The following is a 72,089-nucleotide window of genomic DNA, read 5'->3' as shown; positions in this document are numbered from 1 at the left end:
GCGGTTACAAAATGAACTTCACAGCCATGACCCTGGGTAGTCGATGGTCCCTCAGCCGAAATAACCAACCAATAATCTTTTGTGCGTTTTTTTTCTTCTTATATACAGATCCTTCTTGATAACAGTAAATCCATGTGTGTCGGCACTTTAACAGTAACACCACCATAAAAAAATACTGTTCAGATTTTTTTTTTCTTAAATACTGAATGTATCGAAACAGTCAATTACGATACGTTGTTTGAAAGTAACGTTTAACAGAATTTCAAGGAAAAGTAAACATAGAGGAAATGAAAGACACTGCTTTAAATGTATAAAAATATGAGTTATAATATGATATATTTGTTGATGAATAAATAGAAAATATAATAATGCTACTTAAGTAAAATTATAAGAAAATTTTATAGTATTAAAAAATTATAATAGCATAACTTATGGAAAGTTAAAAATCGAAAAGTTACATGTAAAATATATATTTGTTTTGCCAATTTTCAGGCATCCAATGACTATCCTTTGTTTGTATTTTTGGACCTTTAGGTACATGTTGTAAGGCTTGATATGACTAACATAAAACGAAAACCTAATGGATCTTAAGAAGTGGGTTTTATACCAATGGGAGACCTCAGCTGCGCTATAACCGAAATGACGATCGTAGTTAACCTTGCGTTGGATTCGAACGATTACGCTCGACCCCAGACGGCTCGTAAATGCGTGACGGTTGGGAACGCCACCATGAAGGTGATCGTTTTTAAGTACAACTAAATAAACCAGTTCCTCTTCGTTAGGCCATTTAAATATAACGACAGCGGTCTATCAATCATGATAACACTTGGACATGCAAGTGTTCAAGCCAAATCCTGTGGCGGTTTTAACTTAATTGCAGTTAATGACGTCCGCAGTCGATTAGGTCTATACCCCAACCAACAAAACCAATTCAGATGATCAGTTTTGACAATTCGAATACTTCACGTATATCACAAAACTGGACACTGTCTCATACACTGAGAGAATTTTAAAAAGTCGTCTGTTAGATAACGTTTAACTTGATGGTTCCCGACGGGTAGAACTGTCTTCCCTTACAGGACAGATTGGCAATCACAAATAAAACTAATTACTACACACGTCACAACGTAACTAGCAACAATTTTCATGCCGTCGTTACTTGAAAAGCTGAGAAGCTTAAACACATTCCTTTCTCGGTGGAACATCCAGCAGAAGTAGGCGGCTTCTGAATCACCCGATAAATGACAGTGTATAATTAATTTATTCCCAAGAATACTCACGGTTCCTGGCGCGCAGGGAGCATCAGATGGTGCAAGGAGGAACTAGTTACAGTGTTGCCCACATTAGCCAGGGAAGGCGTCAGCCAGGCCTGTTGGTCGCACTTTCAAGCGTCACCTTGGACATCAGCGTTTGACCTCTCTTACACACACAGGAAAAATACGAAAAAATATAACTAACAAAAACTTCAAACCACCAAGCCAATCTCAGGGCCGTACACCCTGGACTAAAGACACAATCATGTTTCAAGTTACGCGTCCGAAAGACCACTAAGCAAGTCGAAGAACAACAGCAAACCTGCCTGAAAGCTTGGCAGGCAAGAAATGATGAGTGAAGAGCTACGGGAGCTATGCTTTTGGCCTGAGGAACTAGACTCTTCGTCGTTGGTACCTAGCGCTTCGCCAATAACATCACGTTGCACTGTGCGTGATGTATTTTGATTGGTTGGTGGCGCTAAAAGTTTCCAAAACATTTCAATTTCAAACTTTTTATTCCATCATTAGAGAGGCATTCGAATCTTTTCTTGCTCTTCAATTCTTTCATGAATTTTCGTCTCGATTCTCCCAAGCAAATGATTCCTTACAGTCAAAGAAGGTATTCACACGTTATATATTTGTATGCTTCCATATACCTGCGTTTGTTGACGGGCCTGTTAACTCGCTTTGTTTGAATAAATAAAACGATCAATTTTCGCGAGTTCACCGTAACAAATGATACTATAAAAAAATTGTGCTAGTAGCAAAACCATGTGGATAAGCGACGCTAACCACCATATTTACCAATAAATATTTTGTATGCGTTATGTAACAGTGAATGAATATTTGCATTAATGTTAATGAAACGGAGTAATTTCAGTAACCTGAATCATTAGCAAATTTCGCGGGCTTTGAATAAAGACTGACAAGTACCGTCTGCTGAAGATACCCGCATCTATCTATCTATCTATCTATCTATATATATATATATATATATATATATATATATATATATATATATATATATACATATAGATAGATAGATAGATAGATAGGTAGATATAGATATATATTCTCCCCTGTTAGCCTCATTAACTCACAGTGTGCTATGTGTGTGTGTGTGTGTGTGTGTGTATGTGAAGGCTCGCCAAGACAGCTTGGCAGGGGCTCTTGTCAGTGACAGCCAGTTCTCGGGTGTGCCATTACTGGCACAGGACGGGTGTGTGTGCTCAGGGTGCTATTACTGGCGCAGGACAGCCCGTGTGTAAATGTAGCTCAGTGAGCTGTTATTATGAAATGTGATGAACAACTTCATCCCAAAAGATTTTGTCATGGTATCCTAAACTTACAATACAGCATCTACAGAGATAATAAGCACTGGCCTACCACGAGTCTGTGAGTTAAACTGAACAGGATCAAACACACCGTCTGGATGAGCTAAATAGAATGCAGTTCAGCTGCCACTTTCAGGTTATCATCAACAAAATCCAGACCATTCCGAAGCACTGACATTACGAAAATAAAAAAAAACACTACATAACTTAAAACTGAGGAATCATAGCCATAGATAAAGTTATATATTTTCCTAATTTTTGGGTATTTAGTAACATTTACTTACAATTCGTGATAACGACACTACAGAATATATCTATTCTGTTCTTCAGAGAATCTTCCACTATCTCTTCACTATCAAGGAAAATGAGCTCATCAGTTTGGGAACGTCTGCGTGAGAGATTTACCACAAGATTGTTGATGACAACAGATAACCATCTTTTTCTCCGTTGATTTGATTCTCATGACGCCTCCGATGGAAACATTGGAGCTGTTGTTCTGGGTGGGACCTTTCCAACAGAGTCCCAAGAGTGAGTTAGATCAGTTACCCTCGTTTGTATTGGGTGCTTCTGCTTGTCATCCATTCTCAGAGGTAAGTTGTCATGTACATTGTGAAAACGTTGTTGTGATGAGATCTGAAAACCTGTTTTGACCAGACCCTAGGTTGTTCTGAAAGCCTCTTTTGTTGTTTTGTGTGAGCAATGATTGTCAAGCTTGGCATGGACTCTCGTCAATCAGAGCCCCGTTCCCAGGTGTTCCATTATTGGTACAGGTCGGATATATGTGCTCGGGGTTCCATTACTGGCACAAGGCAGCCTATGTGCAACTTGTGTAGTGGACTCTTATCTGGACGTTTTGTATAAAATTTGAATTGTTTCACCTCAAATAAATTCATAATCCTTGCAGAATTTATCGAATTCTGAGGCGACTGAGGACTTCATTAAGTTTACGTTTAAATCAATTATGGTAATATAACGTTCTGGTTCGTATGAGAAAAACTGTACCTCATTATTATGAGTAACAGAAAGTTGACTATTCAATTATTGAGCGTAAGATCGAAATCACGCCGAAGACCTGCCTCTGCTTACCATTCCGCCAGTTCATTTTCCACTTTTTTTCTCTGGGACCCTACATGGCTCAGGGCTAAAGCTAGCTCCATCCATGACCATTTCGGATGCTAGAAGAATTAAGCTGCTCAGTTGCTTTTCTAGATTGCTAGGTTTCAAGAAGTGAAAAAAAAAGACTGACGAGAATTCCATTGTTCCTTTTTATGATGAAGGTTCCAAACAAAAGTCTACATCAAGGCTGAGCCTTTACCGTACGAGGAGAGAAAATATGAACAGTCGATCCTGGGCTGACTGGTAAAGAGGAGCCGATGTTTAAACGTGTGGCAGACTCTTTAGATGGATATTCATAATCCAATGATGTGATGAATTACTTCATCTTAAGAAAGTAATCAATAACCGATTATTTGGAGAATTATACATAAATGAGATGTCCTGAAATGAGTAGGCAAGATTTATCTTATTTCAAACAATATTCAGAAGGAAATATAAGAAATTTATAAACATATATATATATGATCAGTAAGCTTATTGTTCTAGTAATACAACAAATTTTATAATTTAATAGTATTCTGTATATAATTTCATCTTAATCAGGTGACAACAAAGTATAAATTTTCCTGGTAATGCACAAACCTGGAGGCTAAAAAAAAAAAAAAGACAACTCTCATGTTAACCGAGAAACGAATGAGAAAAAAAAAATAAGACTCGGAAAGATTCTATGATATCCATCACCCCCAAAAAACCTCGGGTACATGATTACATAAACACGAGAAAAAAAAAAGAAATTGTCCCTTCAGTATAACACTAAGACTGATAGCAATGATCTGGTTCTGACTGATGACCTTGGACGATTTTGCCTGTGACCGAATTATGGTACTATATATGTGTGTGTTAGGCTTGTAGTCTTTAGCCAGGTCTTGAGAGCGGTGGTAAAGACCTTAGTTCGACTCTTGGTCAAAGCTGACACTTCCTTATGGGTCACAGAAAGCTGACTATTCAACTGTTGAGCTTGAGTAAAGCTGGAAAGCATGCTTGTGAGCTGCCTCTCTCTCTCAGCTTATCTTCCATTTCATCCCTTATTAGCCTGTATACGGCCCGTAGGGCAAAAGCCAGCCCCTACCATGGCTATCTTGGATGAAAACTAAGTCCCAACATGTTCCAGAGATGGACGCGAACTCCATAGCTTTACCGTACGAACGAAGGAGGTGTTTACAGTTGATCCAAGTGTGAGAAGTGCAAGACAGCCTAAGTTCAGCTATACCGTAGTACTTTCACTAATACGTATATATGTATAGTGATATGATGAATTCCTTCATCCCCAAAAAGTAATCAGTAATCAATTATTCGATATATTAATACACCATCTCCGGCTCCCCGTTTCTATTAATCAGTATTTTACCATTTTAAACAGAATACCAAAAAAGAAATATAAAATTGTTGACAAATACCTTAGAAAAATTAATTACAATATTTTTTCAAAAACATATCCAATTTTATAATTTGATGGTATTCCGGTAATAAATTTTGATTAATCTAATGACGAAAACTGAAAGGTTTCATGTTATGCGCAATCTTGGTTCACAGATCCACACGTATTCATTTCGTTCTCGTAGACTTAAGAAAAGAATGGCAAACTTATACGAGAACGGAGAGAGAATTGGAAAATATAAGAAAATGAAGAACTTAAGAGGATTCTATGCCAATCCGGTGCAACAATACCTCGAACACACAATCACATACTGATCTGCGTTGCGAGAGGAATTCCCACGGCGAATCATCCGCCAAATGTCTACCATATCGACGGGTGTTGTATGTATGTATATATGTATGTATGTATGTATGTATGTATAAAGTATGATGAGGTGCTTAATACCAAACAAATTCAAGTCATGACCATTGTGCTGAGAGGTTTGATGATGATCTAGGCTGATAAAAAAAAAAAGTCAGTGAATTTGGGTTGAAATGAATTATATGACAATTTGTGTGTTAATCCTGTATGGTATTGAATCGGGTTTTCAGAGTGGCTGATGAGGATCTTACTTCTCTCCGACTCTAGACGAGCAAAACTGGTAACTTATTATGAATGAGAGAAGGTTGACCTGTATTTGCTGATAACCGGAAGGATAATGAAACAATAAGTTCCCAGAGGCCTATCACAGCCCGGGGCAAAGGCTAGCCTCAACCATGACCATCTCGGATAAAAGACAAGTCAACATGCATGAGAATCATCCTGGAACAATTAATTCCAGCTACTCAGTTGACTGTAGACCAAACTCTTCTAAAGTGGCAAGGTTACAGGAAGCGGGAAAGAGCGGATAGGGAAATCTGTGCATCCATAGTTCAAGCAATTTTACCAGCTAATGGGCGCTTCAAATCCATCTTGTTGGCGGTTGCACAAAAGAAAGTACAAAGTGCACAAAAAGTCCAGGGACTGAGCGGCCTCAGTGACCAATACGTTATACGTTAGTGTGTGAGAAATGCGTTAACATGGCCTGCGCAGCACAATGACTTCATCATAAATTTACATGGTAAGTTAACTTTACAAACAGTTGAACATAGTGACTAGTACTTAGGATATAATGAAAATATTTACAATAAGTTACGATACCTCTCAAGTGCACAAAGTAAAACAGCGCTCTGGTTGAAAGGTTTGCCATCACTTGTAATGTTTGGTAAGAATCATCTTTGAACTCACTGATCTTACAACAGTCAAGGATGTCATGTTGCAAAGTGTGGGAATCACTTTGATAGCAGAGTTTACATTTGGTCTGTTCATTATCAATGAGGGGCAATTATGCACATCTGAAACCCACCCGATCCAGTTTCTGGAATCACAGATATAATGGTTCTCCTCGCATGATATTGTGGAGGTAAATGGACCTGCTTGTGTTAATTTCACTTCGAAAATTCAAAAGATTTGGTTCATTTTCTTTCTAAATGATGGTTTCATGGCTACTCGCCATGCAGGACCAGAGGCAATCAACTTCATCCTTGAGGGCAGAAGTATTGGCTACTTTATCAGCTTTATCATGCATTCCGAGTCCATAATGGGATGGAACCCAGAGAAAGTGAACTCTTAGCCCAGCTTGAATAATTTTGTTATACCTGTGTCGTGCTTTAAACTCTCCGAGTTTAACGCAGTTAATGACGAGAGAATCAATGTGGTTATGGCAGAGTTTTCAATATATTTATGGGCCATAAGGATAGCAAATGATTCCATTTGGAGCGTGGTTGCCCAGTTATTGATAATGCATCATGGATGATTAACGTTAAGATGGAGAAACGAGATAACAAATCATAAAATGGTTGAAGTAGAAAATGGTACCTTGTGGAAGACAAAGAAAACTGAAAGATGTTTAGGGGTAACAAACCTATTCACAGATCGTAAGCACTTCAAGTATATGACTACTATCGGAAAGATTGTACACTTCTTATCTACCTTTTATGGTATTTGATAATCAAACCGTATGTATATTACTTTAAAAACCATAAACACGAGTCTCATTCTTAGCTAGTGTCATTCTCTTTATCCTTCCACTTATCAAGCCCGCAATGTAAGTTTTAGTGGCCATAAAACTTTCCATTTTATTCGCATATTCCTCATAAATTTACCGTGGTCATACCAACAACACACTGAAAGAAAATGGCAATAAAATCTTTTGTTGAATAGCAACAAAGTGGTTATCCATTGTACATTAATCTATGCAATATTATATTCTTTAAAGCGGAAATTATATCACAGAACTAAGAATATTGATTGGGAAACTATTGTTGACTGATTTTCCTTCAACAAAATATTCACGAATCATAGAATTTGCATACAGTAAAACAACTGTTCTATTCAACCTGGTTTACGGTTGAAAGAAATGGGCTGCACTCGTGTCTGTCTGTAGGACAAAGCCTTGGCCCAAACCCCAGTTCAAACCTTTGTAGGTCGAGGTACATTGAAGTCAACGATGCAAATAAACTAATATTACCGTCTGCTTTACGACGTGTATCAGGAGTAGGAGTAAAAGCAGTACCTTCTCCATCAGAAATAGCCATCACATACGGTGGCCATTTTACCCACTGGGCAAAAAAGACACTTGACCAGGACACATAGTCAATAGGTCCGTCCTCATGAGCAAATAAAAAAGAGGATCAGAAAGCCCTTGGGAGTTTTTCAACTCGCTCTTCTTCTATGTTAGCTGACATCCAACTGACAACGTAGTTTCTTATCCCATTATTCTTTACTTTCTTTATTTACATGTTGAAAATGGCACCAACCATAATGTGGATCTACGTGTCCACGGTCTTGTAAGCAGGTGCCTGCAAATCGGGGATACCTGACCATGATGGCGAAGACGACCGGGCTCCTCTGACGGGAGTTCGATCTGGACACAGTAGGACGTCCCATACTTCAGTCTCGTACCGTCTCATGATATACTCAGGTATCTTTGGAGGAAAGGGAGATCCTACTTGAAATTAGGTTATCCTTGATCTTCCCAGGTCGTCAAAGGCTGTGTACACATCATCTACGTTTGTCGTCCCAGTGACACACCCATCTAATCATCATGTGGTTTACGTAGTTGGTTTTTCTTAAGGCACAAAAGTTCTCATGAAATCTCTCATTAAGAACAACAGTGCTACACATCTCCCTCATGATTTGTATCCATACTGGACTCTCCCTTGTCCCATTGTGTGAGTTCATTTACCGGGTTTTCCCTTTTCTGTGAATTCGGTCGGTCAAATCTTCCATTAATTTGAACATTTTTGCAGCATTGTTTTCATCATTCTTCAAACCAAATTATAGCCACGATATTTGAAATTCATCTCTTGTAACTTTATATACTTTCACGTGTGGAATGTCTATATACCGTTTGCAGCACTGATGCATGGAACTACCCTCCAATAGCGACTTTTATCTGAACCGTCTCAATAGCATAGACACACCAATTTCATTTATGATAAAGGTCTACATCACTGTCTTGCTCATCTTCTGATCAAAATTCTCTCGAGTCATTCCAGCCTGATAGTGGGTCATCCTTTGGCCTCACTCTGCTGATCTCGTAAATTTCTCAAAGATTCATGGGAAGATATCAAAAGACAATGACAATAATATGCAAAAAAAAAAAAAAAAAAAAAAAAGCAATGGGAGAAGTCAATATCTTTAAGTTACCCATCAACTTATATGATTTTCTGTAGAGAAGAGAAAATAGAGAACGACTGGCGAGGGTGTGAGGAAGATGAGGAACTACGTCATACATGACAGACAACTTAATAATCTTGGAGTATTCCTGCGGCCAAGGAGGAGACCTGGAGCTGACGGCTCTTCAGGATGATCGTCAGGTAATCATCTCAGGGCAGAGTAAACCCAGGCAACTGAATACCTGCCTGCAACAGCTTCGTATCACATCTGGATGAGAGGAGAGCCACGAGCGAACATCCCACCACGCCAGGAGGAGGAATTCGCTAGGTATATTCATGTCAGCGGAAATACCACCCTTGATTAAGAGCCTCAGCAACCGATTCCCAACACACCCGCGCTCTCCCTTCCTTGATTCCACATCAGAGAAGTGTCGGGAGTGATGATATTCCATTACACATACCTAGTCATCATCTCATATAACCAGAAAACCCAGTTACCATTTGAAACATTTGATTTCACGACTTCGAGTCTCACATATGCCATGATTAACATCTGCGTGGACTAATCAACGATTTAAGCTGATGTCAGTCCACCTCGACAGAATTATCTTTCAAGCTGTGGAATCTAAGTGACCATTATCTTATATATTTTATCTTAGGAATGGAGACAAACACCCAGGGGAGTAGTAGTTCTACAACCTTGGAGACCAATGGTGTATTCAGAGTTTCAGCTTGAGTATTGGCTGTGCGTATAAAGCTTTTCTTTTGGATTCGATTGGCTGGATGACCACATAGCTGTGTCGTAGCTTGTATGGACGAGTGTGATGATCATAGCTATGTCGTAGATTGCGCTCGGTGGGAGTGAGGGTCAAAGCTGTGTTACAAATTTGCTTTGATGGGACAATCATATGTGCGATTCAGCTTGAGTTCAGCGAGCTTGGCGACCCATGCTGTGTTGTAGCTTTCGTTAGCTTCAGCCGTGAAGAGTACGCAAAGCTGTAGATAAGCTTAGCTTTCAACCTCAGCTTGGATGTAGCTGTTGCATCGCCAGCTTTACCAAGTGTCTCCGCTTCGCTTCCACAATAATATTGTAGATCGTGAAGATATTCTTAATGAACACCGAAGCTCTGTGGCGTTGCTGACCATTGCACAGAGGTTTAGGTTCCGTGACGAGAGAGAGAGAGAGAGAGAGAGAGAGAGAGAGAGAGAGAGAGAGAGAGAGAGAGAGAGAGTGGAGATGCTTTCCCCCTTAATTCACTCGCTACTCTCTCCCGTCGCTAAGGAGGAGACGACCCTATGGCATCTTCGGCTATCATTTCGTCCTGACGAACCCCGTTCATTCATGCAATGCTTCTCTGTACAGGCCAGTGTAATTCTTCATTTCGATCTAACTTTATCCATGGTATCAAGAATTTCCTGAAGGGTCTACGTACATATGACGAGATAATGAAGGCTGGAGGATGTCTTGTGGTTCATCATCGCACCGGCCCAGAGATGTATTTTCCGAGGCTCTTGCATTCATCTATGTGGTTCATTTGGCCTCACCCACGATGGGGGACCTAGATCATCCCAAGATCTGAGGTGGCTTAAGGATCTCGGCCGATGACAAGCAATCTTTTACCAGACATGATCCACGACCGAGGCAGCAACTATGCTTTTGCTTGAAGGTGGTGCCAAGTCTCCGGCGACTCGAGTCAAAGGCGAGAAATGTTGCAAATCAAGAGGACCGGTTTGGTGTTGGTGGTGGTGGTTGGTCAAGGAGGGAGGAGGAGGAGGAGGAGGAGGAGGAGGAGGAGGAGGAGGAGGAGGAGGAGGAAGAAGAAGAAGAAGAAGAAGAAGAACGGTGTGCAGGAAGAAGGAAAAGAGGAAGGAGGAGGAGGAAGAAGAAGAAGAAGATGGACGATGTGCAGGAAGAAGGAAAAGAGGAAAGAGGAAAAGATAATATAGACCTTATCTACTACCATGCGACCACTGGCACACAACTTCCACTGCCCGTTTGCGAGAGAGACGTCCTGGGTTTACATAATAATAACGTACACCTTACCTTCGTTCCTGAGGAAGCCCTTACACACTGGGGATGCTCTAACGCCTACAGGAACAATAAGACAGTAAAGAGTAACCTATCTATTTATTGTGGTACATTCTATTCCCTGATCAAAACCGTAGATCTTACACCTACTAAAAGGGCCAATGTACCCTCCCCTCAGTATGGCAATGAAGCCTCATTGGCCTTGCACACACACACACACACACACACACACACACACACACACACACACACACACACATACACACACACACACACACACACCTGTTGATCTCTTCTCAAATGGTAGAGTATGATGAATGATCACCATAGGGAGGCATCTGAGCTGTGACATTCTCGGTCATATTGTCTTACGTACGTCAGGATATCAGATGAGAGTAGGAGGGGAAGAGGTAGGGCTTGCTTCACACTTGACTGCTATACACTCTTGACAGCAACACACTTGACTGCTATACACTCTTGACAGCAACATACTTGACTGCTATACACTCTTGACAGCAACACACTTGACTGCTATACACTCTTGACAGCAACACACTTGACTGCTATACACTCTTGACAGCAACATACTTGACTGCTATACACTCTTGACAGCAACATACTTGACTGCTATACACTCTTGACAGCATCATACTTGACTGCTATACACTCTTGACAGCAACATACTTGACTGCTTTACACTCTTGACAGCAACACACTTGACTGCTATACACCAGATTGCAACACACTCTTGAAAGCAACATCCTTGACTTCTATAACTACAACACATGACTGCTATACACCAGACTGCTACACACAGGACTGCTATACACTTGACGGCACCATCCCAAGCTGGTACACACCTGACATGTAAACAACTACAGAATAGACGGTAAAGCTTCAGCAGAAAGAGGACTGTAACGGCACACAGATATCATGGTACAACCTGTCCAGAGTACAGGTACAGTGCCAGATCTACCAGGTACAATGCCAAACCTACTAGGTACAGTGTCAGACCTACCAGGTACAGTGCCAGGCCTACCAGGTACAATGCCAGACCTACCAGGTACAACGCCAGACCTACCAGGTACAACGCCAGACCTACCAGGTACAGTGTCAGACCTACCAAGTACAGTGTCAGGTCCACCAAGTATTCAACCAGACCTGTTACAGGCACCGTACCAGATCTGTAAGAGGTAAAGACTCTAAAATCCCTTGTACACATCCACACACACACACTAAGGTAAATGTATCAGGTACAAAGCTTTATACAACACAGTGGAAAATGCTTGGCTTAATTATATCCACTGACGACAGAAGTAATCCATGCAGGTTGTAGAGACGATTTGAAGCTTACGATATCTTGAGGACCAGCAGGGTGGACGATATCTTGAGCACCAGCAGGGTGGACGATATCTTGAGGACCTGCAGGGTGGACGATATCTTGAGGACCTGCAGGATGGACGATATCTTGAGGACCTGCAGGATGGACGATATCTTGAGGACCTGCAGGATGGACGATATCTTGAAGACCAGCAGGATGGACGATATCTTGAGGACCTGCAGGGTGGACGATATCTTGAAGACCTGCAGGATGGACGAAATCCACCAACGAGATGATCCCAGGCTTGGGGAAGAGGATGGGGAAGAGGATGAGGAAGAGGAGGAGGAAGAGGAGGAGGAGGAGGAGGAGGAGGACAAGGAAGAGGGAACACCTCAGTTGAAGTTGTCGTAGTGTTGGTTGGTGTGGAGGTACTCCAGCGCAGCGTCGTGGAGGAAGTCGTATTGCTCCTGGGGAAGGTGAGGTGCTCTCCTTATTGGGTGCGACGCCCCTCGTGCTTATACGTCATTTCTATTGTCATTCTATTAAGTTACCAGCACTCAGATCGAATTAGCAGCTATCAGCAACACTCAGGACGAGTTAGAAGCTATCAGCAACACTCAGGACGAGTTAAAAGCTATCAGCAACACTCAGGACGAGTTAGAAGCTATCAGCAACACTCAGATCGAATTAGCAGCTATCAGCAACACTCAGGACGAGTTAGAAGCTATCAGCAACACTCAGGACGAGTTAAAAGCTATCAGCAACACTCAGGACGAGTTAGAAGCTATCAGCAACACTCAGATCGAATTAGCAGCTATCAGCAACACTCAGGACGAGTTAGAAGCTATCAGCAACACTCAGGACGAGTTAAAAGCTATCAGCAACACTCAGGACGAGTTAGAAGCTATCAGCAACACTCAGGACGAGTTAAAAGCTATCAGCAACACTCAGGACGAGTTAGAAGCTATCAGCAACACTCAGGACGAGTTAAAAGCTATCAGCAACACTCAGGACGAGTTAAAAGCTATCAGCAACACTCAGGACGAGTTAGAAGCTATCAGCAATACTCAGGACGAGTTAACAGCTATCAGCAATATTCAGGACGAGTTAGCAGCTATCAGCAACACTCAGGACGACTTAGCTACTATCGGCAACACTCAGGACGAGTTAGCAGCTATCAGCAATACTCAAGACGAGTTAGAAGCTATCAGCAACACTCAGGACGGGTTAGCAGCTATCAGCAACACTCAGGACGGGTTGCAGTCATCAGCAACACTCAGGACGAGTTAGCAGCTATCAGCAATACTCAAGACGAGTTAGAAGCTATCAGCAACACTCAGGACGAGTTAGCAGCTATCAGCAACACTCAGGACGGGTTGCAGTCATCAGCAACACTCAGGACGAGTTAGCAACTATCAGAAACACTCAGGGCAAGTTAACAGATATCAGCAACACTCAGGACGAGTTAGCAGCTATCAGCAATACTCAGAACGAGTTAGCTCATATCAGCAACACTCAGGATGAGTTAGCTCCTATCAGCAACACTCAGGACGAGTTAGCAGCCATCAGCAACACTCAGGACGAGTTAGCAGCCATCAGCAACACTCAGGACGAGTTAGCAGCTATCAGCAACACTCAGGACGAGTTAGCAGCTATCAGCAACACTCAGGACGAGTTAGCAGCTATCAGCAACAATCAGGACGAGTTAGCAGCTATCAGCAACAATCAGGACGAGTTAGCAGCTATCAGCAACACTCAGGACGAGTTAGCAGCTATCAGCAACACTCAGAACAAGTTAGCAGGAACCAGCAACACTTAGGACAAGTTAGCAGCTATTAGCAACACTCAGGAGAAATTAGCAATTATCAGAATCAACTGCTCGGGAGGGAGTTATCATACGACCCTTGGCTAAGGGTTTGGGGAATACTTACGACGCTGGTGATGAACTGGGGCCGATCGTAGGTGACGCTGAGGACGGAGCGGTAGATGTCGACCTCCTGGAGCAGGTTAATCCTATCGGCTATCTGTAGCATGGCCATGGCCACCCCGCACCCCTTCACGCCGTCCCTGTACACACACACACACACACACACACACAAAGAGGTGGATATATGTGAGTGACGTTCGAAAGAACTGGACCAGAGAGAAAGGAAGATTCAACACATTGCTACAGTGACTGTGGGAGACATCACATGCTGAGTTTACCCTCACTCAGAGGGCGTGTGAATATTGAGAAGCCGATATTCTATTTACAAATCATAGGAATATTTTGATATGGAGGTTGATTTAAATTGTCCCTTAAAACAGTCAATACGGAAGGTTCAATATGTAGTAAGTTTCAGAAATTTCCTGTGTTTAACACATGCGATAAATGAATGCGAATTGTTCTTTGTGTATACAAGACATACACATACACAGACAGACACACACACACACACACACACACACACACATACACACACACACACGCATACACACACACACACACACATACACACACACACACACACACACACACACACACACACACACATATTGGAAAGGATCACAATTTTGCGCGTGATCAAGATATTCCTATGAGTCCAAGGGGAAAATGAAACACGAAAAGTTTCGTGTTTCGTGTTTCATTTTCCCCTTGGACTCATAGGAACACACACATATATTTACGTATACACGTGTGTGTGTGTGTGTGTGTGTGTGTGTGTGTGTGTGTGTGTGTGTGTGTGTGCATCCATTGTGAAGTGTATCATCGTAGGATACAAAAAAATTTACATCACTGTGCATGGCAGCGTACAAGCACATGCGTCCTAACACCCTTGATCAGGTGACTACTGTAATGGCAGAAAGTGAGGCGTCTCTACATCCTAGGAAGAATTCAGGGGAAGGTGTGGGCCAACCTACCTGCAGGTGAAGAGCATCCACTTCTGCGGTGTGGCGACGGCTCTGGCCCTGTCTATCACGGTCAGTAGGGGATGAGGCGAGGCTGGCAGGGGCAGGGTGTGTGGCCAGCCCTTCATCTTCAGGACGATGCACTTGCGGGTCACAGATTCACTCTGTGGTGCCAGATACACGCTCGGTTACGATACGTGCAAGGGCGTTGCAGTCTGTCATTTGAGGATTGTACCCGCCTAAGTGCTCTCAAATGAATATTTGTACCCGCCCTTCTCTTAAATGGATATTCATACCCGCCCATCTCCTCTTAGATGGATATCTCAGCGGCGTATCTACCCCCACAGAAAACAGAAGTGAATGGCCACATTTAGTCCTGACTTACGGATTTTGGGACCGTGATATCCACATGGTATTCATCGAAGTCCTTGTAGGAGATCTGGTCAGTGAGGGTCAGCACGCTGCTGCCCATCATCATCGGCTGCTTACTGGGCACCACCTCAGGGAACTCCTGTAACGACGCGAATGCCATTGAAAAGTAAGACACACACACACACACACACACACACACACACACAACACACACACACACACACACACACACACAGATGGGACCTTTGTGCTTCTTCCTCCTTCTAAATGACGTCCTGGCGCTCGTCAGTTCCTCTATGAGCGCTTGGCGGCAGCTCTTCCAGCTATGTCGCCCTCCAGAGCCCAGTGAACCGCCTCCACCAACCCACCTCACCAGCGACCCACGTCACCAGCAACCCACGTCACCAGCAACCCACGTCGCCAGCAACCACACCAAGACGGTAGTCAGATGCAATCAGTCTCTCAACTATACCTATCCTGTCCCACTCCTCCCTCCGGCTCACTCGGGCCCCCTCTATACCCCCAGCCAGACTGTTCAGTCCACCAAACTTCTCGGTGTCACTTTGGAAGATCAGCCCAGCTAGAAGGAGGACATTAGTGCCATCAGCAAATCGTCCAGCCATCACTTGTACATCCACAGATACCTCGAACTCGCCTGACGAACACTAAACTTTATTCTTCCCCCAAAAGACAGCCCCGTGTTGCCCTTGCTTGGTAAAGAGGGAAAGTACTTTACTTTAACTACAGTGGGGGCTTCTCCGGGGATGAACACTGAAACAGAAAGAAAAAAGATCTTTCTAAGTCTAGCTCTAAATTCATTCTATCCCTTAAAAGACGAGTATCTGTTGAGATAAGACATTATTAAAGTATTCGTCCAGGCATTCTCTGAAGGCGTTGGCAATCTTCTCTTCCTCCATCTCGGGGACAGCAGACTTCAGTGTTTAGTAACTTTGAGTTTGGGATCATATTTTTTTTTCCAAATAATTTCATGTCTTATTTCTGGTCACTGGTGCGTAATCTAATGTGAAGTAGTTTGCAGACCTTATATAGTTAGAGTTATATCATGTTTCCAAGAATCTTATCAGATATTCTGAGAGTTTGAGATATTCTTTTTTCGTTAGGAAATATTAGTCGTGTCCTGCTTCATATAGCTTATTACCGGAGTGAATGAACTGTTTTCTTTTTTTGCTCTTTTATGGATTCGTTCTAGTTTTTCTTCATCTTTGGTAAGAGTTGTGATCAGAACTGAACGGCGTATTCCAAATGGAGCCTTGACGTGTGTTGATGAGGGAGTGGTAGTAATAAGGGACATGTGTGGCTGAGGCAGTGGTAGTCATGAGTGATGTGTGGCTAAGGCAGGAGCAGACAAATATAATCAGAAATGTCATGGGACGGGAAGCCAGCATAATGGGCGAGATCCTAAGGTGTAAGACAGCTAACGTAGGCTTTATGATTAAGTACTCTAGTCTTCAATTATACATAAACTCAGGTGATAAAAGACCAAGTTCCTTGGCACAAAAAAGGTTAATCCAAGACCTTATGATCTCAAGACTCTACTGAAGTTCAGGGAAGACATTTCAGAGATCATCTCGAAACGGACATTCCAATCTCTCGTCTCTCAAAGTGCTGAAGCTCAAAGGTGGAACATACCGGATCATTGCGGGGGAAGGTCTGTAGCAGGACCCACACGGGAACTTTCCTCTCGAAGACCAACTTCCACAGATTGCTCAGTGTGTGACCCTGAGGATGCTCGCCAGCTAGATACGCGTTCTGCCGAGGTAGACGTCACTATTAATTTCCACTCCCACCCAGTGCTTACTGAATGGACACCTAGCTGATAAGATGGGAGATATCTGAGGACAGATAATACTGTGAGTTAAGATAAAACCATTTTCTTTTTTTTTTTTGAGCTGAAAAATATGCGGGGGACATGATTAGCTACGAGTCTTTTTTAGCTGTTACGAACGTTTACATCAATTCGGGGGGGAAAACATGTGAATACCAGAGCAACATCGAAAAGGAGATCTGGAGGTCCAGGGAGAAGGTTCGAACCCCACAGATGGCCTGATTGTTTTGGCCAGGGCTCCTCCTGGTGGCTGCTTCGGGCTGGTTATTGTCACCTTAGGGCCTTACGACTGAGGGGTATCTTCTACGTTAGTCAGTGTTCATGTCAAGGAACAGGGTAGTCACTTCATGTCAAGGATTATGATCATAGCAGTCATCTTGGTTGATCATAGTCATGTCAAGGCCTATGATCATAGTAGAAATCTTGGCTGATCATAGTCATGTCAAGGCCTGTGATTACAGCAGTCATCTTGGTTGATCATAGTCATGTCAAGGCCTGTGATTACAGCAGTCATCTTGGTTGATCATAGTCATGTCAAGGCCTATGATCATAGTAGTAATCTTGGTTGATCATAGTCACGTCAAGGCCTGTGATTATAGTAATCCTCTTGGCTGATCATTTTCATATCCAGGCAGAGTTGTCCTCAGATCTTTTTACACTGTCATTCCAAGGTCCAGGACTGTACCATCTAGTGACCTTCTAAGACTGAGGTAATGAAGACTTGGGGTGGGACTAGAATCGCACCCTGGGTCAGGGGTCAAAGGGTCAAGGTTGTCACCGAGTGAGGATCAAGGCTGGCGCTTATGCCTGGCTGAAAGTCAAGGTTGGGAACTCATTATGAGTGAGAGTCAAGGGTGAGACAGTGCCTAGGTTAAGGGTCAGGTTTGGCACTCCACCAGGAGGATGGGTGAAAGTTGAGGGGAAGGCCAAGGCTGGCCCTGTGCCCTGGGGAGAGTGAGGGGTCAAGAGTAGTACAGAGGTAGGAGGGTCAAGGCTGGCCCTGTGCCCTGGAGGAGAGTGAGGGGTCAAGAGTAGTACAGGGGTAGGAAGGTCAAGGCTGACACAAAGTCTGGGGAGGGACGAGGGGAAAGAGTGAGTGCCAAGGCTGACACAACGCCGTGGGGGAGTGTCAAGACTGGCACTACACACGGGTGCCAGTTAAACTGCCCTTGGAGGGCCTCTGAACTCCACCCACCTTGCAATCCATGGCGCTCACCCTGACGACGTTGATGTACTGAGACGTCGGATCAACGCTGACGCTCTGCAGGAAGGCGATCTTACCGTCCGCTGTGTGATCAGAGAACGACACACTTCAGCCAACGATCAATAACTCTGATCACTAATTAATCAGTTACAATAATCGACGAATACATATTTAGTTCTTTTTTTTTATAACTGATTTATCGACAAATACCTAAAGAGTATTTTAATCTATTTACAGTATCAATATTGTGATTAATTTAGTGTCACTACTGTGATTAATTTACAGTATCAATATTGTGATTAATATCTTGTGTGGCTGATCTGGAGCCCCACCTCGTCTCATGAGGCAGGCAGCAGCAAATGCTGATTTCACGTCCATACTCACGGCCTCATGCTCATGGGGATTGCTGGTATACCATGTGAAGTGTTGGTATACCATGCTCCTCATGGTATACCATCTGGCGAACTTGCATACCTTTTGGAGTGTTAGCATATTACATAGGACACTGGTATCACGTGTGAAGTGTTGGTATACCGTGTGGAGTACTGGTGTACCATGTGACGTGGTAGTATACCATATGGACTGCTGGTATCACGTGTGGGGTGCTGGTATACCCTATGAATTGCCAGTATACTATGAGGAGTGCTGGTATACCACGTGGAGTATTTGTATACCATGCGGAGTGATGGTATACAATGAGTGTTGATATACCACGCCGGAGTCCTGGTATACCACACGGAGCCCTGGTATACCACATGGAGCCCTGGTATACCACGTGAAGTCCTAGTACACCACGTGGTGCCCTGGTATACCACATGGTGCCCTGGTATACCACGTGGAGTTCTGGTACACCACATGGTGCCCTGGTATACCACATGGAGCCCTGGTATACCACATGGAGCCCTGGTATACCACATGGAGCCCTGGTATACCACATGGAGCCCTGGTATACCACGTGGAGTCCTGGTATACCACGTGGAGTCCTGGTGGCGTCCCAAGGAGGCAGTACATGTGACGTGGTTCCGAAGTGTTCGAGGAAGGACGATCCGTGTTATATCGCCTACAAGACGCAGAGTAAAGCAAGCTTATTGTTGAAAAGACAAGCAGACAGACGCAATATAGGTAGGTATTCAGCTCTCATGTGCATACAAAACGCCTTTGGCTTGTATGGTAGAAGCGCTACGAAAGCAAGATAAAGAGTTTCTCGAGGGAAGAGATGGGCTGAGAGTTCCCAGATTAAAATTACATGAGGTATTCATTGCTGCAGTCGTATGGCAAGAGGAGAGTGTGAACCTGCGCAGCAAATGTTGCGTCCTGTCCACACACTCCTCACAGGTATTGGAGAACGATGCATCGGATGTGTCAGTAAACAGAAAGGAGTTTCACTGGGAGTGAACACCTGCGTCCTGACCCATCATATAGACCGCGAGCTGATGGTTACCGAGGGTGATAGCGTAGCGGATGAAGCTTACAAGAACGATGAAGACAACAGAAGAGAAATGATCCTCGGCGACAATTCTTGAAGATGGATGGTGGGGGACTTCACAAGCCAACGTGCAACAGGAGGACCACACACAAGATAGGAAACCTGACGATTGGGGTTCGTCTCGTGATGGGTCGCTACTGACGCAGTACAGGCCGAAGTCGACCAAGCACCTCTGCTAAACTCTAGTTAGCCCTTGCAGTGGGAAGGAGGCAGGGGTTGCAGAGGTGCCAAGCGTTAGTTAACCCTTGCCCCTCTCCCCTGCAAGGGTTAACTAACGCTTTGTTGTGGAGGGAACTGGAAATAACCAGGACCACCAACTCTGCCCTTACCTGGGAGAATGTCTGGATTTCGGTTGAGCTTAGGCACAAACTGGATTTTTGGCTATGTTGTAAGTCAGGTCTTTAGGGAGAGCTTTCAGTTCCTGGGGAAAAAAAATATCATCGTCAAAGGTAAAAGAAAAAATTGTGAAATATGATTATATGAATAACTATATGCCTACGGTGTCAATAAATGTTCTTGTGTTTGAGATGCATTTGAGATTAAATCACACGTTTGTTTGTTTCATAGTACCCACACTTAGCTATCTTTTCCTCGACGTATGGTAAACCAGCATCTGGTACACCCACTAGGCCTGTTAGTGAGGGCCATAACTCAGGACAGGACACATTTAAGATGGTGTGGGTAACAACCAATTCATCTACTTGAAGGAAGAATGAACGGCTGGTTGGAGGCCCTGTGCTCACGATGGGATCGAACCCTGACCAGTGTATTTAAAGCCAGCAATGCCATCCACTACACCACCAAGCCGTTATTGCTCCATGTACTGTGGCAAAAATTTTACCTGACGAAGGGGAATGTGTTGACGTGATGTTCCCTACCTTAAACTGCTTTTGGATGAGCGAGATCCGAGTGTGTGGCTGGGGCATACGTAGCTTTGCCACCTCCCTGGGGAAGTCTCCACAGTGGTAGCGTTTCTTCATCCCCGTCAGTATCTCTTGAAGCAACTGGTGACTGAAGACGTACTCGAACTGCACCAGATGTTTAGCATGTTACCGCGAGGACATAGTTTTAAGCGAGTTCTTGTACATAATGACATACTAAAGCATGAGGTGAGATATGACACATTGTTCAAGATATAACAACACCTCACACTCTCACAGATATGTATCAGGTCTTAGATATCAAAGAGTCATTGTCTCCACTATCCAACAGGTCAGCCACTGCCTTGGAGTGGAGTTGAGACTCCATTGAAACAAATGACTAACATGTCTCTCTCTGTCGTTGAACACTTCCCTTCGTCAGCAGTGAGTATCTAATGGCTGTAGTCAGTGGCTATGTCAGACTCACCTTGTTCTCGACGAGCTTGGCCCGTCCGTTCCTGAGGGTTGTGAGGGCTTCGCAGACGTCCATGTAACCGGAGGTGCTGAGCTGCTCCAAAATGTACATTACTAGGATAATGGTTCCCGTGGGGCCCGTGCCAGCGCTGTAGGAGGAGGAGCAGGAGGAGGAGGAGGAGCAGGAGGAGGAGGAGGAGAGAGAGAATATTACGTTGCTGTCAACTAACTCATGCTACACGTAGCAGGTTCTTGTAAAGTCGGTTAAGCTACAGATTGCTGTTACGATGGCTAAAGTATATATGTAGAACTAAACTCATATTCTCGTCCTTCATGATATTCTACGATTCTGTTTGATCACTATCGCCTCATATATATCCCTCTCCCCCCAACATCCTTATCCATGATAGCTTCCACAGCGGGAGTAACTGGCGACTCACCTACAGTGGACAGTAATAGGTCCTGTTCTGTAGCCGTCCATTAAGTGGTTGAGCATCTGGGCCAGACCAAAGGGGCTTTGGGGTAGGGCATGGTCAGGCCAGGCTTTGTAGTGGTACTGCACCACCTGAAGACCAGAATGGTTCATCAGGCAGGCTAAAGGTGGGATGAGGATATGTCTCGTGTACGAGATATTGTACGAAAATAGAGACAGAAAGTGAGAAACAGAGGTAAGGAAACAGACCAACACTGAGAGAAACTATATATATATATATATATATATATATATATATATATATATATATATATATATATATATATATATATATATATATATATATTCCTTTTTGTCTACATCATCAGGGAAGATACAAATAAGATTTATAACACCCTTGATGATGTGATTATTACACGAAAGTGCACTTGGGAACTTAACGTGTTTCGTTTCCCCGTGGACAAAAAGGAATATACTTGATCACGCGCTCAATTGTGATGTTTTCCAAAACACACACACACACACACACACACACATAAAATCACGAGACTAAAATTACTTACACTGCGTACTTCTGTGCCTTTGGACACCTGCAGTCGACGGATTATGAAATCTATCTGGTGAAGAGAAGGAGAACACATCAGCGGTTAGAATAATACTATAGTGATCCCTATATTCAATCCATGACAACCCTGGTAGAACACTGTTGTAAGCATGGTATATACCCAAAGCTGGTTAGGTTCTAGCAGAACAGAAGACAAATCTGAGGTTAATTTGGCGAGTTAGCTGCGAAGCGCATCAACAAACGTTCAATCTTAAGGGCTGACCTTGACCTCGGAGGAGAGGAGGGTGACCTGAATGTCGTCCTTGACCATTGGTTGCCCCTCCTTCTGTGGCCAGTACTGCACAACTCTCACCTGCAAGAAGGGTTGAAAACACGCGATTATACACACACACACACACACACACACACACACACACACACACATATATATATATATACATATATATATATCTTTTCTTTCTTTTCTTTCAAACTATTCGCCATTTCCCGCATTAGCGAGGTAGCGTTAAGAACAGAGGACTGGGCCTTTGAGGGAATACCCTCACCTGGCACAATTCTCTGTTCCTTCTTTTGAAAAAAAAAAAAAAAAAAAAAAAAAAAAAAAAAAACCGAGAGGGGAGGATTTCCAGCCCCCCGCTCCCTCCCCTTTTAGTCGCCTTCTACGACACGCAGGGAATACGTGGGAAGTATTCTTAATCCCCTATCCCCAGGGATATATATATATATATATATATATATATATATATATATATATATATATATATATATATATATATATATATATATATACATATACATATACATATATATATATATATATATATATATATATATATATATATATATATATTTCATACTATTCGCCATCTCCCGCATTAGCGAGGTTGCGTTAAGAACAGAGGACTGGACCTTTGAGGGAATATCCTCACCTGGCCCCCTTCTCTGTCCCTTCTTTTGGAAAATTAAAAAAAAAACCGAGAGGGGAGGATATATATATATATATATATATATATATATATTTTTTTTTTTTTTTTTTTTTTTTTTTTTATACTTTGTCGCTGTCTCCCGCGTTTGCGAGGTAGCGCGAGGAAACAGACGAAAGAAATGGCCCAACCCCCATACACACGTACATACACACGTCCACACACGCAAATATACATACCTACACAGCTTTCCATGGTTTACCCCAGACGCTTCACATGCCTTGATTCAATCCACTGACAGCACGTCAACCCCTGTATACCACATCGCTCCAATTCACTCTATTCCTTGCCCTCCTTTCACCCTCCTGCATGTTCAGGCCCCGATCACACAAAATCTTTTTCACTCCATCTTTCCACCTCCAAATTTGGTCTCCCTCTTCTCCTCGTTCCCTCCACCTCCGACACATATATCCTCTTGGTCAATCTTTCCTCACTCATTCTCTCCATGTGCCCAAACCATTTCAAAACACCCTCTTCTGCTCTCTCAACCACGCTCTTTTTATTTCCACACATCTCTCTTACCCTTACGTTACTTACTCGATCAAACCACCTCACACCACACATTGTCCTCAAACATCTCATTTCCAGCACATCCATCCTCCTGCGCACAACTCTATCCATAGCCCACGCCTCGCAACCATACAACATTGTTGGAACCACTATTCCTTCAAACATACCCATTTTTGCTTTCCGAGATAATGTTCTCGACTTCCACACATTTTTCAAGGCTCCCAAAATTTTCGCCCCCTCCCCCACCCTATGATCCACTTCCGCTTCCATGGTTCCATCCGCTGACAGATCCACTCCCAGATATCTAAAACACTTCACTTCCTCCAGTTTTTCTCCATTCAAACTCACCTCCCAATTGACTTGACCCTCAACCCTACTGTACCTAATAACCTTGCTCTTATTCACATTTACTCTTAACTTTCTTCTTCCACACACTTTACCAAACTCAGTCACCAGCTTCTGCAGTTTCTCACATGAATCAGCCACCAGCGCTGTATCATCAGCGAACAACAACTGACTCACTTCCCAAGCTCTCTCATCCCCAACAGACTTCATACTTGCCCCTCTTTCCAGGACTCTTGCATTTACCTCCCTAACAACCCCATCCATAAACAAATTAAACAACCATGGAGACATCACACACCCCTGCCGCAAACCTACATTCACTGAGAACCAATCACTTTCCTCTCTTCCTACACGTACACATGCCTTACATCCTCGATGAAAACTTTTCACTGCTTCTAACAACTTGCCTCCCACACCATATATTCTTAATACCTTCCACAGAGCATCTCTATCAACTCTATCATATGCCTTCTCCAGATCCATAAATGCTACATACAAATCCATTTGCTTTTCTAAGTATTTCTCACATACATTCTTCAAAGCAAACACCTGATCCACACATCCTCTACCACTTCTGAAACCGCACTGCTCTTCCCCAATCTGATGCTCTGTACATGCCTTCACCCTCTCAATCAATACCCTCCCATAAAGTTGTGAACTAGAATATAAAACAACTACGTTATAAGTTCTTGTTAATTTTGAGTAATCACACGTTTTATAGTCCCCACTTAGCCTTTTGACTATGGTACAGCATCGGTTACCCCGCCAAATACTCAGGAGGACACTTAAGATGTGTCATCCCATCACATTAAAAATAACCTTTACCACAGTCAACATAGGATCACCCACCGTTTTTTAAAGTCCACGCAATGACCATCCACAACCACCAGCCTTATGCTCCTTATTCATTTCCGCGAAAGTTTTACTGATCCTCCCTTACTCTGTTTATAAGATCATTGTCGCTGGCACTACGTAGCTTTGCCACCCCCGGGAGCTCCAAAAGCGTTATCTCCACTCCGTCATAATCCTTAACAAACCTGTCTGAAAAGTACTCAACTACCAATGTTTTACATGTTACCACATAGTTTTAGCATTCCTTTAGCTTTAATGAATCTAACATTTGATTGACCCTTGTTAAGATATTAACCTCCCTCTCCAGAAACATCTTTTGTATTCTCAAAAGTTCATTGTCTCTCACTATCCAACATCAGCCACTGCCTTGAGGGTTGAACCTCTTGCAAATGCTACCTTTCTTCTTAAACCTTCCTTGTCACTTATCTATTTATCATCTTGTCAGCCACTTTCCAATTGCCTCTTTTTTGGCTGCAAAACGTCCAATGCCATGCTGACTGCTCTCACAATTACTTCTGATATTTCGTCATGCCACGCTGTAGGGGAGCCAGTAAGAGCAGTTTAAAGGAAGGAATACGTTCTCAACTACTCATGCTACAGTAGCAGTTTCTTGTAATCCTTAAGCTACGATTCTGTTACATGGCTAATGTCATTGTAGAACTAACTCCTATCTTCCTTTGTTTCTACGATTTTTTGATCACTATCGCCTCATTAACTTCCCCCAACAGTCTCTATCCATGATAGCTTCCCAGCGAACACCGATTTCACCACATACATTCAGTCCTGTTCTGTAACCGTCATTAATGGTTCATCTGGCCAGCCAAAGGCTATTGTAGGACATGCCCTTTAGTGTCCACCACCTCAGAATTACATCCAAAAAGATACTTCTTCGCAGGCATTGTCGAATAAACAGAATAAAACCAAGTAAGGAACCGGCCATCATCTGAGAGAAACATAAGTATACTTATTATAATTTTTTAATACATATTCAATATATCTTTTTACAATATAATTAAATTTACCATTTTCATGTTACACATCGGAAATACATCATACAATTATTTAACAGCCCTTACTGATGTTGATTCATTCACGAAGTCACTTGAATTTAACGGTTTCTTTCCCGTGGACAAAACGAAACACTTGATCACGCTGCTCAAATTGTATGTTTTCCAAGACACAGCAATCACCAATAATCACCCACACTCCTACAACACACTTCAATTTACCACATATAATCGAGATATTACTTAACTCTACTTCTTGCCTATCCCACACCTGTTCAGTGAGTATTTGAATCTTCCTGGTGAAAAAGCAGACTCATCACTTAGAAAATTCATAACCCCTTTTCATCCATACACCCTGAGCACGTTTAAGCATGGCCTAATACCAACTGGTTAGGTTCTGCAGAACATACTACAATCTAGTTTTTGCATCTGGTACATCAACAACGTCATTTAGGCTCGACCCTTGACCTTCGGAGGAGGAGGTGACAATTCTCCCCATTGGTGCCCTCCTTCTGTTTCCATTATGAAATCTCATGCAAGGGAGGGGAAGGATTTCACGACCCCACCACCCACCCCTCTATCGCTTTCATACGACACGCGAAATACGTGTATATTCTTATCAAACCCTATATATATATATATAATATATATATATACATACATACACCCCACTCAGCATAGCATCGTAACAGAGCTGACCTTTAGAATACCTCACACCCCTTCTACGTCTTCAGAATTAAAAAAATACAATAGGGAAAAATGTAGGGAAAAGAATACTCCAATTTTAGAGCCTGTTCTTAACGCTACCTCGCTATCGCGGGGAAATGGCGAATAGTATGAAAAAAAAAAAAAAATATATATATATATATATATATATATATATATATATATATATATATATACCCTTGCCTGAGCCAGGTACCCATTTTATCGACCAACCCATAGGGACTGATGAACAGCTGGGTTGACTGTGGACCGACTGTCGTAACCAAGATTCGAACCTATGCGCTCGTGAATGCGTCACGGTCAGGAACGCTATGACCGCTACAACACTCGTATCATTATCAACATCCCTGGAACATACTGACCAGAAGATTATTGGTGGTGTAAGTTTACGCTCTGAAAAACAAACAAACAAACAATGACAAACTGATTTTCAATTGTTTTCCCGACCAGAAGACTTCAAGTACCTCGGGTAAGATTATGTTTTTTTCCTTTTCTCTAAATATAACCAGTTCACACTCCAATTCCCTCCAAATGTAACCAGCCCACACTCCCATTCTCTCCAAATGTACCCAGTCCACACTGCAAAGAAATTCTTTAATGAAGTACCTGACTGAGATTAAGAAGAAGAAGATGTAACTCACAGTCCCCGTTTTTTTCAGCGTGGTGAGCATGACAATGGTGTGGGTGTTCGTCTCCCACACCATCCGCCAGAAGTCGCCGACGGTGTAAAATGGGTAGTCCATCGGTCCCTGGGTGGCGATGAAGGCCCTTGGACGCGAGTGGCCCTGTTCATGGTGGTGGTGGTTGACGATTAGAACAAACTGGTTACTTATAGCGGAGGACTTGCGACCATTTAAACATGGGCATGAAACACACACACACACACACACACACACACACACACACACACACACACACACACACCTTGTACAAGGACATCTACGAGAACACATTCACAATCTACAGTTCACCAAGTATATTCTCACAAGCTCCACTGGAATCACCTGGAGTAGAGCGGCAACAGACCAAAGGAGTGTGATTCACCATGGAGTGGTTTTGGACCATTACTGGCACACCCGACTCCACCTTTGGTCGCACTCATCCCATAATTATGGTACCACGACGCATCACTGCGACGTAGATACGACACTACCATAATCATGGTCTACTGACACACCATCATGACTATGGTTCCCCGACACAGCACATGATCGTCTGAGATGCCAACCTAGTAGCACTCCTGACTCCATGGTAGACCATGGAACCCTGTATCCACCCCATGACCATGGTCGTTTAATACTACTGTATCACGAAGCAAGGTCATGCATTACCATTGCCAACCATCATTTTTTCCTCGCAAAATCGTTACATCTTTTTTTTTTTTCCTTCCTGACACCAGTTGTTTTTTCCGTCTAGACACATATCATCCAACGTCACTTTCAGATTTCATTCACTTCTCCACACTCCTCAGAGAGATACCTAACTGTTCCTGTTCTCTTCTGTGTTTACACGCTCAGCATCCTTTTCCCCTTTGCAATCTACTCAATTCCTTTAAGTCTTTTTCTCCATTCTAACAATAATTAGAGTCCCATCTTCCCACTCGTGAGTTGAATTATTTCCTTTGGTTTCCCCTTTTATCACACAATTTTCCCTGGCTACATGCCCTTGATTTTCATATAAATTACTCTTAGTGATGTTTGTATACATCACTCGTTCATTAAGGTGATTTATGAAACTCATCTCTGGTATTCGTCTTGAAAAGCTTCTAGCCATTTCTAGTTCTCATATTCATTTGATATTTAAACTTGTTTGGATCAGTGCTTCTGTGCTGGCCGATGCTTTTTTGTTATCAAAGTCCGAATCAACTACCCAGACCCTCAACCATCTTATGGTGTGAACTGCTAAAACTTATATAAAAAGTTCGTCATACAAGCAAGACTTTAAGAACCATGAATATAATGTCATATCTAGTGTTTATTTCCAAGGCCGATGAACTGATACCTGTATACAGCTGGCATAGATACCTGTATATAGCTGGTATAGATACCTGTATATAGCTGGCGTTGATGTAGTCTGAGGAGAAGCCAGGGAGGCAGGCCAGCTTCACTCGCGTCTCGTTGTCTGGGGAGATATGAAGTGGTCATGTTACTATATCGAGCCTAAGAACCACACAGCACACTAGCTAACTCCTACGTCTGCCACACTGACGTGGGAGATATGTGACTGGATTCCCCATACATTTCAGTATTCAATCGTCATCTGTGTGACATATAAGGATATAGAGGATGACTGTGTTTTCTCACTTCAAAACTGGACGCAAGAGGAGGAGGAGGAAGTACTTACAAGGGAGGTTGTAGCCGTATCGGTTCTTCATGCGATTCTCCTGGCGTTCGGCGTCAGAGCAGCTCTTCGACATGCTGGCTGGTACGCTCTGCAAAGACAAAGATGAAGTATGTCATGAGATTAATCTGGCATGATGAAATAAGACTTGTCACTCAGTCTACCAGATACAACAGACTTGCCACCCAGTCTACCAGATACAAAAGACTTGCCACCCAGTCTACCAGATACAACAGACTTGCCACCCAGTCTACCAGATACAACAGATTTGCCACCCAGTCTACCAGATACAACAGACTTGCCACCCAGTCTACCAGATACAACAGACTTGTCATCCAGTCTGACTACACCGAACAGCCAAGTTTCTGTACGACGCTCGGGAATAATGGAGCCACAAAGTTTTCGTGGCAGTAATGAAGGACTGACCCTCCCAAACTTGGGGACTACCAGTCGACATGGGACTTTATCATATTTCGAACCTCCTCATGAGAATATTATCTTAAAATCGTGAACCATGAGAGATAACACTTATCGAGTTCCCAAAGTGGGTGTTTCGGGGGCAGGTCAGTTCGAGTGGGGTCTCGACCCAAAAGGCTTCAGCAGTTTGGCTCACCAAGAACTCTGCTTCAGTCTCTGGGGAGTGGATAGCCCGCGCAAGGTAGGCCTCCGCCTCGGCTCTGTACACGCGACGAGCCGTCGTGGTAGCGGTGGTAGTGTCGCAGTTGGACTCGTCGTCAGCAGCCGAAGACGTGGTCGAGCCGTGGGAATGGTAGTTGTTTCTGGTGGTTTCCACCTGTTCCTCGTCTACCTCCTTAGTGTGACCGTGAGCAGCCGAAGCAGAACGCCTCCTGAAGAAACCTGTGATGATAAGAGAGACAAAGGTTTACATAGGGATTTCATACATCCTTTATAAGTTTTGGGATCAGTTCCACCGAACGTCACAGACTCTTACGCCTAGGTAGAGGCTGTTTGCAACAGAGGCTGTTTGCAACAGAGGCTCATTATCAAAAAAAAAAAAAAAATGAAGCATGATGGCCATTAGAAGTTGGGAGGAACCGGGCTATAATGCTCACAAGCCAAAGAACAATGGAAGGGCAACTTAAAAACTACTGGTCTCCCGTAGACCCAGACACTAGCCAAGCGCTTTCATAATCCATAGATCCAAACTAACTGACCCTCCCACACCACACACCCAAGGTTTAACAAACCCTTCTACGCGTCATCTATAAACCAGAAACCTCCTCTCCACACGCCACGCAGACTAACCAACCTTCCTTACATACTATCTAGACAAACAAAATTCTCCATACTCTTCAAAGAAACAAAACAACCCTCTACCCCGACACCCCCAACACCTACACAGACAAACCTTTCCATACACTCCAGACTAACTCATCACCCTATACACGACACAGACTAACTGAACCCTTCACACATCCTAGACTAACTAACTCCTTCATACACCAACTAAAACAAACTCCTCCAATTCATCCCAAGCAACCTCCGCCACCACCTCCCTCGTGACAGACCACTTAAGCAAACTAAAGGACCACAAGTCTAAGTCCTATTAACCAAACCTGAGCCAGGCACTCATTCTATCGACCAACTCCTAAGGGTGGATGAACAGCTGGTTAAACTGTGAACAGACTGCCGCAACCAGGATTCGAACCTATGCGCTAAACCCTGGGTGGCCCGTGTTACATGGATAACTCTGGCCTCAGACTAATGCAATGAAGTGCTATAAAAGTTGTTTAAGGTAATGATATAAAAAAAAACGTTTAATAACGGCAGCTCAGAATGAGTCGAATCAAGTCCACGATGGACATTTGATAGGCATTTCTCGAGGAAATCTGTCTGCTTTCCTCCCTCACTTCACTTGAAGCTCTAAGTTTCTAAATATCCACAAATGGCTCACATCTTCCAAAGGATCCGCTTGGATTGTCGCTACCTGCATGCCTTTGTGTCAAGTAATAGTTAGTTATTTACACCATTTCCCCAAGTATGTTGGAGAAATGAGCAACGTTCCTATGTAACAGAGAGAAAGGGAAGGAGGATATGGGGTATCTGTGATGTGAAGTGCTCTATATTATCAGGCATCAGTAAGAAATTGATTCTGAATACCAGCCATGCTAGTCACCCATGTTTGCTAGAAGAGTATGGATGCGAGTGTGTATAGATATTATTATACTTAATCGCCTTCTCCTGCGTCAGCGAGGGAGCGCAAGGAAACAGACGAGGAATGGTCCAACCCACATATACATGTATATACATATACGCCCACACACCCACATATACATACATACACATTCAACGTATACATACATACACATACATATATACACATGTACATACCAACACTTGCCGCCTTCATCTATTTCCGTCGCCTACTCCGCCACACATGACATAGCATACCCTCCCCTCCAGCGAGGTAGCGCCAGGAAAGGACAAAAAAAGGCCACATTCGTTCGCACTCAGTCTCTAGCTGTCATTGTAATGCACCGAAACCACAGCTCCCTTTCACATCCAGGCCCCACAGACCTATCCATGGTTTACTCTAGACGCTTCACATACCCTGGTTCAATCCATTGACAGCACGTCGACCCCGGTATACCACATCGTATCAATTCACTCTATTCCCTGCACGCCTCTCACCATCCTCTATGTTCAGGCCCCGATCGCTCAAAATCTTTTTCACCCTATCCTTCCACCACCAATTTGGTCTCAAGCTTCTCCTTCTTCCCTCCACCTCTGACACATATATCCTCTTTGTCAATCTTTCCTCACTTATTCTCTCCATGTGTCCAAACCATTTCGACACAACCTCTTCTGCTTTCTCAACCTCACGCATTAGGCAGGAGGGCGATAATAACTAAGGCACATAATGCAACAGGTGTGGCTACGTCAAAGAAGCGGTAATTACAAGGTTGGTGGAGTGGAAGGAAGGGCTTCTGTAGCAGTAGGCGTGGGGTTGGGCAAGGCTCGATCATGTTACCAACGCTGTTTCGTTTACACACACACACACACACACACACACACACACACACTAAAAAATGCTTATGGACGATTGTCTGAAGAGAGGCAAAGATGGCCGATCTGGTAAACAAACAAGCGACAGCAAATGATAAAATCATTCAAAGGCTTTCAGAAAATGATAGAAATATTCAGAATGACAAAAAGGAAACCTTGATATGAATAAATGTTAACGAATCTATAAGAAAACTTGAATAATCAGTGTGAAAAAGCCAAAGAATTTGGATAATGCTGTGAGTTACATGATTAGAGATTCAAGAATGATTTTATTCCCCTGTGTTGCTGGGTTTGAGGACTGACAACAAAGGTGCTCGCTAGGCTACACACAGCTCGTCGTCTTCATCTCCTGCAGCCACAAGTACAGCAAGATTGGTGTATCCCCCAAAAAACTTGAGGGTTAAGGAAGCCAGCCATTGCAAGATCCTTTCCCGGCTTAATATGACAGACAGACTCAAAAATCTTCAACTTACCGAAGGGGAAATAGGAGTTCAACTGTCTTGAGGAGACCGACTGATGGAAGCGCTTGTAGCCAAACCTGTTAGAATTCGTTATGATCAGAATCAAACACACACACAGTATGCTTGGGTAAGGAGGGATGGGGAGGTCAAAAAATCAGCCATTACAGTTCGAACCTCGGGACCCATCCTGTTGAAAATGTAAGTCAAACGCATACTGGATATTGTGTTAACCAAGTAATCAATTAACTTGAGTTTAGGGTGTAGCTATAAAAAATGCAATTCTTTTCTTTTTTAAAGGATAGCCTAATGAATCAAAAATGTTTAATAGAATGATAGCAAGATATACTTTCACTAAATTCTAATAGAACAGTATTGTTTAACGATATCTAAAGAACAATAACTATTCACCAAAATTGGCGAGATAGAATAGTACAACAATACTGACATTGCTTAATGGTATTCTAATGATCACAACTGCTTAACGATATTCTTATAATTCACTATAGCTTAACGATAGGCTATTAAGCTAATAATGTTCACTGAGAAGCTGACAAACTAATTTTGGCTTAATAAAGAATCAGCTATCGTTTGTAAATGCTTACATAGTAAGCTATCGTCTGTAAAGGATTACATATTAAGGTATCGTTTGTAAATGCTTATATAGTAAGCTACGATCTGTAAATGATTACACATTAAGTTATCACTTGTAAATGATTACATTGTAAGCTATCGTAAATGATTACACATTAAGCTATCGTTTGTAAATGATTACGTAAGCTATCGTTTGTAATATCGGTTGTAAATGATTACGTAAGCTATCGTTTGTAATATCGTTTGTAAATGATTACATATTAAGCTATCGTTTGTAGATGATTACATATCAAGAGCTGCCACTGCTTCACACAATCCTTTCAGCCAAGGTTCCCAGGCATTCAAAGTAGCTTCATGTGTTGGGCAGGATTTTGTACTGATCAAAAGAGCAGCACTGAGTCCCTGCAGTTCTTAGTGAACTGTATACATTTAATGAGGCGTATATCCTGCATGAAACGTGTGGCGCAATGTAAAGTTTCGGTATGTTCGTAAAACGCCTGAAGTCCAATTATCTTTAAATGAAATCACTAACTAATGTGATCGTCGTAATATATATATATATATATATATATATATATATATATATATATATATATATATATATATATATATATATATATATATATTCTTTCTTTCTTTCAAACTATTCGCCATTTCCCGCGTTAGCGAGGTAGCGTTAGGAACAGAGGACTGGGCCTTTTTTGGAATATCCTCACCTGGCCCCCTCTGTTCCTTCTTTTGGAAAATTTAAAAAAAAAGAGAGGGGAGGATTTCCAGCCCCCCGCTCCCTCCCCTTTTAGTCGCCTTCTACGACACGCAGGGAATACGTGGGAAGTATTCTTAATCCCCTATCCCCAGGGATAATATATGTATATATATATATATATATATATATATATATATATATATATATATATATATATATATATATATATATATATTGCCTACGTATTCCCTGCTTGTCGTAGAGGCCGACTAAGATGAGAGGGAGTGAGTGCCTAGAAATCCTCCTTTCCTGTATCGCTTTCCAAAGGAAGAACAGAACAAGGAGCCAAGCGAGGATTTTCCCTCTAAGGCTGTCATCTGTTGTTGACGCTACCTCGCTCACGCGAAAAATGGCGAACATATACAAAAGATAAAAATACATATGATTTAGGTTAGTTTTTGCCACAGGATTGCTTACGAAGTTAGAGAGTTTGCTGACCATAAGGCGTTTACTGGGAAAATCGAGGTTACAGAAAATAGTACATATTACAGATAGGCTTCCTTCACTAAGAAAAGGCCAAGCATTGTTTTTTACAAACTCACATTCCAACCATGATCTGATAACCTAAATGTTTCAACAATGTTCTAGTCAACAAATTTGGTAAAGACTTCCTTATTAGCTTGTACTGTTTGATGATATTGTAATTAGCAATGTCTTAGGTACTGGTCGATTTGCACTGTCGAGTATTATATTTTGCTATGAATTGATTAAAAAAATGTACCATCAAGACAAAGATAGTCATTGCAATGTCTTCTTATTTGTTCTATCACTGTAATATTGTATCTGTGTTGACAATATATAATAGGTATAGCTCAGGTGGAAGTTGACTTTGGTACCCTGGAACTTAGAGGGACTCTACCTATGCACGTGTAGGGCAAGACTGGGTGTACCTGTGCACCTGTAAGGCAAGACTGGGTGTACCTGTGCGCCTGTAGGGCAAGACTGGGTGTACCTGTGCACCTGTAGGGCAAGACTGGGTATACCTGTGCGCCTGTAGGGGAAGAGTGGGTGTACCTGTGCACCTGCAGGGGAAGAGTGGGTGTACCTGTGCACCTGCAGGGGAAGAGTGGGTGTACCTGTGCACCTGCAGAGGAAGTGTGGGTGTACCTGAATTGCTGAAGAACATACCTACGCGATCCCAAATAGATAGATAGATAGATAGATAGATAGATAGACAGATAGACGGACGAAAGCATAAATACCTGCGCCACCAGAAGACTCCTGCGAAGATCAACCCCAGGAGAAGCAGGACAAGGATGCTGGCTACCAGGGCACCGGTGTGGAATGGCGCTCTGGATTGGAAGGTCTTCGGTTCCGAGGCGTAGAGCTCTCTGTAAGGTCCTGTAATACCCGCCGACGCACAGAGGCAATACACATTACTACCACACACACACACACACACACACACACACACACACACACACTGATGCCTGGACGTCAGACAAAAAATTTGCCTCTTTGACGTCTCTTCTCACTATCAAAATGACAGACTGTATCTAAACATCTGTCCACACTACATGCGATACAGGCTGTAGATACTGACGGAAGTATTGCTTATGCTCTACCTTCTACAGGAGGTTTCTACATATGGTGACAGAAGTGCTACAAGCTCTACTTTGTACAGGAGGTTTCTATATATAGTGACAGAAGTGCTACATGCTCTACCTTCTACAGGAGGTTTCTAAGTATCTTGACAGAAGTGCTCCATGCTGTACCTTCTACAGGAGGTTTCTACATATAATGACAGAAGTCCTCCATGCTCTACCTTCTACAGGAGGTTTCTAAGTATGGTGACAGAAGTGCTACAAGCTCTACCTTCTACAGGAGGTTTCTACATATAGTGACAAAAATACTACATGCTCTACCTTCTACAGGAGGTTTTCTCATATAGTGACAGAAGTACTACAAGCTCTACCTTCTACAGGAGGTTCCTACGTATGGATACACCGTCTCAGGCACCAAGGGAAAGGCAGGAGAAAGAACAGATAACTCACCCGCTTTGGCTTCCGTCACGACCGCTAAGCAGTACTTGGTGTTGGTCTCCAGCGGACGGTTGTAGTAGGTACTGTAACGTTTCCCGTCGCCCACGACGAACTCACTGATGTTAACATCATCCTGCCATCATACCATCATTGGTGAACATACAAGCAAAATTTCCTGACCGGTGTACAAGTGTGTGTATAACAATCTGTGCAACGTGTTCATGAAAGCAAAAAGACTCTTTTTTTTCTATTTTTTTTTTTGCCTTTTCTCTATAGACCACGTGAATTTAGACTTTCTCAATCATATATCTTTTTTTATAAATGTAAGCTGAGACGGCACGGGAGGCTGAGGTCTTAATCAAGGCCATCCTATTAACGCAATATATATATATATATATATATATATATATATATATATATATATATATATACCCTAGCTCGATCCAGGTACCCATTTCATAAACCAACCACTAGAGATGGATGAACAGCTGGGTTAACGGTAGACCGACTGCCGCAAAAATGAACATCTTTAAAACCTATTGAAGCATACAAGAATCTGAGAAATTCTAGTCATATAAGTAGGTACGCGTGTTGTGCACTGGCAAGCATATCTGAATCACTCTAGAGAAGACGAAAATATGTGGAAGCGATGATTTACTTACGAGGGCGAATTTGGCAGCTATCCAAACCTGTGAGTTGGATTTACGGTAAGGAAGGTCATCATTGAGAACCAGATCTTCGGCCAAATCCTTCGTCAACTTCGCCTCCTCCTCCGACACAACAACCCACTGCCAACTGCCGGAGAGGAGACACAGAACCTTACAAGACAACGGCACCTGACTGGAAGCTGCACACCATTTTAAGAACACTGGCACGGTTTGTGCTTCATGTGGTCAGCATTGCTTTGGGGCAGGATAAATCCCCCAGCAAGCCAACGTTCGAGTTATAGAAAAAAGAAGAATAGGATTTTATACATGTAGGCATTGAATGAAGGGTAAGGTACAAAAGATTTTGGGTAATAACATGTACATAGATTTCTAGAAATAATGGTCACTAGGTTACAAGGGAGACTGGGTAAGATATGGTCAAGTTAAATGGACAAAAATGAAGAAAAAACTATGTTTTTCCGACCTTGGATTGCCACCCTCGCGTAAATAGGAATACAGTAGATTACATGAACACACACACACACACACACACACACACACACACACACACATATATATATATATATATATATATATATATATATATATATATATATATATATATATGTATATATATATATATATATATATATATATATATATATATATATATATATATATATATATATATATATATATATATATAAAGAAAGCATTCGACACAATCCACGTCACATTTTCACATAAAAATACATGTCACAGCTTGTAAAAGATGCTTGAGTGAATAGACACAAGGATAGACTGAATGAAGAATAACAAAAGGTGAGAGTGAACGAAACTAAAACTGGGCGAAGACCGGGAGGTGTCCAAAGGGAAACAGTGCTTACATGTGCAAGAGAAACACATGACGCGGATAAAGAAAGAGATCGAGAGACCAGGAGAAACACATTTTTAAGAGAGGAACCAGGAATATCAAACAATTGCGAAACGTAAGACTGACAGTAGTATGTACGAGTCGCGTAGATTAGCAGCAGACGACTAGGTTGTTTGGCAGAGTTAAGGGATTGTCAAGTTGTGAGGGTAACTAGCTGATGACAACAGTGGTTCATCCACCGAATGCGGTGGGTGAACCTTTAAGTCGTCATTGGCTGATGAAAAAAAAAAAAGAGTGCTACTCGCTCATGGGCGAGTACTGTCATCACGTAATGTTATGTCAAATGATGTTGAAATGCGAGTGAGAAAATAAGAGGCGGACGGCATATGCGTGCAGGGAAGGTGTGCGAGTGACTGAGAGGTGTACAAGAGGAAGCGGCAGGGGTGAAAGGCGTGCATGGTACTGTACTTACACGGGGAAGCTCGTGACGGTCGGTGGGCGGATGGTGATGGTGGTACCGGAGGCGTCCACCCACTCGACCCCTGAGCGTGGATGAGGCGTTGTTGGTTTGGTCCATACGAGTAACTGCGTCTCATCACCACACAACTGGCTAGTACACGCTGCCACTCTCACCTTGTACTGCTGACCCGCCTTTAACTCCGCGATCTAAGAATGGGATTAAGAGAATAAAAGTATCCTTAAGATAAAGAATCCTAGTTACCTAGACTAGCCTCCTACGTCCCCTTGAATTCAAAAACTTGTTAGCTCAAACTTCCAAGCTGCTTCTCTCTCTCTCTCTCTCTCTCTCTCTCTCTCTCTCTCTCTCTCTCTCTCTCTCTCTCTCTGAGCACAAATAGTAATGGGAATGACAAGGATCTCGGCAGTGCTAGACATGAGGAACTAACTGTACAGATAAAAGAATGCAACGAGTAAACATCAATGTGCAAGAGTTGTAACTACAAAGAAAACCTGACTGAAAATTTAGCATCTTTAGTAAACATCATATCCATACGAAACTAACATAACACCTTTACAACATGTCAAACATGTTGTAAAGAGGGAATGGTCAGCAACAGCTTGTTGGCTTGGAGCGAATTGGTTTATGATAATGGTGAGACTCTGGGATAACTCTAGGCTCGAGTCCTTCAGCATTGGGGTCGTTCACGGTGATTCGAAACGTTCCGAACGGACGGAGTTTAAGTGGCATAACCAACTCTGATCTTCACCACCACAACCACCATCACCACCACCAACATCACCACCAACACCAGTCTTGATCCTCACCACCACCACCACCACCATCACCACCAACACCAGTCTTGATCCTCACCACCACAATCACCAATCCTGATTTGCACCACCACCTGTGAGTCTAATCCTCAGCCATCATCACCTACCTGATCCTCACCAACCTCAACTGTGATCCTCACCATCATCACCATCACACTACTGATCCTCACCATCATCACCATCACACTACTGATCCTCACCATCACACAACTGACCCTCACTATCATCACCATCACACTAGTGATCATCACCATCACACTAGTGATCCTCACTATCATCACCATCACACTAGTGATCATCACCATCACACAACTGACCCTCACTATCATCACCATCACACTAGTGATCATCACCATCACACTAGTGATCATCACCATCACACTACTGATCCTCACCATCATCACCATCACACTACTGATCCTCACCATCATCACCATCACACTACTGATCCTCACCATCACACAACTGACCCTCACTATCATCACCATCACACTAGTGATCATCACCATCACACTAGTGATCATCACCATCACACTAGTGATCCTCACCATCATCACCATCACACTACTGATCCTCACCATCACACAACTGACCCTCACTATCATCACCATCACACTAGTGATCATCACCATCACACTACTGATCCTCACCATCATCACCATCACACTACTGATCCTCACCATCATCACCATCACACTACTGATCCTCACCATCACACAACTGACCCTCACTATCATCACCATCACACTAGTGATCATCACCATCACACTAGTGATCATCACCATCACACTACTGATCCTCACCATCATCACCATCACACTACTGATCCTCACCATCACACAACTGACCCTCACTATCATCACCATCACACTAGTGATCATCACCATCACACTACTGATCCTCACCATCATCACCATCACATTACTGATCCTCACCATCATCACCATCACACTACTGATCTACACCATCGTCACCATCACACTACTGATCCTCACCATCATCACCATCACATTACTGATCCTCACCATCATCACCATCACACTAGTGATCCACATCATCATCACCATCACACTACTGATCCTCACCATCATCACCATCACACTACTGATCCTCACCATCATCACCATCACATTACTGATCCTCACCATCATCACCATCACACTAGTGATCCACATCATCATCACCATCACACTACTGATCCTCACCATCATCACCATCACACTACTGATCCTCACCATCATCACCATCACACTACTGATCCTCACCATCATCACCATCACATTACTGATCCTCACCATCATCAACATCACACTACTGACCCTCACCATCCTCACCATCACACTACTGATCCTCACCATCATCACCATCACATTACTGATCCTCACCATCATCACCATCACATTACTGATCCTCACCATCATCAACATCACACTACTGACCCTCACCATCCTCACCATCACACCACTGATCCTCACCATCATCACCATCACATTACTGATCCTCACCATCATCACCATCACATTACTGATCCTCACCATCATCAACATCACACTACTGACCCTCACCATCCTCACCATCACACTACTGATCCTCACCATCATCACCATCACATTACTGATCCTCACCATCATCACCATCACATTACTGATCCTCACCATCATCAACATCACACTACTGACCCTCACCATCCTCACCATCACACTACTGATCCTCACCATCATCACCATCACATTACTGATCCTCACCATCACATTACTGATCCTCACCATCCTCACCATCACACTACTGATCCTCACCATCCTCACCATCACACTACTGATCCTCACCATCATCACCATCACATTACTGATCCTCACCATCATCACCATCACATTACTGATCCTCACCATCATCAACATCACACTACTGATCCACATCATCGTCACCAATGTGATCCTCGCCGCTCACGACCTGATCACCAACACCACCAGCCACACCAACAATGAAATCAACTCACAACATCAAGATCACCAGCATGAACCCAGGTCTCACAACCCCCCACCCATCCCCTCACCACACACACACACACACACACACACACACACACACACACACACACACACACACACACCAATGAATGGCACAACCACGTAAACTTCTTTTCTCAGGCATGGACGTGTGTATGTCTTTCAAACCGCCCGTGGAACCCAGCCATAATCTACGCCCCCGCCCCCGCTGCTCCCGCTCAAGCAAAACGGACAAACAAAACATCAAAATCATTTCATCATCAACATCCAGACCCGCTCGGAAGTAGCTGTGGTGTGGTGGGTGATCGGTCGCTGGCTGCCGAAGGGCTGGACGATCTGGGTCGAGACGGTGTAGTGGGAAATGGGGTCACCTGCTGTTGTCTCTTGTTCTTCCCACCGGATGACGAGGTCTGTCTGCGCAGCGAACACCACCACCAAACCCCGTGGGGCAGACGGCTCTGTGACATCAAAGGTGGGGATGGATGATTAGTGTGGGAGATCTGTGACATCAAAGGTGGGGATGGATGATTAGTGTGGGAGATCTGTGACATCAAAGGTGGGGATGGATGATTAGTGTGGGAGATCTGTGACATCAAAGGTGGGGATGGATGATTAGTGTGGGAGATCTGTGACATCAAAGGTGGGGATGAATGATTAGTGTGGGAGATCTGTGACATCAAAGGTGGGGATGGATGATTAGTGTGGGAGATCTGTGACATCAAAGGTGGGGATGGATGATTAGTGTGGGAGATCTGTGACATCAAAGGTGGGGATGGATGATTAGTGTGGGAGATCTGTGACATCAAAGGTGGGGATGGATGATTAGTGTGGGAGATCTGTGACATCAAAGGTGGGGATGGATGATTAGTGTGGGAGATCTGTGACATCAAAGGTGGGGATGGATGATTAGTGTGGGAGATCTGTGACATCAAAGGTGGGGATGGATGATTAGTGTGGGAGATCTGTGACATCAAAGGTGGGGATGGATGATTAGTGTGGGAGATCTGTGACATCAAAGGTGGGGATGGATGATTAGTGTGGGAGATCTGTGACATCAAAGGTGGGGATGGATGATTAGTGTGGGAGATCTGTGACATCAAAGGTGGGGATGGATGATTAGTGTGGGAGATCTGTGACATCAAAGGTGGGGATGGATGATTAGTGTGGGAGATCTGTGACATCAAAGGTGGGGATGGATGATTAGTGTGGGAGATCTGTGACATCAAAGGTGGGGATGGATGATTAGTGTGGGAGATCTGTGACATCAAAGGTGGGGATAGATGATTAGTGTGGGAGATCTACAGATTAAAGATAAACAATTGATGATGCTGTGATGACGTCACTTGTGTAACAGTGTGGTGACGGTGTCACGTGTGTAACAGTGTGGTGACGATGTCACGTGTGTAACAGTGTGGTGACGGTGTCACTTGTGTAACAGTGGGGTGGCGGTGTCACCTGTGTAACAGTGGGGTGACGGTGTCACGTGTGTAACAGTGTGGTGACGGTATCACGTGTGTAACAGTGTGGTGACGATGTCACGTGTGTAACAGTGTGGTGACGGTATCACGTGTGTAACAGTGGGGTGACGATGTCACGTGTGTAACAGTGTGGTGACGGTGTCACGTGTGTAACAGTGTGGTGAGGTAACACGTGTGTAACAGTTTGTTGACAAGGTAACATCGATATAATAATACATGTGCAACATAATTTCCCATTTCTGATAATTCAGGGAATGAACGAACTATACCCACCTAACACCACATATCGCACTATAATCTAACCATAATCATGTGAAGGAAGATCGACCGAAGACCACAGTATCTTTTGAAGACCATTTTAACGAACCTACAGCTTTACCATGCACCGACATCATCTTAATCAATTAGATGATGCTGAAGCGATATGGCATCATATCACATCATTTTCGTGAACATCAACAGAAAATGAAAAAAATGATATATATATATATATATATATATATATATATATATATATATATATATATATATATATATATATATATATATAAACAGGGTACAAAATCAACACAAAATGACATACGTACTCATCTGTAGGGTTCTGATAGTGAGAGATGCGAATTGACCGTATTCCAAAACGCCAGCATTCTTAGCCCTGACCTGCAAACAGAAAATGGAATGTATCAACCACTGATTACTTAAAGGGATGGTTGAAGTGTGTTGTGATCGGTGTGGTAAGGGTAGGAGCGAGTGTGGAGGTTGTGGCGACCCCCTTGAATACAGCCGACTGGTGAGGTGGGAGAAACGTACCAAGAAATGGGAGGGGAGAAGAGATGGGATATGGTCACCTGGGAAGAGGGGAAAGGATTACTGAGGGAGAGGAGGGGAGATTACCGGTAACGTGGGAGAGAAGAGCTTACAGTGGTACACAGTGGGGGTGGATGTCTGACCAGTGTGGATCAGGCACTCTGGATGGGCGAGGAGGGAGGGGTCAACGAGCGCCATGCCCCTGCTACAACCTGCTTCACAACCTCTTATAAGATTAAATCGATGACGTGGACAAGTTCTTCGAGTGTTGTAGATAAAGAGAAACCAGACGACATGCCATGAAATTATGCAAGAGATAACAACGACAACCACAACAACTGAATATGAGTGAATTGAGGAGGTGGTATGATATAGATTGTTTAGGTGATATGGGGAGCGGGGGGGGGGGAGGGAGGAGGGGGAGGGGGAGGGGAGGAGGGAGGGAAGGCCGTTCTCCCCCGGCCTTCCCCCCCCCCCCTCCCCCTCCCCCAACACGAAAGTCAACCCCCCACCACCCCCTCCCCTCCACCCTCCCCCGTCTCCTACGAAAAGGCAATTACTCACGTAAAGGGACGGTGGTGGTAGTGGTGGTGGGCGGAGGTGCCATAGCTTACCCGGACGCTGTATTCTTTCCCGGGTTCGAGGTTGTCAAGAGTGAAGGAGTTACTGGCGCCAGGTGATAACGTCTCCAGACTCCATGACGGCTCCCCTCTCTTCCTCCAGTGTAGCTTGAACGCCTCGAGCTGGCCTTTGGGTGGGCGATCCTCCGGGTCGCGCCACGCAAGGACGAGCGACGTGGCTGTCCTGTCCACCACCTTTAGGCCCGCCACCCGACCCGGTACTGTGAGAGAGAGAGAGTGAGAGAGAGAGAGAGAGAGAGAGAGAGAGAGAGAGAGAGAGAGAGAGAGAGAGAGAGAGAGAGAGAGAGAGAGAGAGAGAGAAATTAATTTTGGGGTTACATGTGAGACAAATGGCGTCGTCATTCATACACTTGAAGAGAAAATATAAGAGAAAAGAATTTGAGACTGATTGGTAACTTTCGACAGCTGAGGATAGCTAGCTACGGATGATCGTAAAGAACTCACTCCTCCCCCTCTCTCTCTCTTCTTTCCAAGGTCTGGTACCGACACACTCACACAAACGGGTGTATAATACCCTTAACAACACATTCACACAAGGCGTGTATAATACCCTTAACAACACTCACATAAAGGGTGTATAATACCCTTAAAGGGTGTATGATTAGAGCACACACATATAGCGTCGTCATATACGAATATATTCTTATATAAACCCAGGCTAAGTATATCATGCTATGGTACACGGCTGTTTCCAATGTCTAGAGTATGATAGACAGTATATGGTAGACAGTATGGTAGACGGTATGACAGACAGTATGGTAGACAGTATATGGTAGACGGTATGCTAGACAGTATGGTAGACAGTATATGGTAGACGGTATGGTAGACAGTATATGATAGACTGTGAAGAGAAATTGTGGTGAATATAAGCCAACGTGTCAGTTTAATGAGGTGGACTGGAGAGAGAACGACAAAGTCATTCAGGCGTACGGCCAACATCAACACTAACAATAACAATTACTCATTTATGAAACTAACATCGAAAAACAAATACTCATCCACGTGGCCAACAACATTTTCCCACCCACATACACATGTATATGCATATACGTCCACACACGCACATATACATACCTATACATTTCAACATATACATATATATACATACACAGGCATATACATATAAAAACATGTACATGATTCACACTTGCCGCCTTTACTCATTCACGTCGCCACCCCTCCACACATGAAATGACAACCCCCTCCCCCCGCATGCCCGCGAGTTACGCTAGGAAAGACAACAAAGGCCACATTCATCCACACTCAGTCTCTAAATGTTATGTATAATGCACCGAAACCACAGTTCCCTTTCCACATCCAGGCCCCACAAAACTTTCCATGGTTTACCCCAGACCAGTCAACAATACAGTCACCCCCTTTTTAATAAATTCCACTGCAATACCATCCAAACCCGCTGTCTTGCCGGCTTTCATCTTCCGCAAAGCTTTTACTACCTCTTCTCTGTTTACCAAATCAATCTCCCTAACCCTCTCACTTAGCACAACACCTCGACCAAAACACCCTATATCTGCCACTCTATCATCTAACACATTCAACAAACATTTAAAATACTCACTCCATCTCCTTCTCACATCACCACTACTTGTTATTACCTCCCCATTAGCCCCCTTCACCGATGTTCCCATTTATTCTCTTGTCTTACGCACTTTATTTACCTCCTTCCAAAACATCTTTTTATGCTCCCTAAGATTTAATGATGCTCTCTCATCCCAACTCTCATTTGCCCTCTTTTTCACCTCTTGCACCTTTCTCTTGACCTCCTGCCTCTTTCTTTTATTCATCTCCCGGTCATTTCCATTATTCCCCTGCAAAAATCGTCCAAATGCCTCTCTCTTCTCTTTTACTGACAATCTTACTTCTTCATCCCACCACTCACTACCTTTTCTAACCTGCCCACCTCCCACGCTTCTCATGCCATAAGCATCTTTTGCTCAAGCTATCACTGCTTCCCTAGATACTTCCTCACACAAGTCTCCTTCCCAAGCTCACTTACTCTCACCACTCTCTTCACCCCATCATTCACTCTTCTTTTCTGAAAACCTCTACAAATATCTACCTTCGCCTCCACAAGATAATGATCAGACATCCCCCAGTTGCACCTCTCAGCACATTAACATCCAAAAGTCTCTCTTTCGCGCGCCTATCAATTAACACGTAATCCAATAACGCTCTGGCCATCTCTCCTACTTACATACGTACACTTATGTATATCTCTCTTTCTAAACCGGGTATTTCCAATCACCAGTCCTTTTTCAGCACATAAATCTACAAGCTTTTCACTATTTCCATTTACAACACTGAACACCCCATGTACACTAATTATTTCCTTAACTGCCACATTACTCACCTTTGCATTCAAATCACCCATCACTATAACCCGGTCTCGTGCATCAAAACTACTAACACACTCACTCAGCTGCTCCCAAAACACTTACCTCTCATAATCTTTCTTCTCATGCCCAGGTGCATAGGCACCAATAATCACCCATCTCTCTCCATCCACTTTTGATTTAACCCATATTAATCTAGAGTTTACTTTTTTACACTCTTTCACATACTCTCACCACTCCAGTTTCAGGAGTAGTGCTACTCCTTCCCTTGCTCTTGTCCTCTCACCAACCCCTGACTTTACTCCCAAAACATTCCCAAACCACTCTTCCCCGTTACCCTTGAGCTTCGTTTCACTCAGACCCAAAACATCCAGGTTCCTTTCCTCAAACACACTCCAATCTGAGCCTTAGAGGAAAATGAGCACTCCTCGCGTGACTCCTTCTTCTGTTTCCCCTTTTTTGAAAGTTGAAATACAAGGAGGGGATGGTTTCTAGCCTCCCTGCTCCCGTCCCATTTAGTCGCCTTCTACGACACGTGAGGAATGCGTGGGAAGTATTCTTTCTCCCCTGTCTCCAGCGATATATATATATATATATATATATATATATATATATATATATATATATATATATATATATATATATATATATATATATCGTCATATACACATTTAAGGGTAGACTGAAATAAACATTAAACTCACACTCAAATCGACACTCGTTGGCGATTTATGCACTTAAAACCTCATGATTAAACTTAACACTAACATTCAGAGCACGTCCATGCACTCACCAGTGGGTAAAGTCCTCGCTCCTATGAGAAACGGAACCTCCGAACTGAAAGCATGAGTGGGCATGTGATAAGCCCACAAGGAGATACTGTAATTGGTGTAAGGTTGGAGCCCAGAGACCATGTATTCTGTCGCATTTGGGTAGAAGTAATCATCCTGAATACGAAGACAGTACGTGAAGTTACAGAGCTCCATGTTGGGTACGCCCTGTCGAGGATGAGGTGTGAGAGATTAGTGATGCTGTCTTTCCACCTTGTTAATCATTATATCAGTTACTGACTCACCGGTCACCTTAATATGAATCACCTCCTACCTTGTCAGGTAGGGTCACCTACTGACTCATCAGTCACCTTAATATGAGTCACTTGCTACCTTGCTAAGTAGGGTCACATACTGACTCACTAGCAACTTTAATGTGAGTCATCTGCCACCTTGCCAGGTAGAGTCACTCACCTGCCACTTCACTAGGAAGGTGCTGGAGGTCACGTTCGACACAGTGACGCCGGTTGGTGACGGTGGCTCTGGGGAAACGAAGATTAGCATCAGTGGCTCTGGGGGTGAGACAAGTATCACGGGTGGTGGCTCTGGGGGTGAGGCAAGTGTCAGGGGTGGTGGCTCTGGGGGTGACATTATCAGACGTGATGGCTCGGGGGGGGGGGGGGAGACAGCATCATTAGTGATGGCTGCTCTGGGGGTGAGGCAAGTGTCAGGAGTGTTGGCTCTAGGTTGTTGAGGCAAGTGTCAGGAGTGGTGGCTCTGGGTTGTTGAGGCAAGTGTCAGGAGTGTTGGCTCTGGGGGTGAGGCAAGTGTCAGGAGTGTTGGCTCTGGGGGTGAGGCAAGTGTCAGGAGTGTTGGCTCTGGGGGTGAGGCAAGTGTCAGGAGTGTTGGCTCTATGGGTGAGGCAAGTGTCAGGAGTGGTGGCTCTGGGTTGTTGAGGCAAGTGTTACTTCAACGTACAGTGTCTTAAACTTCTGCATGATATCCACATTCGCATTTGTATCACCAAGATCTTCCGATATATTCGCTCCACTGATGTTGAGTAAATGGGTACCTCCCTCTCTATACCTTTTCTGATTTCATGTTATGGCCTCTAGTTGCTCTGTATCTGCACCTTTTGAAGGCCTAATTCAATGATGGCGTCGTCAAACTAGTAAGATATAATCATATAACATCTCGTGGGGGCTCCATCTCTAAGTGATGTTCATCATTCATTACTCTGTCGCTGGGGACGAATTGTACACTCGTCTTGTTCAAACTCTGTGCGTAATTACCTTCTTGTGATTATCCATTCAAAATGAGAATGAAATCTGATGCTCGTGGCCACATCACCACGTGAATAACCACACCAACAGTACATGATGATAGCCACACCAACACTGCACCATAAGAGCCACGCCACCACACGCGAGCCACACTGATAACCAGGAGCAGTCCACCAACATTAAGCTACCCACTGTGATCATCATCAGGCATTCGAGGACCTGGATGTTCTCGAACACCTTTAAAAGAAAAATAAATAAAACAAGAATAATCTCGTACCTCGGCTAATGTCTCTCCTAATCACTGAGCCCGACTGGCCACCTGATAACTCAAAAGTCGAAGGAGATTTCTTCAGGTATATTTACCGAGTGAAAAACATGTCATGGCGATAAGCTGTGTAGGGTGTGTGGGATGGCATTTCACAACCAAACATTCCCTTCCTTCTCAAATAGTGTGAACGAGACTCATCCTAAAGACATCTGTCTACTCTTACATTGGAACACTCATCAGTGTCTTAACATACTACTAAGGCAGCTGGTTGTGAACTTCGTTGTGTAGACCCTCTCTCGTCCGTTACCACTCGCCACACAGATTTTACTTCGATGCTCCACCTCGACTAACACTCGAACTCCGTATGTCGTCGCGGGCTGGAGGCCAGCCAGTGGCCATGAGGGAGGTTTGACGGTGGCTTGTGTCATCTCTCGACCGTCGGCTGCCTGTGTCGAACAGAGAACTCAGGTTACACTTGAGGATCAGATACTTAAGGGAAAAGGAACAAATAAAGGCAGACAGTATGAATTGTGTACATGTGTATACATGTTTATGTCTGTGTGTGTATATATATGTGTACATTGAGATGTATAGGTATGTATATTTGCGTATGTGGACGTGTATGTATATACATGTGTATGTGGGCGGGTTGGGCCATTCTTTCGTCTGTTTCCTTGCGCTACCTCGCTGACGCGGGAGATAGCGACAAAGCAAAATAGATAAAATATATATATATACATATATATATATATATATATATATATATATATATATATATATATATATATATATATATATATATACATATATTTTAGGCGAATGGAATGTCTTATTAGAAAGATACACCTACCATTAGACAAGGGCATGTGGCATTTTGAAAATTATAAACACGGATTTAAGAAAATGGGCTTTTCATCAACACGAAACTTTTGCATTGAGTGTACTGGTCTGTTCCCATGACCGATACACAACAATTTATAACAGGTAACCCATTCAACACTCTCAGCTGTAACTATATCCGTCAGCATCACTGACTGGAGCTGTGAGGATGATTCAGCACCAATGACTGGGAGCTGTGAGGATCATTCAGCATCAATGACTGGGAGCTGTGACTGAATATCTCACTGGTAACTATTACCATCAGTCAATATTGTTATATAGACATCTTGTTTTTACCTTGTATGGCAGACCAGTGCCTATAGATCCAGGCAATTATCATCCCTTGGTCATGCTGTATACACACTACAGTTTCATGGTCGCCTTCGCCCACTAACACCCAACATTTGAGGCCGAAGAACAAGAAAGTCTGATCATCCATTCCATAATATTTTACTTTGCTCATTGGCTTGTTCAGTGTCCCTGGCCTGGAGAGCTAAGCATGGAAGACACAGACTAAATGGGGTAGTTAGACTACTGTCACGAAAGTGTACGAGCACAAACACACAGTAAAGTATTCAACACCATCTAGTAGTCGTGCCCAACACCACATCCAGCATTAAAAGACGAATACAGAGCATCAGCGGTTACACAGACTCTCCTACAACACCACTAACCTCCAGAAGTCCCTCTGTTACGAACCAAATTCGTTATACAAGTGCAGTGGGTAAAGTCCATCATCAGCCAGTGGTATGGGAAAGGGATGAGCTGTTTGAACATGCAGACTCCATCAACCCACTTAATCACCTCTCGAGTGGAGGCTCAGGTCACCACCAAATGCCAGAAGCCTTCTCCCATCTTTACACCACCCGCGTTTAGACCTACTTTCCACCCCAGTTCCTCCAGGAATTTGTACAAGGACTTGCAGTGGCCAGACGATGACAGAGCCTCGGGATGCATACCGTTCTATTACACCTACAAACTATGAAGCTGACCCAAATACCCATCTGTTGTTCTCTCATCAGTTGCTTCCCGCAATCGCTGAAGCTACCCCGCTAAATGGAAGACTTTAATGTAGGTTTACTCCGTTAAGAGATTCGGATATGCAAGTTTCGTAGACGCTCGGCTGTTTCTCCGCACGAGGATCTACTCCGATACACACTGCCTCCGTCAGCGAACTATACATCTTTCGCGGTACCTTCTTGTCTGTCATCTACGTTACGACCCAGGCAAGCCAAGCATCATCAACAAAGCCATGGACCGTGGACTATGAAGAACCGTAGACTTTCTCAATGAATGTCGTCAGGCTGTACGCTTCCAAGTGGTCATCTCCACTTCCCATCTTGGTATTCTACAAGGTACGAACATGTGTCCTTCATATGTGCCCATGTCCTTATCAATATCGCTTTGATGGATGCACCATTTCGATGAATGTGCATCGACCACTCTACTAGTGGTGTCGGAACTGACAAAACTACTCCTCCAATTGCATCCTCCTCCAGAAATAAAAGCATTATTACCAATCTCCACAACTGGACTACGGCCAACAAAGTAGCTAGCAACCAAACAAAGACCATAGCCAGGCATATCATTCGCCTCGCTTTCAATTCCGTTCCATTTCTTATTGGTTCCTAGTCCCCAAGCGCCTCCAGGTTGTTTAGTCCACAAAGCTTTTCGTTATTACTCTGGATGGTAAACCGAGCAAATGAATGTTCACAGTAGATCTAAAGCACCAAGACTCCCTACTTGGCCATCGTCCTCAACCATCACACAATGTAGACTGGTAGAGAAAAAGTGATAACAAAAAGGCACACACGATCATCCTCGGTCCAACTTGGAATCCTACTCGACAGTTTGAGATATAGGCACGGCACGAGACCAGCCACCGTCATTTCCCATCATAAGATCCCCCGTCCCCAAGTTGCAGTTTGTCAGCACGAGCCCATCGAGGCCAATCGGGGAACTTACTGACCGTCACGGAAGCACTCACACCCCAGTCATTGTAAGCACTTCCAAATAATCGCTAAAATGTCAGCTGGTGCCGTAAAGACCCTCTTCCCTCCTCTTCTAAAAGGATCCATTCTTAATACAGTTTGAATTTTCTGTGTACAATTTCGTGCCTCTGACTACATCTCATTTAATAAGCCATTTCCCGCTTTCGCAAGGTAGTGCCAAGAACAGGTGACTGAACCTTATAAGGGGGTGGATCCTCACTTGGCTTCTTTGCTCTGTTCCTTCTGCTGGAAAGTAATACAGGAGGGGAGGCTTTCCAGCCTCCTTCTCCTCCCCCCGCACCACTATCATCCGTCTTATTCGCCTTCCACGACACGTAGAGAAAGAATACGAGCGACCGGTGTTCTCTCTCCCTTACCCCCAAAAGGGTATCATTATCGTAAATATTATCATTATCATTACCAGAATTATCACCATTATTACCAGTATTATCATTATCATTACCAGTATTATCATTATCATTACCAGTATTATAATTATTATCATATTCATTCTTATAATTCTCTTTGTAGGACACAATGTGCAGCAGTCACTGGCAGCCATAGTTCAGTCACTGGCAGCCAATACCACAGCATGAGTCGCCACCTCAGAAGTCTGCCATACTCACTGTGAGCACCAAGATGTAGCCAGATATCTTCCCTCGTGTCATCTGTCCATCGTCGTAGTCTGGATTCCACGCCTGGAAGGAGACTTCGGCGCTGTCTGCCTGGAAGCTGGTGATCTTTGGAGGCTTGCGTAGGCGTGGCAGTCCCAGCTTCCCTGTGTGAGGCAACACCCCTGCTGAGGACACTGCTGGTGTGTGAGGAAGACTCACCTGCTGAGGACACTGCTGGTGTGTGAGGAAGACTACTCACCTGCTGAGGACACTGCTAGTGTGTGAGCAAGACTCACCTGCTGAGGACACTGCTGGCCTGTAAGCAAGACTCACCTGCTGAGGACACTGCTGGCCTGTGAGCAAGACTCACCTGCTGAGGACGCTCCTGGTGTGTGAGCAAGACTCACCTGCTGAGGACACTGCCAGAAGTCATCCTATCATCCCAGGTTTCGCAATGTCAAGACCAGCACAAAGAAGTGCAAACTTACCTGCACCTTATTTCAGCGCAGCAGTACTACTAACAACGTATAATTTCCTATAACACAAGACTTTTATGGATAAGGATGACTTTGATGGAGAAGAGCAAGACTTTAATGGAAAAAAAAGGAAGCCTCAAGGATATCTGGCGTTCATCCTTATGAACACACAGGGAAATCCGCCTCATCGATTCAAATGGTTCAGTCTGGTCTAGTCTAAGTCTCAGTTCAAATGGTTCAGTCTTGTCTGGTCTAAGACTCAGTTCAAATGATTCACTAAGGTCTGGTCTAAGTCTCAGTTCAAATGATTCACTAAGGTCTGGTCTAAGTCTCAGTTCAAACGATTTACTAAGGTCTGGTCTAAGTCTCAGTTCAAATGGTTCAGTCGGGTCTGGTCTGAGTCACACATTATGTATAGATAAGTTGCATCACTCATGGCTACAGTGGAGGGCATTGCGGGAAAGCAATATCGGACAAAAGAGAGATTAAGATTTTTTTTTTATTAAAAGGTATGCAAATAGCCCACAGAAATAAGGGCGTAAGCAGTGGCCAGGATGAAGTAAATAACATTTAAAAAAGAAAAGCTTAAACTGAACAGAGCAATAACAAAAAATATCAGAAGATAATGAGAAAAGAAAAAGAAAAAATGATGTAGAAATGATGAACAAAGCAAAAACAAAACGAGAAAGATGAAAAAAAAGCAGATGATCATTATTATAATCACAGGAAAAATGACCCAGTCTAATCACAGGAAAAATGACCCATTCTAATCACAGGAAAAATGGCCCATTATATTCACAGTAAAAATGACCCTTTCTAATCACAGTAAAAATGACCCATTATAATCACAGGAAAAGTGACCCATTATAATCACAGGAAAAATGACCATCAGTTAGGAGTGATCAAGGGTAACTTACTTCCCTGACAAATGAGCGGGCCAATGTCAGCTAGGACGCTAAGAACGATACTCAATACAGACACAATGCTGACCTTTAGAACATGGATCAGGAGTAACCTCGTAACAAGAGCCGTCCGTTTCTTCACAGGTCACCTTGCAGTTCTCACAGGCCTGGGAACAGCCCACGTCCCGTCCACTACGAAGACAACCTGTGCCATTAAAAAGCAAGACAACCTGTGCCATTAAAAAGCAAGACAACCTGTGCCATTAAAAAGCAAGACAACCTGTGCCATTAAAAAGCAAGACAACCTGTGCCATTAAAAAGCAAGACAACCTGTGCCATTAAAAAGCAAGACAACCTGTGCCATTAAAAAGTAAGACAACCTGTGCCATTAAAAAGCTTGTCTCAGGAGATTCGTTTCTTATAACACTGGTTCGCTTTCACGCGCGGCACTGAAGCATTCATCACATGGAGATAGGAATGACAGATTCACAGGAAGATGTGCTCCACTGTCCCTTATGCACAAGCCGTATGAGAAATCTCAAAGTCTCACCTGTGTCACACTTGGGACCCGTGTATCCCGGAGAACAGCGGCAGCCGAAGGGGCTTGGAAGACACACCTGGATACCCTCTCCTTTGATTTCGCCAAGAGTATCAGGTAATCCAAGTATGGCTGGAAAAGGGGAAGAATGGTTTGGTCTTGGGAGTAAAGTCAGGGATTGGTGAGAGGACAAGAGCTAAGGAACGAGTAGCACTACTCCTGAAGCAGGAGTTGTGGGAATGTGTGATAGAGTGTGAGAAAGTAAATTCTAGATTGATGTGGGTAAAAACTAAAATGGATGGAGAGAGATGGGTGATTATTGGTGCATATGCATCTGGTCATAAGAAAGATCATGAGAGGCAAGTGTTTTGGGAGCAGCTGAATGAGTGTGTCAGCAACTTTGATGCACGAGATCGGGTATTAATGATGGGTGATTTAAGTGCGAAGCTGAGTAATGTGGTAGTTGAGGGTATAATTGGTGTACATGGGGTATTCAGCATTGCGAATGGAAAAAGTGAAGAGCTTGTGGATTTGTGTGTTGAAAAAAGACTGGTGATTGGGAATACCTGGTTTAAAAAGAGAGATATAGGTGAGTAAGAGAGATGGTCAAAGGGCATTACTGGACTACGTGTTAATTGATAGGTGTGTAAAATAGAGACTTTGGATGTTAATATGCTTAGAGGGGAAGCTGGAGGGATGTCTTATCACTATCTTGTGGAGGCGAAGGTGAAGATTTGTTGAGGTTTTCAAAAAGAAGGGAAAATGTTGGGAGAAGAGAGTGGTGAGAGTAATTGAGCTCAGAAAGGAGACTTGTGTGAGGAAGTACCGGGAGAGATTGAGTGTAGAGTGGCAAAAGGTGAGAGCAAATGACGTGAGGGGAGTGGGTGAGGAATGGGATGTATTTTGGGAAGCAGTGATGGCATGTGCAAAAGATGCATGTGGCATGAGACAGGTGGGAGGTAGGCAGATTAGAGAGGGTAGTGAGTGGTGGGATGAAGAAGTAAAGTTGTTAGTGAAGGAGAAAAGAGAGGCGTTTGGACGATACTTACAAGGAAGGAGTGCAAATGACTTGGAGATGTATAAAAGAAAGCGGCAGGAGGTGAAGAGGAAGGGGCAAGGGTTGAAAAAGAGGGCAAATGAGAGCTGGGGTAAGAGAGTATCATTAAACTTTAGGGAGAATAAATAGAACAACACATCAAACACCACTTGACATGATTCTTCTTTCAATAGACACATGGCTCCCCCTAAAAGAGCGACTAATGACAACGTTTTCAGATCAACACCAAGACCTGCCAGTCACGTATGATTTAACAGGTGACTAACATGTACATCACAGGTATTAAGTGGTTCTCGCGGCATTGTGGCTCTCACAACACTGACATTCACAACGCTATGGAACTCATAAAAATTGTGGCTCTCATAACGTCACGACTCAGCGTTGTGGCTCTCAGAAAAATTATGGTCCTCAAGACATTATCATACAAAGGGATTCAAACAGGAGCAGTCCATTGTGGTTCTAACGAGCCTGTTTGTTATAGTGGAAGATGTCAGAAACTCACAGATTAATGTGGTCAGAGTAGAATGACGGATTCCAACGAAAACAAATCTGTGGTAAAAACAAAAAAAACACGAGTTTTGGTTTCAACTTCATAGATAAAAAAGAAAAAGAAATTTTTGCCATAGTTTCGGAGTGTTAGATAAAGTCACCATTATCCATATCTAATGGTCCAGTTGACCGATAATGACTCATGCTTCTAACATAACCATAAAACGCCATTTTTGCTTTTTTGCTATTTTCAGCAGTATGGGCGTCAAAACAGACGTTTTCTTTGACGCAGTATGTGCGTCATAACAGACGTTTTCTTTGACGCACAAGTCCCTTAGTTGCACCGTGCAGCAGATTTACATTCACATAATGCTCTCCATCATGCTGGCTATTACCTCCCACAGCGTCGGAACTGTCGGAACTTTATGATTCTCGCAACAATATGGCTCTCTTTGGTTGTGTGAATGTCTACCGAATTACCAGAGTTACATGGCACATGAACCTCAGGTTCTGGGCAACAGTTTCAGGTATATATGGCAACGTCCGGAACACACACACACAAGATTTATCTGGAGTCAATCAAAATGTTCTCCGCAGTGTTCTGTTCAATCTACTAATTAAACTCCTGGTCCTGGCAAATCATGTGTAGCGATCTGGGAGTCTATTTTCTTTTGGACTGTTCATGAAATCCTTAGTAAAATTATTCATGAAAATATGTATAAAGTTTATATAATTACCTGTAAAGCTATATTTCACGGAGCTATAATTCTTACCCCAATCATTTTACATAGACCACCCATCTTCCCACCTATATAGTTTCCTCTTTTCCCTAAAGCCTTAACGAACCTAATGCTTTGAATTTTAGCCATAAAACCTTTCCCAATGGTAACGACAGAGACAAGGTACAGAAAATAAGTGATGTTTAAGGACACAGGTGACATTGCCTAACGGTTAGGTAGAGCCAAGGACAAAAAAAGGTTCTTGTACAGTTACTCCTTAATGGAAGACGCTCATGTTCTATAAAACTAATCAATTCATACGTCAAAAAACAAGAAATCATACTTTTACCACTAAATATGTCAGTAAAATAATTTTCGTGAACTACATTATAGATAAAGAAAAATTGATCTATTATTAGGAGATACAAATCTTAATTATCAACATAAAAATTGCAGAATAATCATATTTACATTTATCTAAAATGATTCTACATACACAAATATGTAAACAATAAAAATAAATCATAACAAAACTAACATTTACATTTATCAGAAGCCATAAAAAATCATGTGGTATACCGGGGTCGACGTGCAGTCAATGGATTGAACTAGGGCATGTGAAGTGCCTGAGGTAAACCATGGAAAGTTTTGTGGGGCCTGGATGTGCAAAGGGAGCTGTGGTTTCGGAGCATTATACATGATAGCTAGAGGCTGAATGAATGTGCCTTTGTTGTCTTTCCTAACGCTACCTCGCGCACATGCGGGGGAGGGGGTTGTTATTTCATGTGTGTCGGGGTGGCGACGAGAATGAATAAGGGCAGACAGTATGAATTATGTACATGTGTATATATGTATATGTCTGTGTGTGTATATATATGTATACGTTGAGATGTATATATATATATATATATATGTGTGTGCTGTGTGTGAACGTGTATGTATATACATGCGTATGCGGGTGGGTTGGGCCGTTTTTTCGTCTGTTTCCTTGCGCTACCTCGCTAACGCGGGAGACAATGACAAAGTATAATAAATGTAGTATATAATACTTCTCCTATGCAAGGATCAAGTACGACAACTTACACGTCTGGCAGCGGTCCCCAGAGAACCATGGGGTACATAGACAGTCACCGGTGAAGTCGTCACACATTCCGCCGTTCATGCAGTCTGGACACCAATAGGAACAGAGTGGGCCAAATCGATGAGGAGGGCAGCCTGAAAGTATCGTTAATCCAGATCATTTGTCCGCCGGATAAGTGATGACGCCAACATATAACCGTGGGTGAGGAAAGGGGACTTTGCTCAGGACGCCTACAGAGCCGTGTGCCACATAGGTCGCTTAACGGAGCCGTGGTAGGAAAGAAGAGGATCGCTCCTCTCTTCAACTTGACCTTAGCCATCTATTGTGATAGGGTGCTTCCGACGTCCCCCATGTGGTTTAATCTTTATTGAATTTCATCAGAATTCATAACAGAAGTAAAGTGACTTAGAAAACGTTATGGTGCAAGAACATAAATCAACGAAAACGAGAGTTTGTAATAGATCAGGCCACCTGTAGGTCATGTTGAGGTGGGGAGGTGAGAGGGGGGCTTATGGATCTGTTTCCCATCCCTGCCACTCTCATCTGTCATACAGAACAGCCAGCGCCAGAGGTCTGAACACACACCTACCGCTCAGAACACCACCAGCTGTCATACAGAACAATGCCTGCTGTGACTGATCAGAATATTGTCATAATATTGCGCTGTGTTGATGACAAGAGAATATCATTACCCTGGAAATCAGACAAGGAACAGTTCAGTACAAAGCAACGGCATCCGTTCATTAAGGTGATCAGGAGGCGTCAACAAGGTGTAATTAGGTGGGTTTCCACTGTGTCAGTACAGACTCTGTTGATCACTTACGTCTCACCAAGAGGCTGAAAGTTGTAACATCTGATCGCTTCACGCGAGGCAAGACGGCCGAGTTGTAGGGAGCAACAGAATACAGGCCAGCGTCGGACAACTGGAAATGTGGGATGATCAGTCGACTGTCGTTGGTGAGGGTAGCCTTCCGCCAGCGTCTGGACCCGGTAGGTTCCCTCTCCCACATCACCATCCTCTCACTACTCCTCGTGGTGAAGGAAAGGTCGAGGTCCTCATCCTCGACCACCGCGATGCTCAGACGGTCAGGCACAAAGGGAGCTGGCGGAAGAAAGAAGGTCAACTGTGCACATAAACTTTACGCAAAACATTTGCATGTTCTCTCTGAAACAAGGACACTTCTATACGCGTTAGCAAAACAGTTTACAGAGTGGGGAGGGAGGTGAGGGAGGGGAGGGGGGGAAGAAACTGAAAGCTGTTCTCTGGTTCTCAGATATATTCAGAGACATGGCATTCCACGTGCAGAGAGTGGAGGGTTAAGAGATTACAATCAGAGTTGAATCTACTTGATGAACTAAAAGAATTACCACACGAGTGAAAAGAATGCTAACGTGGTGACACATTCATTTATCTTAAGCAGAAATATTGATTATACTTTCTTCATATTTGTTCGCAGCTTCACCTGATTAGCAAGATAACGCCGACAACAGACGAAGGACAGCCTCATTGTTTGCATCCACCCTGAAGCTGTCAGGCATAATGCACAGACCCCCCCACAGCCCCCTACCTACAGCTAAGCCCACACACACACACCTTTCCATCGTCCCCGCTAATCCCTTCATATGCCCACTGACAATACGTCGCCCCCTGTATACCTGTCCGCTGCAATTTGCTTTATCTCATATACGTTTTTCACCCTCCTGTCTGACCCTATTTTCTCAAAGCCTCTTTCACTCTGTTGTTTGAACACTCACCTTTATCCTCTTTGCCTCTGTACAGTGCCACTATACACGCATTCCCTTAATTCTCAGGCACTTCACCATGATCCATGCGTACTGAATATCCTTACCAGAGGATCAACAACAAAATCACCCCCTTTCTTAATAAATTCAACTGGAATACCATCTAAACCCGCCGCCTTGCCGGATTTCATTTTCTTCAAGGCTTTCACCACCTCTTCTCTCTTCAACAAACCACTCTCCCTAACTCTCTCACTTCGCACACAACCCCTACCAAACTACCTTACATATGCCACTCTATCATCAAACACATTCAAGAAACCCTCAAAATACTCACTTCGTCTTCTCCTCACTTAATCACTATTTGTTATTACTTCACTGGTGTTCCCATTGATCTCTTGTCTTACGCACTTTATTTACCACCTTCCAAAACATCTCTTTGTTCTCCCTAAAGTTTAATGATACTCTCTCACCACAACTCTCATTTTTCAAACCTTGCCTCTTCCTCTTGACCTCCTGCCGCTTTCTCTTATACATCTCCCAGTCATTTGCACTCCTTCCTTGGATGTATCGTCCAAACATCTCTCTGCTCCTTCACTCACAACTTTATTTCTTCATCCCACCACTCACTAACCTTCCTAATCTGCCCACCTCCCACCATTCTCAAGCCACATGCATCTCTTGCGCATGCCATTACTGCTTCCTTAGATACATCCTATTCCTCACCCACTCCCTTCACGTCATTTGCTCCTAATTTTTGCCATTCTACACCCAATCTCTCCTCACATAAGTCTCCTTTCCAAGTTCACATATTCTCACCACTCTCTTCTTCTCGACATTCTCTATTTTCTTTCGAAAAAACACTACAAATCTTCACCTTCGCCTCCCAAGATAATGATCAGACATCCCACCAGCCGCCCCTCACAGTACATTAACATCCAAAAGTCTCTCTTCTCCACGCCTAACAGTCAACATGTAATCTAATAATGCCCTTTGACCATCTCTCCTACTCACATACGTATACTTATGTATATCTCTCTCTTTAAACTAGGCATTAGGTATTCCCAATCACCAGTCTTTTTTCAGTACACAAATCCACAAGCTCTTCACCGTTTCCATTCACAACACTGAATACCCCATGCACACCAATTATACCCTCAAGTGTCACATTACTCACCATTGCATTTAAATCAACCTTCACTATAACCCGGTCCCTGTTAACACATTCAGCTGCTCTTAAAACACTTGCCTCTCATGACTTTTCTTCTCATGACCAGGTGCATATGCATAATCACCCATCTCTCTCCAACCACTTTCCATCTTACCTACAATCTAGAATCTATTTCCTTACACTCTATCACACGCACACACACACACCCACCCACCCATATATATATATATATATATATATATATATATATATATATATATATATATATATATATACACATATATATATATATATATATATATATATATATATATATATATATATATATACACACACATATATATATATATATATATATATATATATATATATATATATATATATATATATATATATATATACATATATATATATATATATATATATATATATATATATATATATATATATATATATATATATATATTATCCCTGGGGATAGGGGAGAAAGAACACTTCCCACGTATTCCTTGCGTGTCGTAGAAGGCGACTAAAAGGGAAGGAGGGCCAAGTGAGGATATTCCCTCTGAGGCTCAGTCCTTTGTTCTTAATGCTACCTCGCTGTCGCGAGAAATGGCGAATATGTATGATGATAATGAACATATACCATTCCACCTTCTCTCACGTTTACACTGCGTGAGAACACACAATAGACTCAGTGCTTTACGTCATACAATTTTCACACAACAATCAAGTAGAAGGCTCACCAACTTTTCCAAAGGATTTGTCACTTACCACTGTGGTCTATGAATGGGGCCACCGCCTTGACGTTCCAGTTAAAACGGTCATTACACTCTATCCCTCGCGGCTCGTCACCGGGAACCCACTCGACGTAATCACGACGGTCACCTTAATGAAACGTAAAGTGGTCAGAGAATATTGGTACTGAGCAATGAAGCTATGTACAAAAAACTCTACTTCCATACAAATCAACACATACTATCATGGAAGCTATTACACATGTTAAAAGTACTTCTGGAAATATACGGAGAATAATATTAGAGGAGCTTTTTGTTCATTTTAAAAAGAGAGGTGTGCAGTCGTGTGGTTTTTTTCTACGCTTAAATAGAAAATGAAAGCCAGGAACTCGTGCTTGTGTTATACCTTCAAGCACAGACAAAATGACTAACGCGAGATAGAGTTCAATTCCACTCGTGTTGTTTGTCAACACGATACTTCGTCAAAGAAATGCTATATTTCTAGACTCTGAACCTCATACTGTTGTCATTTTTCATTCGTGACAAGTTGAACTGGGATAACATAGTCTTTGACTATAAAACCTATGTTTTAGAAAAGTTCAGTAAAGGCATTGAAAAGACTTGAAGGAACATTTGTGCTCATACCCCATATAACTATTTTAATTTCGCTCCAAAATGACCATTATAGTACAGTTGCAGGATGGGTTGTGAGTGACACCATCGAACAATCAACAGGGGAGTCTTTGATCACAGAAGCCCTTCCCCGGAGCAACACTACGTGAGAGGTGAGTCTTGACGTCACGTCTTCCACACCCAACACTAGGACAAGGAATTGACAACCATATAAATACCCGTAGCAACTCGCACAACACACCACTAAAGAGCAGCGCTCTCGCGTACACACACACACATACGATGTATATTAACTTACGCACGCCACAAGAAGGCTGCATTCGCTCACACACACACACACACACACACACACACACATACACGCACTACTGGTTCTTAAAACAATATCATTATAGCGTGGGAACAACGAAAACAGTTCGAAGGAACACCAAAAAGTTTTACGTTGGAATGTACCGAAAGAATACGTCGCTACGAGTCCATGATGGACATTTCTCCTTACAACCCCCCCCCCACCCGCGTATGTCTGTTTACCTTATAATTCCCCTCAACACAACGGTCAGTGTTTCTCATACATCCTCCCGCCTCAAACTGACTCCCGAAGAGGATCCAGTGGCTTCTTCTTGATCATGTTCCCCCGAAGAGGATCCAGTGGCTTCTTCTTGATCATGTTCCTCTGTTGAAGGCTGGCTTCATGTCACAAGAAAGGGAGGGTTGATTTTAACTCATACCGTGTACTATACTCTGATACACTGTATGGGAGACGTCACCTTACATAGCAATGTCACTAGCTAGTGTCATGTGCTATACCTTTAAGCACTGGACGATTGGTACCTGATCATATAGCAGTGTCACTAACGGATAACCTGTGTTCTATTTCAGAGAACAGAAGGATCGAAACAAAGGTACAGAAAGAACATCTAGGATAATGAACAGAGAACTTAACATTTCTAACGTGTTCTGGTGTGTGTGTGTGTGTGTGTGTGTGTGTGTGTGTGTGTGTGTGTGTGTGAGAGTGTGTGTTGTGTGTGTGTGTTACGAAGATACTTGCTTTGGTAGATACGGGAGCTCATGGGGACGAGATACCGTTGAATCCTGCCTTCCTTATTGGTGGAGAGGCATCTGGCCCGCACCTTACCACTGGGGTGCGACATATCGTATTCCAGCACAATGCTCGGCCCCCGACGTGCTAAGGAGGATGACCTCCTCTGGCGCCCTGCACCCACGCCTGGTGACCTGGTAGGCGACCCACCCACGCCTGGTGACCTGGTAGGCGACCCACCCACGCCTGGTGATGATGTAGGCGACAAACCCACGCCTGGTGATGCTGTAGGCGACAAACCCACGCCTGGTGATGCTGTAGGCGACCCACCCACGCTTGGTGACCCGGTACACGCCAGGAAGGTAGATAACCTTTGAGTTCGTGTCTGGACCACGCCAGGAGCGCCAGCCACATCACGTGACCTGTGGCGCTCAACCCTGCGGTAAGGAGGAAGGCAACGGAGAGTAAAAGATTGTGAAGGAGAAAACAAAAACAAAATGAAAAAGAGAAAACTAGAAACAAAGACAGAGATAACTGTGTGTGTGTGTGTGTGTGTGTGTGTGTGTGTGTGTGTGTGTGTGTGTGTGTGTGTGTGTACGTTCATGAAAATAACTAATCATTTATCATCTGTTCATCTAGACCATTACCACATTTATTATAAATAGCGCTATCTGACAACTGCCGTCTGGTTCAGGGCTCCCGTAACCATATGCTCTCTCTCTCTCTCTCTCTCGCTGTCATAGTTCCGGACTCCACTGTCATTTTGTCAGTCCTGCTCAGTTACGCGCATACCCTCCTACACTGGCACAAGTATACTCTGTGGCATACTATCACAGGCACACCCCCACAGAGGTATACTGTAGGTTCATGCTATACTATATAGTATCACAAGTATACACGACAGAGGTACAAGTTTATACTATGGTATACCGTCACAGGTATACCTTACACAACTACAAGTTTATACTATGGTATACCGTCACAGGTATACCTTACACAACTACAAGTTTATACTATGGTATACCGTCACAGGTATACCTTACACAACTACAAGTTTATACTATGGTATACCGTCACAGGTATACCTTACACAACTACAAGTATATACTATAATATACCGTCACAGGTAAGACCTTTATTACTTACGGGAGTAACAGGCAGTGTGACAAATGTGACAATGTCACATGTGTGCCCTTTGAAGTTCCATATCTGCTGTGCACAACTGAACCCACAACCCAGGGCACTACGCTGTCCTAAGCCTCCAGTCTATGTAGCTGTGCCACACGTCTAACATGAAAACTTCTTAAATGACTGACTGACTCAAATGACTCACACTGACTCGTCTGGCAAGCATAAAGAGACTTATCTTCCTCCCTCAGTCAAGAAGACCCTTTAAGTGCCTCCAACTTATCCATGTCCATGGCTACCATATCAGATGAGACAAAGACAAACAAACAAAAAAACAAAAAAAAACGAGTATATATTCATCTTTCTTTTAAAGATCCTCATGAACAATAACTCTGAGTGATGAACATCCTTTCTTACTTACATTTGAACATCCTGTCTTACTCAGATTTGAACATCCTGTCTTACTTAGATTTGAACATCCAGTCTAACTCAGATTTGAACATCCTGTCTTACTTAGATTTGAACATCCTGTCTTACTTAGATTTGAACATCCAGTCTAACTCAGATTTGAACATCCTGTCTTCCTTAGATTTGAACATCCTGTCTTACTTAGATTTGAACATCCAGTCTAACTCAGATTTGAACATCCTGTCTTACTCAGATTTGAACATCCTGTCATACTCAGATTTGAACATCCTGTCTTACTTAGATTTGAACATCCTGTCTTACTTAGATTTGAACATCCAGTCTAACTCAGATTTGAACATCCTGTCTTCCTTAGATTTGAACATCCTGTCTTACTTAGATTTGAACACTCTGTCTTACTCAGATTTGAATATCCTGTCTTACTTAGATTTGAACATCCTGTCTTACTTAGATTTGAACATCCTGTCTTACTCAGATTTGAACATCCTGTCTTACTTAGATTTGAACACTCTGTCTTACTCAGGTTTGAATATCCTGTCTTACTTAGATTTGAACATCCTGTCTTACTTAGATTTGAACATCCTGTCTTACTCAGATTTGAACATCCTGTCTTACTCAGATTTGAACATCCTGTCTTACTCAGATTTGAACATTCTGTCTTACTTAGGTTTGAACATCCTGTCTTACTCAGATTTGAACATCCTGTCTTACTTAGATTTGAACATCCTGTCTTACTTAGATTTGAACATCCTGTCTTACTCAGATTTGAACATCCTGTCTTACTTAGATTTGAACATCCTGTCTTACTTAGATCTGAACATCCTGTCTTACTTACATTTCCAGTAAGGTGGAAACCATTACCGCTCTGCCAACTGGAAAAAAGGAAAATAAAGTAGCTGCATTTCAGATAATCCTGCAATGATATTCTTTATATTATCATACCGCTTCCCTTGGGTAAACAGTCATTTTTCATATAGCATTGTATACGTTAGGTATAATCGTATAATGATCTTGTATATGAAAGCACAATGATTTGGTGTTCAACGGTTTTATATATATTATATATATATATATATATATATATATATATATATATATATATATATATATATATATATATATATATATATATATATTATACGTAATTTTACTATTCATGTGACAGGACATGTTTCGTGGAGAAGGCACATTACCCAGTGTGTTATCTATGATGGTAGATCGCTGGAGAATCAAGTATGATGTTGGGATTTAAATATCTTTGTTAAGTACTGATGAGGTGGATTGTCTCCACGAAATTACATATGTTACATAGAATTGTATGGACTCCTACTGAAGCACGACTTACTTCACCTTCATACAATGACCACGGACTAGCGTGATCATCATATCTATCTATCTAGATGTATTTATCTATCTATCTATCTATCTGTCCATCTACATCTATGGGGAGGTGACAATGTTTACGTTGACTCAGCTTCTGGTGACAGTAGTTTCCTGTCTTGTGATGACATTTAACCAACACAGATAAGAGTCTCTCTCTCTCTCTCTCTCTCTCTCTCTCTCTCTCTCTCTCTCTCTCTCTCTCTCTCTCTATATATATATATATATATATATATATATATAACTTTCACCTCACTGTGAAGAGGTATATGCACAATCACCGCTGGAAAGAGAATATATGAACAGTGACTACTTTCGTTTATTACATCCTCAGACTAAGTGGATGTAATAAACGAAAGTACTCACTGTTCTTATTTTCTCTTTCCAGTGGTGATTGTGCATATATATATATATATATATATATATATATATATATATATATATATATATATATATATATATATAATTTTTTTTAATACATATTCACCATTTCTCACGTTAGCGAGGTAGCGTTAAGAACAGAGGACTGATCCTAAGAGGGAAAATCCTCACTTGGCCCACTTTCTCTGTCCCTTTTTTTGGAAAAAGTATAAACTGGAGGGGAGGATTTCCAGCCCCAAGCTCCCACCCCTTTTAGTCGCCTTTTACGACACGCAAGGAATACGTGGGAAGTATTCTTTCTCCCCTATCCCCTGGGATATATATATATATATATATATATATATATATATATATATATATATATATATATATATATATATATATATATATATATATTCTCAAATAGACTCATAAAAGGATGATGAACTTACGCAAGAAGAAGATCAGCCATCTGGTAGCCATCTGTGCCCAAACCATAGCCAGCTGAGGCTTCACCCAACCACCTGGGGAAGGGCGCACCGGTTCTGGTATCTGGGGAAGAGTTACAGTGTCAGTACCATCTGTCTTTGTCTTCACCATCTGGGTAGCTTACACTACCAGTACCACCTTGGGCGAGTACTCCGTCCGAGCCATCTGAGGAGATTACCACCTGCGGCATACTAAGGGGAGTATATACCATCTGGGAGAGTACCGCCTGCGGGATACTGAAGTCCTTCATACCTGGAGTGGTTAACCATCCCCGGGGACCCACCATACTTGGGGACCCACCATCCCCGGGGACCCACCATACCCGGGGACCCACCATACCCCGGGGACCCACCATCCCCGGGGACCCACCATACTTGGGGACCCACCATCCCCGGGGACCCACCATACCCGGGGACCCACCATACCCGGGGACCCACCATACCCCGGGGACCCACCATACCCGGGGACCCACCATACCCGGGGACCCACCATACTTGGGGACCCACCATACCCGGGGACCCACCATACCCGGGGACCCACCATACCCCGGGGACCCACCATCCCCGGGGACCCACCATACCCGGGGACCCACCATACTTGGGGACCCACCATACCCCGGGGACCCACCATACCCGGGGACCCACCATACCCGGGGACCCACCATACTTGGGGACCCACCATACCCGGGGACCCACCATCCCCGGGGACCCACCATACCCGGGGACCCACCATACTTGGGGACCCACCATCCCCGGGGACCCACCATACCCGGGGACCCACCATACTTGGGGACCCACCATACCCGGGGACCCACCATACCCGGGGACCCACCATACCCGGGGACCCACCTTTCCCAGGGTCCCACCATACCCCGGGGACCCACCATACCCGGGGTCCCACCATACCCCGGGGACCCACCATACCCGGGGACCCACCATACCCGGGGTCCCACCATACCCCGGGGACCCACCATTCCCGGGGACCCACACACGCCACGGTCGCTGGAGTCGACCCCCTCCCAGCTCCTGTTGTTAACCTTATCACAGGGTCACAAAATGCCTGTGACCCGTCGTGATGAACCGTCTCACTGTACGTACGATCCCAAAATGCCTGTGACCCGTCGTGATGAACCGAACTCACTGTAAATACGATCCCTGTTTCCGTCACACCATGCGTCATAAAGTTGTCTGTGGCACTGCTAATCGTCGTGACATCTTCGTCAGTGTTAGACACAGGTCTCACAACGCCTTCTTCACTGCAAGCAAGACCATAGGAGACAGGCGTATGACTGGGTATCTAGCACTGACCCCAGACAACCTAATCATCCATATGAAGAAATCTTAGGCCTTTTCCTCACCTCTGACCCAACTACAGCCTTATTGTGGCTTCTGGGAGGAGAGTGTGTGCGTGCTGACCCCTGCCATTAAATACTATCTGGGGAATGTCTCATTCATCCTGGGTTCGGCTCCAAACATTCACAAAACGTTACCCCAGCACCACCAGCGGTCGAAGGACAGCAGCAACATATAAACCAGACCTTTTCTCGACGTCGGGGACTTTAAAAAGGTCCCCCAGGCCTCTCAGTGAGAGGTTGATGATGATGTGGATGTGTTTGGAGCCACAGACACTCCTAATCTCTTAAGTTCAGAGGACGAAGGAAAGCTCTTCGCATGACACACAATTACTAACAGCAGAGAAAACTTGTCTCCGCGGTAGAGGCTAAGGAGAATGGTGACACGATGCTCATCTGGGAAGAAATAGCAGAGCCCGTGGATGGTAACGACTCCAGTTGGCGTGGGATTTGCCACCAGCCGGTGTGTTCCTACATAAAGGTGAGGTAAGGTAGAGGCTCCAGCAGGCGTCACTAACTTGCTGGTCACAATGGACCGATTCAAAACACTTGGCCCTGTGGTGGTCAGGGCACTGCAGCTGGTGGAAGTGGCTCCTAGGCTCTTGCGGCGTTTGAGATTGGATCAGTAGCAGTGAGGCAGGATGTGAGGAGGCAGGGTGTGTGGAGGCAGGATGTGAGGACGCAAGACAGGAGGAGGCAGGATGGGAGGATCGCAGGACAGGTGCTGAGGACGCTGTCCTGGTAACTTGTCCTTATGGGAATGGGTCCATGACATCGTCGAGTTCAAACCGATACAAAGGATTAGATGAAAGGGGTTTGGGGTTGGGTGGCTTATGATAACATCCAACAGTCTGGGCGACTGACTGGTCAAACGCTATACCATCAATGGCGAGGACCGACGTAACCATCCCTCATTATATATCGTGACAATAGCGAGTCCCAGGTGAGAGTGAACGAAATCGGATGGGATCAGGAGCTTCGGTCATCTCAAGGACATCCCACTAACGGCTGGGCAAACCAGCCACCCGCCGTACGAAATAGACACAGCCATGCCCAAAGGTCTGGGTGAAGCCAGCAGCTACTGGGTCTTGTGTTCGTCCACGGTAAGCGGGCAGAGGTCACCTCACCTCCTCTGAGGAGTGAGTAGGAGGATGTCGTGCGATCGGGAGCCGTCGGTCGGCAGAATTCAAACTTGGGTTTGGGTACGACGAGTGCCGGAGGCGTTGGATCAGCGCTCTCCCATTGTTGAATCCTCCACGAGTCCCTCTTCCATTGCTGAAGCCTTCACGAGTCACTATTCCATTGCTGAATTCTCCATGAATCCCTATTCCATTGGTGAAGCCTTCACGAATCACTATTCCACTGCTTAAGCCTCCATAAGTCCCTGTGTTACCTCTAAAGCCTCCCCAATTCCCTATTATAATGGTGAAGTTACCGAAAGTCACTATTCTAATGTTGAATCCTCTACGACTTCCTGTTCTATCTTCTGTATAAGACTTTAAGCTACATGTCGAGGGAAATTATATGATATTGGAAGTAGATTTTAGGGCTACGTGTAGAATTAGGCATCATGCGGCTACATAGGAAGGTGGTCCTAGGCACATATATGCTAAGACAACGCCGTGCTACGTGCTGAGGAGCGGCTGAGGTATATATGTCCTCAGGGAGGTTCATATAATGATACAGCTGCTGAGGTAACTCCGGGTTACATACTGAGGCCATATCTGGTTAGACACTTTTGAATACAAAAGCTGAGGCTGGTTTACGCTCTGTGCCGAGACAACAGGAGCAAATCCCCCCCACCCCCCAAACTGAGCATGTGTGAGGATTCCAGCAGGGAAAATCTCTTTTGAGAAAATGGCGAAGGATGTGTAAGAAGGTAAACAGATTATCGGTAACTCATGAAACAATGAGATTAAGGAGTCTTTCCTCTCTCTACTTCCAGTGACATGGCGACGGTTCTTGGGTGATATATCACTACCAGAATTAAAAGGTGTGAGGAGAACACTGTCTTAATCATACGTCTCCCAAGACCATACGAAACCACGGAAGGAAGAGAGTGTCAAGTGGGACGGAAGTTAGAGATTTGATTTCTTCTGGAAGGCTCGTTGTCCAAGATGATCAATACACAACGTGTCACCGGATGGCATTACGTCACACGCGAGATCATAACAACAATAACAGGGACGGGCACAATGCATCAGCGTCTATAGAGAGAAAATGACGAAAATGACCGATGCATTCCCAAACCCTAGCGATCCTGAGTCACGGAGTATAACCAAACCTACGACTCCCAACAACGGCTTCTTTACCAACATGATTTCGAGAACGATACAACTTACCGCAGTTTACAATGGCAGTCCAGGCTACCAGGAGAGAGTAGCAGCAGGTGTGGAGAGACGATGGCAACTCGAGAATCAAGTCCAAATGAAGCACCGCTTGACCAGACGAATGCACTAGGAATACTACGCGACCAACTCAAGCACGTACTCAAAGAGCAAGACTCTCTCAGGCCGTGTCCACAAAACAGGAAATCCTGTCGGTTTGAATGTCAAAAGCTCATCTAGTTATTTACACACTGCTGTATAATAAATCATAATGCGAGGATGCATTAAAAGGTTTAATATGATCATTTCATGTGCCGATCTCCTTGTTTTCTTCGCGATGAGCGCGTCGACGCATTGTGTGATATAGTCCTCCTCCCACGATGACTACCTCCACTACCAAAGTTTTGCCAATTTCCAGCCAAGAAATGATCTCGGAATGATGAGAAGCTGTTGGAACCAAGACCAGGCCTAAGTGCTAACTATATTTCACATGGAAAACCTCTTTTTACGTGAGAATTGGATTAACTTTTTAGCCAAATTGGCTCCTAACTTTCATGCGAGAAGTAGGTCGAGTCAGATTGGCAAACAAGAGATGTAGGATCTGAGTCTATATTGTAAATAGGTCTTTTATTTTTTTTTTTATATTAAGCACAATGTAACGAGTCTGTCTCAGTCAGTATCATCGCAGAGGAAAATCCCCATGACCAGAAAGCCTTATGGAAATGTTAATGATATCGTACTGGCTTCTACGTCAGGTCAACATTTAGGCAAAGAATTAGACGCGAGTGTTGACTTGCAACGCACAAATCTTTATCCATAAACCAGCACGATTATAACACAGTGGCGTGTGATACAGTCAATGGCTGGAGATGAAGCCACGAGGATCTCTTTCTTTGGTTGACCAGAAGGAATGGTTTTGTATGTTAAAGAATTTGAGACGGGCTATTTGGAGGATTTTGGTGGTGGTGTATAGGGTGGAAGGCGAGCTGGTGGTGGTGCATAGGGTGGAAGGCGAGCTGGTGGTGGTGCATAGGGTGGAAGGCGAGCTGGTGGTGGTGCATAGGGTGGAACGCGAGCTGGTGGTGGTGCATTGAGTGGAAGGCGAGCCTAGCAATTACTATGCTACCAGTCTGGGTGATACTGTATCACTAGGCGGTGGGGTGTGACTGTGAAACAGCCTAGGAAGGTGTAGACTTTAGAGCGTGTAAAACAGCTTCGTAGAGTATAGGCTTGAGAGGGTGTAAAACAGCCAAGCCACACAACGCCTCTGACATTATTAATACTCGGGGTTTCGTACGAAGTGGTCATTGGGTTACACTCTGGCATGAAATATAGTGATCCTTACATTACTTTGTAAAGAGACAGAGGAAAGCACACACATGTTCTTTCTAGGGTAGATTTTGTTAATTTTTTTGATAATCTCTACTCATGAGAGTCCTAGTAGTCTAAACATGATTTACAGAAAACCATTCCATGGTTCAGTCAAAGAAAACGAAAAAGAAAATTATTTATAGGTAACTTAAGTAAATGAACTAAAAGCGAAGTAAAGGAAATTATATATATATATATATATATATATATATATATATATATATATATATATATATATATATATATATATATATATATATATATATATATATCTTCTTAAAAGGTGGTACGGAAGGAATCAAGCAGGGAGTGTTCAACTTTCTCGAAGGCTTAGGCTAAGGTGCTTGAATGTGTGAGGATGAAACAAAGATGAGGAGAACGGGGAGATTGGTGATATGTCTGAGGAAAGAATCCTGAATGTTTTGGGTTTGAGTGAAACAAAACTCACGGGTAAAGAGTAAGAATAATTTGAAAATGTCTTAAGATTAAACTCAGGGTTTGATGAGAAGTCAAGAGCTAAGGAAAGAGTATCTCTATTCCTGAAGCAGGAGTTGTAGGAGTGTGTGAAAGAGTGAGGGAAGTAAATTGTAGATCGATGTAAGTAAAAAAGAAATTGGTATATGAGAGATGGGTGATTATAGGTGCTTATGCACCTCGTCAAGAGAAGAAAGGTCATGATAGGCAAGTGTTTTGGGAGCAGCTGAGTGAGTGTGTAGGCAGTTTTGATGTAAGAAACCGGGTATTAGTGATGATTGATCAAGATGCAATGTAAGTAATGTGGCAGTTGAGAGTATAATAGGGGAACATGGGATATTCAGTAACGTGAATGTAATTTGTTAACAAGTTGTGGAGTTGTGTGCTGAAAAAGTACTGATGATTGGGAATACCTACTTTGACATAGATCCTTTCCAAAGTCTTTGAATCCGCC

General features: G+C 43.5%; 1 protein-coding gene across 3 annotated transcripts; it reads right to left on the bottom strand.

The window, feature by feature from the left end:
• Positions 1-17,115: 17,115 nt before the first annotated feature.
• On the bottom strand, positions 17,116-69,940 carry LOC139750169 (receptor-type tyrosine-protein phosphatase H-like). 3 transcript variants are annotated; one of them, XM_071664532.1, is made up of 33 exons: positions 69,806-69,940; positions 66,076-66,175; positions 64,719-64,755; positions 62,339-62,766; positions 60,695-60,808; positions 57,833-58,111; positions 57,012-57,143; positions 53,676-53,795; positions 53,214-53,330; positions 51,760-51,911; positions 48,517-48,709; positions 47,187-47,254; positions 46,736-46,940; positions 43,565-43,791; positions 42,731-42,803; positions 40,939-41,123; positions 37,842-38,035; positions 36,511-36,643; positions 35,861-35,981; positions 35,069-35,207; positions 32,522-32,586; positions 29,635-29,879; positions 29,025-29,112; positions 28,729-28,802; positions 27,323-27,466; positions 22,521-22,610; positions 22,257-22,310; positions 21,701-21,825; positions 21,274-21,409; positions 20,805-20,954; positions 20,256-20,347; positions 18,432-18,523; positions 17,116-17,160 (listed from the first exon to the last, which is right to left on the bottom strand). In XM_071664532.1, the coding sequence occupies exons 2-31, from the start codon at positions 66,119-66,121 to the stop codon at positions 20,285-20,287; spliced, it is 4,197 nt and encodes a 1,398-aa protein (XP_071520633.1). In that variant the 5' UTR covers positions 66,122-66,175; positions 69,806-69,940; the 3' UTR covers positions 17,116-17,160; positions 18,432-18,523; positions 20,256-20,284. The 3 variants fall into 3 exon arrangements, with proteins under 3 accessions (XP_071520633.1, XP_071520635.1, XP_071520636.1); XM_071664534.1 differs by lacking the exon at positions 32,522-32,586 and having other exon boundaries at positions 29,635-29,869; XM_071664535.1 differs by lacking the exons at positions 17,116-17,160; positions 21,701-21,825 and having other exon boundaries at positions 18,478-18,523.
• Between the last annotated feature and the right edge of the window lie 2,149 nt (positions 69,941-72,089).

This window comes from Panulirus ornatus, chromosome 9 (genome assembly GCF_036320965.1).
Source record: "Panulirus ornatus isolate Po-2019 chromosome 9, ASM3632096v1, whole genome shotgun sequence".
In the NCBI taxonomy this organism is placed as follows: domain Eukaryota; kingdom Metazoa; phylum Arthropoda; class Malacostraca; order Decapoda; family Palinuridae; genus Panulirus; species Panulirus ornatus.
The sequence above is the reverse complement of the archived record's forward strand: the minus strand, read 5'-3'. Positions and strand labels throughout refer to the sequence as shown.

Excerpts from the sequence above, each read along its gene's own strand:
- LOC139750169 (XM_071664532.1), bottom strand. The coding sequence starts at position 66,121 with ATGGTTTGGGCACAGATGGCTACCAGATGGCTGATCTTCTTCTTGC. Across the intron at positions 46,941-47,186 it reads CCTTCCTAGTGAAGTGGCAG|GGCGTACCCAACATGGAGCT; the intron begins GTGAGTGACTCT and ends CATCCTCGACAG. Across the intron at positions 42,804-43,564 it reads GGAAAGAATACAGCGTCCGG|GTCAGGGCTAAGAATGCTGG; the intron begins GTAAGCTATGGC and ends TTCTGTTTGCAG.